This window comes from Mercenaria mercenaria, unplaced genomic scaffold (genome assembly GCF_021730395.1).
Source record: "Mercenaria mercenaria strain notata unplaced genomic scaffold, MADL_Memer_1 contig_1977, whole genome shotgun sequence".
Taxonomy (NCBI): Eukaryota; Metazoa; Mollusca; class Bivalvia; order Venerida; family Veneridae; genus Mercenaria; species Mercenaria mercenaria.
The window spans coordinates 1-68,377 of record NW_026460001.1 but is presented as its reverse complement, the minus strand read 5'-3'; the positions used below and the strand labels follow the sequence as shown (position 1 = coordinate 68,377).

The following is a 68,377-nucleotide window of genomic DNA, read 5'->3' as shown; positions in this document are numbered from 1 at the left end:
GATCAGTTAAAATCTCCCAATACACTAATTTATATATACACAAATTTATATATAAATATATTTCCTTTTTCTCGTGCAGCTCGTGTTTTACGTACACTCCTTTTCAATAATAGGTTGTGCCTCTTTATGTATTATAATGCAAAGGTCAACCATCGCGGGCAAGTTCCGTCCACTATAACACGTGCTGAAGCGATAATCCGGTATAATGTAATTGTAACAGTATTAATTTTGTACCCGGCAACGATATGCGCAGTACAAAGCAGGGATCAATTCGCAACGAAGTGTTCCATAAAAATTTAGATTGACTGATTTATAATATTTATTGATTTCCTGTCGGAATGCAAATGACAGTTGTCAAGACCGGTGTCATTTGACAGAATGGTAACAGACAGTGATACCAGTGATTCATTGGAAGGGGTTAATTTAAAAGTTTAATTGGCTATAGTTTCCAAAGTGTCCGTGCGATGTTTCATATCTTGTAGTTTTGAGAGCATTGATGGTAAAAATACATTTTTTAAACTGTTAAAAACACGCTGAAATGTTACAAAATGCGTTTTATGATCGTCACCTATGCTCAATACATGGTAAAATGCAAAAAGTTATTGGCTAAACTTAACCAGGGGCGGCGGAGAGCGGGGTGGATGAGGATCCGAACCCCAAGTGTCTGTGGTACAGTACACACAAAGTTTAAGTCACAGAAAATGTGTAAGTTTTGGATATTATTTGACAATGTTAACATATCAATAGATTAATGAGGAATTGAAGTCCCTGGTAAGCAGTCTAACATGTATTTTATTAGTATATCTATAGATCAATATCAATTATTATTCAGACCAATAGCATTGTTCTAAACCTGCAGTATACTTTATACATGATTGAGGATTTTATGGGCTAGCCTAAAACATGTCAATGTTTTTATCATTGCTGGCTGACCACAAAGGCATCCAAATTTGTTAAGGTTCATGAAAAATGACACCTTTTAGGATTTCGTTCTTAACCAAAAAAAAAATCACAGTTTGGAGCCTGTATGGCCAAAATCATAACTGGCTATTATTATTCTATGTAAATGCAGCCAAGATGTGAAACTTAGAAGGACAGTGAAGAAGTGAAGAATAAAATTATTCAGTGACCTTTTTACTATTTCTTTGTAAAATGAGCTTTTTTTCACTTTACATATTTTTAATATCATTTATTTAGGTAGGTGGCCAATAGGGTCTACCATGCATCCCCACCCCCCTAGACTTTTTTCATAGGTACCAAATTGTTCGGCAGGACCAGCCCTTTCGAAATAAAAAATGTTCCCGTGAAAAAACTCTTTTGAACTATATAAGATTTCACTGTTTCCATGGCAACCGTTCATTTTTGGAAAAAACGACCATATAGATGATAATCAGTCATATCTTGGTCAGTTTTGGTGAAAATAAAACAATAAAAATGGTGTCAAAATGGAGCTAAGACATTGGCCTTTAAAAAGTAGCATTTCTATGTTAATTAACTAATTTGCATATTTATGAATATTAATGAGAATGTTACAAAATGACAAAATTTTATTAGAAAATAATATTTTTTAAGTTTAAATGTACCAAACAGTTTTGATCTGTTCAGAAAGTCTGTCAGTGTTTTCTTAAATAGTATTTTGTAACACCGATGGTAACTTTTTACTCCAAAATAGGTATGTTTAGTTAATTTGCATAATATTAACCATAATCACAACCAACATCTCAGGAAACAAGATACCACTTACATTTAATAAAATGATATGATTAAATGTTATCAATGAAATAACAATTATGTGAGCTATATTGTTTGGAAATGAAGTTTGAACACCTTTTTGAAGAAGGAATCAGTATGTAACATACTTTACACATGCTACGTTACCATTTCAATAATTTTGTTTTGTTACATCAATTATTCAGAAAATATAGATCAGACAGCTTTGATCTGGTCTTAATGTCTCTCACTGTTTTGTAGAGACTAGTATTTTATTACTGTGAGGGTAAATAATTTTTCTACATTAGGTATTTTAGCAAAGTTGCTTAAATTAATCTATGCTGAAACAGACATCTCCGAAAACAAGATATAACTAAAACTGAACAACATGATGCACTAAACTGTGATCAATAAACTTGTGTTATTTGAGCTGAAACACATGAAAATATAATGTAAATACTTATTTGAAGGAGGAATCTGTTTATAAAATACTTAACACATGTTACGTTACCATTCCAGTAATCTTGTTTTATTGTATCGTTATTTTCTCAAAAAATGGTAGAGGAATATTTAGTTATCAAGTTACTTTGCTGTATTTAGAAATATCTATGAAGAAATCTGAACCATTGATTTCAATATTATGATATCATGGATTTGTTAAAACTTTAAAGTATTAATTCTAACAGTCTTTCTTCACTTTTGTCAACAAAGAAATCATCTGAAACATTCATTACACATTCAATGTTCCTTTTTTCATTTTGAATTAATGCATCTATCAGTTTAATTATATTAATATCTGTTTCTTAAATATATTGTTCTTTTATTTGATGGTTTCAATATTGTTGTCAATACTTACATTTTACATTGATTATATATTTTTATGTATACATTCTGTATATATCAATAATATATACATCCCTGCTAACATTCATACACTGATAACAGGGTTACAATTTGGGGCTTCCTTTCATGGAAATTGTTTTAATGGAATATCTATCTCATTTTGTGTTATTGTGAAGCACATCAATGCAGTTATTTACGAGAGAAATAAAGCATTTTGTATTTTAGTTTCAGAAACACATGGATTGTATTGAGATATTCATGGGCTTATTGATGAAATATTCACTGTTGAAAGCTGCACTGAACAAAAACTAAAAAACAAAATGAAATTTCAGGTACTTCAAGTAATCTTTAGATTTAACCTTATAACCTAAAACTGGAAAAAGCAGACAAGAATGTGAATGATATTAGGTCTATGAAAACCAAATTATTAGGAAAACAATCACATAATGCTATTTAAAACTGATAGAAAGATACTGAGTGCTGTATGAACGAGTTACTGAAAACATTTTGCAATAGACTTTAAGAAGATCCTTTTGAAGCAAAGATCGCAACCAAGCAAATATATAGCAAACTCAGTTGGATCATGGCTGTTTATGAGAGGTAATGAAGTATGAAAAGCACCTTACGCCCCCTCCCTAGCACTGGCTTTAGAGGAATTCTATTTTAGTATGGTCCGAAATGACTAGAAAATCAAACAACACTGAAAGTGAGTACGAGGGGACTTTTACAACCATCATATGGCACTTAAAGTGTATTTAAGGGATAGCAAATTGTTTTTAAGCTCATCCTTTTGAAGCATAACAACACAATCGAGCAAAATAATAGCTTACTTGATTTGATTATGTCTGTTCGTTAGATGTAGTAAAATGTGAAACTGCCCTCACACTCACTATAGCACTAGCTTAAACAGTATTCTGTTATAGGGAATTTTCATGGATTACTTAAAATTTGAACTTAAAATCGGATGAAATTTCTGAAAAATATGAAATGCAGAAATTATGAGGCAGTAGTGTTACAAGAATCAAATTCTGCACATCTTGATTAAGATGTTACATACGATGTTTTCACTTTAATGTTACCTATTATAGCATATTTGCTCTCTTGTTGATTATCGGTTATGAATAATATGTTGCTTTATAGCATATCATTCATTCATTAGAAAGCATATGAAAAAAAAAGATCATAGGCTCTCAAAATCACTTTATGTTTATGAATGAAATTTGATTACACTTTGATTCTGAAGCAATTTGTATCATAATTTCGAGTTTTTTGCTACAGTTTGAACTTTTGACAAAGAGAGGTAATGCCTTTGTCATAAACTTTGGTATGTAACTTAACTGATAATCAAACTTTTTTGTTATGATTGATGCATGGTTACTCTTAGTAGTGTTTCTCTTAATGTTACGGTATATCAAGGACTATTCCAACACATAACATAATTTAGTCCTTGTCTGTACAATATAGAATACCAAAAAAAAATATTTTGTACATTCTGTCTTCTTGTAAATGTTTCAAAATGACTACAATAGTCTTTTTTTATTTCATATGTATAAAGTTTTATATATTTCTTATATCTTGATTTGGTATCACTAAACAATTTTGTCCAGCTGGTTTTAGTTTTAAATCTAAAGTTTTTACTTTAAATACCAGCATATTTTCTTTTGTTTATTAGTTTTGGTTAAGCACCACTTTGCAAAAGGAATTCAGTCATGTAATGTTGATCAGTTAACCTAACAAGTGTCTATGAATTCTGTTCTGGAACTACTCAGTTATCTGCAGGCAAGTGCTGTTCTCCGTATTGAACAGGTGGGTGTAAGTCTGCTTCTAGTAAGCTTACTTTAGACACGATGTCTTATTTAATCGTCACGGAGAGCAAAGGCCTCATCCAGATATCTGACTCGGGACCCTATGATTCATCCTATAAAGCTAGGATTGGTTTTGTATATGTTCTTTTAATGCTACTTTTTCTAAAATTCAACAAGTACTTTTTATAAAACTTGACTTTTACTAACAGGATGACTGAAAATAACAGCTGTACGATCTTAATATTATGGATGAACAGATGGATATTATTGCGTGTTTCATTGAAATTCAATCTAAACTTCGAGTTACATGAAGGTTGCAATATATATTTTAGGCTATTTATGAAATAACAGAAGAAATATCTTTTTAAAAAGCAATGGTAGTGGTAACGTATTTTAAAGTGTGTTACGGAAAACATATCACACTCTCTGACAAGTGAAAAGAAGTATATTGTATTATTACAGTACAAAATATGTAATATTAGTCATATTGATGGAATATTTTCTGAATAATTGAAGCAATACAACAACGTTGTTGAAATGGTAACGTAACATGTGTAATGTATGTTACATTTTTATTCTTCCTTTAATAAAGTGTTAATTCTATGTCTGCAAACATTATAGACCACATAAAAACGGTTTTTCATTGATAACAATTAATTATATTATTTTATTCAGTTTTAGGGGTTTCAGAATTTTATTCGTTGTTTGTGACAATGGTTCAATTTATGCAAATTAGCTGAGCACATCCTGTTTTGAGTAAACAAATGTGCCATAAAAGTAACAAAATAATATATTCCAAAACACTGAGAGACTTTTAGACCAGAACAAAGCTAATTAGTATATTTAAATTGATTTGAAACTTAGAAAATGTTATTTTTTAACAAAATTTTATTTTTTAACATTCTCATTAATATTCATGAATATGCAAATTAGTTAATTAAAATAAAAATACTGCTTTTCAAAGGCCAATGTCTTAGCTCCATTTTGACATCATTTTTATTGTTTTATCCCAAAAACTGACCAAGTTATGACTGATTATCATCTATATGGTCGTCCTTTTCAAAATTGAATGGTTGCCATGGAGTGAAATCATATATAGTTCAAAAATGTTTTTTCATGGGAACATTTTTTATTTTGAAAGAGTTGGTCCTGCCGAACAGTTTGGTACCTATGAAAAAAAGTCTAGGGGGGATGCATGGTAGACCTCATTGGCCCCTGTACTAATTTATTGTCAAAACAGTGAGGCCACAAATATATATAACATTTTTCACATCTCTTACTTCGGAACTTCAGTGTAAACCTATTAGAAACACGAATTTCTTTATATAATTACAACAAGATTGGACAAACAGCACTAACACCATATTAAGTTAAGATAAATTAAAATTTTCCAGTTATATAAGGTGTATATATATAGCCTTCAGCACAGTGAAAAATCTAAAGTCTTTAGTTACTTTAAAAATAGCTGAGGGAAAGAGTCAGCCTACTTATGAATTCTTGGACAGTTGCTTCTGACTAAGATACTGACTAAGATTGGAGATTTTTGCATTATGAAAGAGACATAGAAATACACCAAAGTAAGAAAAAAATTGATTATACTTTAAATATGTAATGATTGTTAAACTTAAAAAACATAATGTAGTTAAGTAATAAGCAGTGAGTGGAAGCTTATTTACTTCAGCTGTGGCAATTCAAGATCATCCATGCAGCCTAACCATAATCTGCACTGTCTGCTGTTTAGTTTTTAATTATCTCAAATACCCCCCTATAAACTATAAATGGTACTGTCCTAATTGAAAGATAAAACAGGCCATTTTATAAATACATAGCAGGGTAAGAGAACGAAATAAATCATCAAAGTTTAATGTTTCCTTTTTTCAAAAGCAGTTAATTCTTATTTTAGTTCAGAGTTTATATTTTCTAATTAATATGAATTAAAATGTAGTGCCTGAATAAAAGTGTTCATTTTGTATGTAAACTTTGACTTTTTAAATAAAGAATTTGTCACAAAATTTCAACTTGTGTAATTTTTCTTTTTTTATGTGATAGTGACAAATGCAAGTCTATTTTAGAGATATTCCTAGGGACATGGCTGTAGGATACAGGCTGGCTGCATCCACCATTTTTAAGATAAAGAAATATCATAGTCTGTGAGCTAATCTGATGATAATAATAAAACAATTTCTGTATTACTTTAAACAATAATCTGGTATTAACTTTCAGAATCAATGCTGTTGGAGGGAAGGTGAGTAGTGTGAAGCAGGTGGAGAAGAAATGGAGAGATCTTAAGGTCAGTGGATCTGCTAGTATTCTAGTGCTTAAAAAAATTACACAGATTTTATTGTTGTTGATTGTAGAATAAATATAATATTATTCCTATAACTGAGATAAATCAATTTTTAGACTTTATATCCAGATAGAAATAAGTATGCTAATGCTGATAACACTATAGACTGAAATGATTTTTTTTTCGACTGCCTTTGTTTTGCCACAATCTACTAGTACTGTTCATGTGGAGAAAAAAAATGAAGTGAAATAGATGAAATACTAAATACATATTATTATGTCTGCTCTGATGATTATAATATGAGACCGGCAGGTAGACAAAAGTATACATAGAGGAAACCCATTGGATGCTTTTTTCTTTTCTGTATACAAATAAATAATTTCACTTGCAATTTTTACATAAATAATTTTTAAAATGTTTTTCATTTTCAATTATGTAACAGTGTGTCTATACTGGGTAATAGTATTATATATTTCTTTGTTTCAAATAGTATTATATATTTCTTTGTTTCAATTAAGACAGTAACTAATTTTAGTTTAAACATTACTCAGCTTGTAATTTAAAATTAACCTAGCATTACTAAATTGTAATCAATTGTAATTATCTAGCTGTGCAATTTTCTTGTAGAGCCAAACAAAATCTAGGGAAGTGAAGAGGCGGACAGAGGCCAAGAAGACAGGTGGGGGAGTAAGCGAAGCACCATCTCTGTCATGTTTGGAAGAGAAGGTAATTCATCAAAACAAAAAGTTGCCAGAGTCTAAATACTTTTTTCAAGTTTTGCAATATTTTGCTATATGTTTTTGTTGTCTACAGGTCTGATAGCAGTTTCATCGGTCAAACACGCACACTTTTTATGTCAACATAAGATCTTGGTTCATTTTTGGAACCATTTATTTTCCTCAGTTGGTTTCAGAGTTGCAAAAATTTGTTAATTTCAAAATACTAGTTAAAATATCCTTTTTTTTTGTGTAATGATAATACAAATTTTATTTTGACATTTTCAGATACTTGGTACTCTACCATTTTGTTCCTTGGATGGAATTCCTGGTGTGAAAGATTCAAGTCTCGATTCCAGTATGCATGGTATTTGAATTACCAATAAGATTTATTTTGTACCCCCGTAGTGGGCATCTAGAGTTGCTGTTCATCCATATAACATGAAAAGTGACATGTGGCATGCACCAGCTGCTCTTAACTAAACGTTCAAGAGTTGCCAAACCTCACACAAATGTTTAATGAGAATTAAGAGATGTTGTGCACATAGTTATAGAAATTGCCCAGTGTGCCAAGTAGACTTGAAGTAGGGCCCAGTTTAAGTTTGAAACTCAAGAGAATTGGTCAGAATATTTGTCTTTATGACCTCTAGGTCGGGTATGAATCTAGGTGATGTGGGGTGAAAAAGAAGGGTAACTCATTCAGATCAAAGGAAAGCCTGTTTACACTCCAAAGGCCATAATAATTTTTGTCTGAATACAGTACTGTTAAAAAGGGACAAATGCATTGTTTATTAAAAAAGGATGCATGCACAACGTTTTTTCATATAAAATGTTTACTTAAAAAAATATGATTAAAGAAATTTGCATAAATCATTGAAGTTTATTTTTTAAACTTATGTTTTTTACATTGCACAATCATTAATTATGTTCATGCCCCTGTTCATGCCTATTTCAGATGACAGTAATTCTGAGACAAATTTGCAGGAGATTTTACAATATCAGGTCAGTTTATAGGTATACTGTAAATATAAAATATTGGCATATGTCTATGAATTTACAGATATTGCAAATAATTAAATAATGTCAGGATTTATTGCATTTTAAAATAGAAAAATGGAAACTCCACAGGTAGCTCAACAAGACAAAATCGAAATTGTACTATTTGATTGAGCCTGTTCATGGACAGTAGTGGAAATGCAACCTATTGCCATGATGCAAGAAGATAAATCTGACAATTAACGGTCACTGTGAAACGTCGGAAGTACCGGTATCATCTTCATCATAATTAAAAAGTGAAAATAACTTGACCCTTTTAGTACTTTAGTTCAATTTATCGATCATCTATTAATTATGTTAACAGTTATTCAACCATTTTTACGAATATCTCACAACAACTTAATTATTGGAGGCATTCACATTGTTCTGACTTTAAAAGTATGTGAATTTTGTTCTGCAAAGCAGCATGAATACATTTGCCGAGTTTGATAGTGTATACAGCTGGAACTTTTGCTTAGAATAATCTTGTGTTTCAGATAAATTAAATTTAGACTACTGTATTTGTCATCAGATTAATGTCCACTTGCATAATTGTGCCTATTTTTAATTCATTTAATGTTTTAATTGATTAAATATCAGGCATTAATATGCTTTGAACACTGTATGAGCTTGTGTGTGAAAATATATTTAACTAAAATTGAATAAAAAACATAATTTTAAAGATTTTAAATATGATATAAGCTCATATTAGAGCGAAATGTTTTTTGGCAAGTTATTGTGACCACCCCATGTCCGTCATTAAACTTTCCTTCTAATTAAAGCTTGTCGTATTTAGAAATGAAAATTCTCTTAATTTTCCGCAGCTTCTTCACATTCTGATTAACTGCTGCAGATTTCTTTGGTTTAATACTCAGCATTCCGCATTGATTGCAGAACTTTTCTGATACCTGATTTTCTCCCAATTTCCGCATTTTTCCAGCATTCGGTGGCTCAATACTCTGCATTTAATTGCGTAACTTTTCCAATTCTGATCTTCTCCCAGTTTCCGCATTATTTCCGCATTCGGTGGTTCAATAATCCGCATTCCACATTGATTGGGGAACTTTTCCAATACCTGCTTTTCTCCCAACATCCGCAGTTTTTTCCACATTCTAGATTTGTTACGGATTTCCTCGACTCAATAATCCACAAAATTCCGCATCATTTGCGGAGATGATCCGAGATCTGAGCTAATTAATGTATTATATTATAATAACAATACTTTTATGTTTAATTAAGAAATAATAAGTTCCCAAGTGTGGTTTATCGTAGAATAACAGGTGTTTTGAGTTCTTATGCATAAAAATATATCAGGAAGGCCGTAGGCCTGAGTGATATATTGTTTCGCATAAGGACAAAAATCTAGGGTTATTCTAAGATAAATCACACTTGGGAATTTGTTATTTGAATTCTAACACGACATACTAGTATCAACAGTTCTAGAAAAAAAAGGTAACTACTTTTTTCGACCGTGCTACACACCTGGATCGGATGACGTCATTGCACGCGAGTGGTTTATTGCAGATTCTAATATGGCTAACAATGCTTTAATCATCACAACGATGTTATGTTGACGTCACGTCAACGCGATATTTAGCGCCATGTACGCATCAAAAAATAGCGCTTTCAAATTTCATGAAATATTTTACTTAATAACATGTTTTAAACGAAATGTCATATTGCACAAATGTTTTGATTAATTTATACACATACTGAATTAGTTATTCGCTTTGCTGAATAATTCACAATAATTTTTGCTCGAACTGAATTCTGCCACAAGAAGTATTACCGTTTCCGGTCCTGGCGTGTTTTAACAAATACCATCTATTGGCGCCATGCTTGCGCGATATAACAATTCCATCATATTTGATATAAATTTTACAATAAAAAACATATCTAAGAATCGAAATAATTTATAGCTACGCCCTCGTAAAAATTATTGCGCCCGACGTATAACCACCCATCATGTACAAATAGTGATAAAGCACTGCTTTGCTATTAATTTATTTCTTAAATAACTCGAGATAGATTTTGCTCTATCTTTATGTAGGTTATTCGCTGGCCGTGTTAGAATATATTATAAACAGCATATTATATAAAGAATTATACGCCCTGAGTGAGGCTGGAACCTACATCGATGAGAGGCAAGTGATTTGAAGCCAGCAACCTAACTACTTGGCCACGGTCAGGCCTTACTGTCGGTCCAATAAGCATAAGGGCCATGCCAATGGTCTAAAAAAATCACGTGCGTAAAATACTTCCGCACGGAATCCAAACGGAATTTTGTTCTGAATTCCGTCTCATTTATATATTCTGTACCTATTTTCCTGTCCAATGACGTGCGTAATGCTGCTCCGCACGGAATCCGCACGGAATTTTTTCTTTTTCCTGCTAATTTAAATATTCCGTGCCCATTTTCCTGCCCAATGATGTGCGTAAAGCTGCTCCGCACGGAATCCGCACGGATTTTTTTCCTGCTAATTTAAATATTCCGGGCCAATTTTCCTGACCGATGACGTGCGGAATCTCTGTTTTATTTAGATACCTTAAAAACTGAATTCCGTCTGGAAAAATTGAACATTTTCCGTCTCTAATCCGTGCCACTGACGTGCGTAAAATTTCGTACAGGTAGTACCAAACTTTCCAAAGCCATTCTGTCCCGGTGAAAACAAAACATGGCTGCAAATATTTTCTCTAAACCTATATAGTACATTTCAAAATTCTTCTCCAAAACCAGTGGGCAGATTTACACTAAACTTCACAGAAATGATTCTTGGTTGCCCCCTATCAAAATTGTCAGAGTAATTGAAGGAAAAAACTTTAAACACTGTTGTCGTCCGAAACCACAATAGGTAAGTGCTTTGATATTTGGTATGTTGTATCATCTAATGGTCATCTACCAAGTTAATTCAAGTTATCCCCCTAGGGTCAGATATGGTCCAGTCCTTGGGGTCATATGGTTTACATAGACTTATATACTAAGGAAACACTTGGAAAATATTATTGTCCAAAACCACAGGGCTTAGGGCTTTGATCTTCTTTATGTAACATCATCCGGTGGTGCTCTACTGCGATTTTTCAAATTATCCCCCTAGGGTAAGATAACGGCCCACCCCAGGGGTCACATGGTTTATATAGACTTATACAGGGAAAATCTTTGATGATGTTCCTGGCCAAAACCACAGGTCCTTGGGCTTTGATAATTGGTATGTAGCACCATCAAATAGTCATCTACCAAGTATGTTCAAAGTATCACCTAGGGTCTAATATGGCCCCATCTCAAGGGGTCACATGGTTAATATAGACTTATTATAGGGGAAAACTTGGAATATCTTCTTGTCCAAAACCACAGGTCATTGAGCTTTGATATTTGGTATGTAGCATCATCTATTGGTCCTTTACCAAGTTTGTTTTCTTTAATTTATCCCCCTAGGGTCAAATATTGCCCCGCCCAGGTCGGGTACCATGGTTTAATTAGAGTTGTTTAGAAAAAAACAAAAATCTTCTTGTCTGAAACCACAAGACTTAGGCCTGAGATGTTTTGTACGTAGCATTGCCTAGTGGTCCTCTATACCGAGATTATACAAATTATGCCCCTTAGTTGAAAAAAGGCCCCACCCAGGGTAACTCAAGTTTTACATAGTCTTTACATAGTCTTATAAAGGAAAAATAGATTAAAAATGTTGTGTCTGAAAGTTCAAGACCTAGACGTTTGTATTATTGCAAAGTTGATTTCTAGCAAGATTGTTTGAATCATGCCCATGGGTTGAAAAGAAACCCCACCCTAACCTTCTTCCATGTTTTTAAAGACAAAGCCTTGAAATTTTTTGACATGTACAGTTTTGCACACTGATCTTTAATGTGACTTTCAGTGACCATGAATTTAATCTATTGACATCCTTTCTTACATTTGATACATGTAGCTCATATTACCAAAGTGAGCGATTCATTATGACCCTCTTGTAATGTGCTTAATGTGTTTTGTAGATGGAGAAAGAATGTTCCACCAAAAGGTACAGGAAACTATTTCAATGAAAGCTGCTGAAAAAGCTAAAGGTATGTTATATAAATGCAGTGTTTAACTGTTACTTTTTGGTTAGTTTCGGTTGTACTCAACTTGGAATGAAGCTAGTATCACCTGTGAGAACCTAATTCTACCGCTCAGTTAGTTTGGTTTATACTGCTCAGTTGTAACACACAATCAAGTTGCTGAATTAATTTTTGATCATCACTCTTGTTCAACTTGAAATTAAATGTGTTCAATTTTTGCATTTTTACATTTTTTATGCTTACGGGTATATCTACAAATGTAGATATCTTAAAGTGTGATTGCTCTGAAACTTCATTACAGTCTTCAGTGACATGAAACAATCATGTTGGATAATTAAGAAAGAGAATGCATAAAAGTCAATGTTCACTGATCTTCATTAATAGCTCATGTGTAAAACCCTTACCCTGCTAAATTCTTACAATGAACTTGTCCATATATCAATTTCAGAGCTTACATTTGAGTGTTAATGCGAAAAAATAGAATATCAACTTCAAAGTTAACTTCTGATCAAGTAAATTGTAAATCCAGTAGTTACCAGTCATAGACATGGAAGCTATTTTTTGCGTTCCTTTTTACAAATCTATCGATAATTTGATGTCAGTTCTGTAACTAGTGTGGTAATCTGTAAGAACAGTGTAACCTATACCCTTGTAATGTATCATGATCGGCATTCTGGTCACTGCCACTGAGGTCAAGGTGGCCTTTCTGACTGCACAACAGTTTGTTATATTGCTGAAGTTTCACAAAGAATTACTTATCAACATCGGTGACACGCCCATGATCCTGTGTAATTGTTCTTTGCATTTCTTTTATTGCTTTTTAGGTGGAACTGAGGAATTTATCTACAAGACGGAGGAGAAGAAAGTGGCGGAGTTAAAGTTAATGAACAAAACGCTCTCCAGTATCGACAACAGTTTAAAAGAACTTGTTTCAATTAAGAAGAAGAAATTAGAAACTGAAATCGAGAACAACTTTTTGCACCAGTTTGAACTTTAAAAAGTCCACAGTTTGACGTCTATTGAGATAAATCTTTGAAACTTTCAACACTTGTACAATCACCAGGTTCATTTGTAGAGTAGAGCACACAACTCCATCAATGACTGCTGAATTATGACCCCTTTGAACTTGCGTACATAGCTCATACATAAATACATACATAATTAAGTTATCTTATATAAAGATTGTTTAACTTTTTTTTTCAAAATAGTTAGTAACATTTGAGCAACATTTTCTGACATTTTTTAGCTCACCTGAGCATGAAGTGCTCAAAGATGAGCTATTGTGAACGCCCCGTGTCCGTCGTCCGCTGTCGTCGTCAACAATTTGACTGTTAACACTCTAGAGGTCAAATTTTGGCCCAATCTTAATGAAACTTGGTCAGAATGTTACTCTCAATAAAATTTTGGGCGAATTCGATATAGGGTCATCTAGGGTCAAAAACTAGGTCACCAGGTCAAGTCAAAGGAAAAGCGTGTTAACACTGTAGAGACCACTTTATGACTGTGTCTTCATGAAACCTGGTCAGAATATTAATCTTGATGATCTCAATGTCTAGTTTGAATCTGGGTCATGTAGGGTGGTCAAAAACTAGGTCACCAGGTCAAATCAAAGGAAAAGCTAGTTAACACTGTAGAGGCCACATGTATTACCATATATTAATGAAAGTAAGTCAGAATGTTAATCTTGATGATCCATAGTTCATGTTCAAATGTAGGTCAGGTGGGGTAAAAAACTAGGTCACTAGCTCAAATCAGAGGAAACGATTGTTAACATTTATGACTGTACCTTCCTGAAACTTGGTCAAAATGTTCATCTTGATGAATTTTAGGTCAAGTTCGAATCTAGGTCAGAGGTGTCTAAATCTAGGTCACCGGGTCAAATCAAAGGAAAAGCTTGTTAACAGTCTAGAGGCCACATTTATGACTGTATCTTTATGAAACTTAGAATGTTAATCTTGATGATCTTTAGGTCAAGTTCGAATCTGGGTCATGTTGGGTAAAAAACTATGTCACTGGGTCAAATCAAAGGAAAAGCTAGTTAACACTTTAGAGGCCACATTTATGACCATATCTTAATGAAACTTGGTCAGAATGTTAATCTTGATGATTTTTAGGTCAATAGGTCAGGTGAGCGATACAGGGGCTTCATGGCCTTCTTGTTCAAATATACGGAAGATCAGGCGCACAAGATTGCATATGCAGACTGTATGTACATAGTATGTTAACAAAAAAACAAAGTCCCATAACACTGCAATTGTTGTTGTTGAAAGAACCTAACATGCCCCATGCACAGGTACTGTTGTTACTGAATACTGATCAATTGTGTGAACTTTCATTAAATTGTGTCAAGGGGATGAGGACAGATGGTGCGCACAAGACTGTGTCTATGTATATAGTATAGTAACAAAAAAACAAAGTCCCATAACTCTGCATTTTTTTTTCTGAAAGAACCTAACATGCCCCATGCACAAGTACTGTTGTTACTGATCACTTGTGTGAAGTTTCATCAAATTGTGTCAAGGGGATGAGGAGAGATGGTGTGCACAAGATTGTGTCCACGGACAGGCAGACAACCTAAAACCAGTATACACCCCCCTTACAACTTTGTTGTCGGGAGGGGGGTGTACAATTATTCATATGTACAAATAACATAAGCTTTTTATTTTCTGAAAATTACTATACAATTATCTTAGGAAGTCATATATTACTACAGTAATATTAGATTAAAGGTCAAATTTTAGCAGAAAAGGGTTCAAGGTTTCTTTCTTTAACACTTATCATGATGTTATTGCACTACTGTATGCTGACAAGGTTAAGAATATAAACAAGAAGCTGCTGAAATTACTCATGTTTCAATCATTTATGTGCTCTGAACTTACTAGGTATTTACATGTATATATTACCTGAATCTGGATTTAAAAGCTTTTTCTACAACAGAACGGCCAGAACTGTGATGATTATTGAAATTTACTTCAGCAACCTATGAAGGATTTAAGATTGGTGTCATAAGGTAACTCCTAAGTGGATAGCAGCTGTCTCCAAGGAGATATCCTAAATCAGCAGCCTCCAAAATATCTTGGAAAAATGCACACATGAAATTGATAATCCTTCTTTTAAAAGCGTGACAGAGAAAGTTCTACATCTGATTTAATGCCTCTGTTATATAACAAAAATATGTTGTTACTTACTTGTAATAAACTACCATTTCATTTTCATCTGAACTTTGTATAATTATGTATTCACTTATATTACTGTAACTTGCACAACCAGACTTAAAATAAAGTGATTGTTATGTCAAATCAAATATACATCAACTATATTGATGTGTTGTGTATATTTTAAAAACGAAAGTCTGTAAATATATATAATTGACACACCAGGCAAAAAGCAGACTGTTACACAAATGGACCAACTTATCTATTTGTTGAAATGTCTACTTGGGTACAACAATCATGTGGAGAATTGCAATACTGCTTATTATAACCATACAAAAAGGTATGATTTGCAATGAATGCCTTTGAAAATACCTTCAATCCACAATTGTTGAAGATGAAAGAGACATGTTTAGATCCAGGCCGTCTTGCAACAATATCCAGAAATCTGAAAATTATACATGTAACTGGGTTTGTAATCAAGCACATTTAACTTCAAAATACCATGCAATGATAGTATTAATATAGTCAACCAATCAACTAGTTAGAGCATTTAATTAAGAGAAATTGTTTAAACTTAAAAGACAGTATCAATAAAAGCATCTTTAACTTAACAATATGACATACATTGTAAGAAGTGGGAAAAGTGGAACAAACAATCAACACGGGATAGTTTTAAACATTTGATTACTGGAAATGAAATTAAATGAAATGTAAATGAAACAAATACAATACACATACCTCATATTACTGTCGACAACATCTTGTATATTTATGGCATGAAACCCCTTCCTACAAACATATGCTGCCTCATTTTCTGCTGGGACCTGTGTTGGCAAGAAGAAAAAAAATAAAAAAATTGTCTTTAATATACATAGTGTGGTACAATATTAAATATTATAATTCAATCCTCTTGATGCTGAGTTTATCTGCTTCAAAATGTTGTTTTGTTAATTTCTACAAACAATTGTTTGTTACTGTTATACAAAAGCCTAGCTCTTTACCAGAACTAGAATAACCTTGAACTGTGCTTGCTGAAATATCTCATTATGTTGACATAATTTCATGTAAAGTTCAGTTGTGTTGTAACACAATTTTAGACAGCCACTGATAAATTGCTCAGCATCTAAATGTCCAAGTAAGTGGGCAGACAAAAGCAAAACACATCTGTACAGTCTGATCATGATCTGCAATATGAATCTCCCTATGAATTGTAAATGGTGCTGCCTAAATTGAAAGATGAGAAGGTTTAATACCTTATGTTGTCTAATTTGTCATTAATAGCTGTGACAACAGACTCGACTGCATGGCAGACACTACTCCTGCTTACACCATGTAGGTCTGCTACCTCCGAGTAAAAGCTGCCTTTAGCCAGGTAACAAGAACCTGAAATATAAATTATATTGAAGCTGGGTTCTGGGGTTCGATCTCCGGCTATGTCATACCAAAGGCCTGGAAAAAGGTACTGGTAGCTCCCTTGCTCGGCACTCAGCAATGAAAGGGTTGCTACAGGAGGTAAAATAAGCACAGATAAGTATCTGTTACTGGATACCTGGTTTGTTGCACAAGGACTTTGTAGCTCATGTTGCATGTTGAATTATACTGTATGGGATGATAAAAAACTTACCATTACCCTTTTTACCTTTACCTTTTATTTATACATAAGTAGAATGTGTATTATCATTTTCATTCAATGACTTTCTTACACTCATGCCACTTCAAACATTTAATAAAAACACACGTTTTGTTGTAGCATGTAAATTTATCAAGAAGTATGACTACTATTTATTGCATTGTAAATAGATTTAATTTTGCTTCCTATACACCAGCATTTCATTTGAAAATGCAGTATATTTAAATGCCAGTAGATCCACTGCATAGCACTTTTTCAAGTGTGTCACTTTTATATCATGTTTGTCTAGAAAACAACAAACGTTACAACCTTTGACAACTTAAAGGCAAATAACAGGAATATTAGAAACCATATGAATTCAATAAACAGAGATAGAACTATAATGAAACCTTCCAGGGGCGGACATACACCACATGATGCATGCGCATAGTCTTGTCAGGATCAATGCTGTTCGCTAACTGTTTGTCTCAAGTTGAACACTAACAGCATGGATCCTGACCAGACTGCGCAGATCCATTATGTTCACAAAAGCACTTAGTCGGTTTTCTCATGGCACGGCTCATATTTTCTTGTTCTCAGCAGTCAATTAAAAAGGCTCAGTTAGAGCTTACAGTATGTTATACTGTATTTTTAATTGTCTTGACGACATAAATCAGACTTATCTTATCTTATGGTAAATGCCAGTCTGTGTGAAATCGGTCTGCCTTGCAGTTGATAGACAATTATTTCCATAAAAGTGACTGTCTCCTCAGTAGAGCTATGTGGTTACAGCGAAAGTAACACAAAACCTGTGCTTTTTAAACAGTTAACATTTTATTCATTAGCATAGGGACATTGATATAGATGTAGGGACTGGGTCCATTATAGACCCTGAACAAACATTGAAAACATTACTCTGTGCTTTCAATGTTTGTTTATATTTTTCAAGGTCAAGGCCATGATTTATATAGGGTTACAGGCGCAAAGAAAATGTAAGAAGCGCAAAGGATAATAATTTGGTAAAGTGAGCGGAACCGCAGTAATTAAAATTAAAAGGAGGGCTCATCTGAATTTCTGCACTTATTGAACACGATCTCCGTGTAGGTTTCATCAAGTCGTCAGCGAGCAGCTCTATCAAAGCTTCGATCGACACTCTGTCTAACCGGTATCTAGACATCACCTCAAAATCTCTTAATTGATCCAATCCTATCCTTTCACGGAACAGTCTTTTATCCTTCCTTGACAATTGTACAAATACAACAACGCCGCCATATTGAATACAATAGACTGACGTCGCTAAGACGTCTACGACAGCATGTATGTTGACGTAAGTCTGCGACATTTTCTACGACGTCGTAGACTACGACAAACGTTACCGAACTGTCTGCGACACTTCTAAGACAAAACATGCCTGCGACATGTCTTATAACGTTGATAAAACGGCCCCATGCGTAAGAAAGAAAAACTTAAAAGCACAACATATTTGTTACACCGGTATTGTAAAAACTTGTTTTCCTTATACAAATGCTTAATACTTTTTTTTTTAATGTAATTTCACAAAGACCTCTGTTTTCTTATTACATTCATATTACTACATCCTTATCATAAAGTACTCAATATTTCAGGTGTCCATAAATATTATGTCAATTTAGGAGTATGTTTTTTTGTCGTCCCACCATCAATTTCTTAAAAATGCACCCCTTCCTCATTTCTACATGAACTGTGAAAGTAGCAATACGCGTCCCCTTAAAATATATATTGGAAGTAATATAGTTCAAACATAATCGGGGTAAATATCGCCTGTATTATTCTGATAGTTATCCAGTTATTTGATTAAATTTCTCAGATCTGTTATTAAACCGAAGGTTAAACCGAAAGTTAAAAGGCATTGTTAAATTTTATCCATATATAGCTTCAAAGATATTTACCAATCTTACTAGTACATTTTGTATTTGATTTACCAAGACTTTATTGAAAGAGTTGTTTACCATTTGTAAATAGGAGAGCTGGATAGAATATATACAGAACATAAGGAAGCTCAAGTGGAACAGCAAAAACTATACGAAAGTAAACTGGAAAAAGAGAAAGAGCGTGCTGATGAACATCAAAGGAAACTGGAAGAGGAACGTAAAGAGTCTATGAAGAAACAGGAAGAGAAGTTGGCAGATATTCAGCATCAATGGGATCAACAAAGGGAAATCAGTGAAACAGAAATTAAAATGATGCGAGAAGAAAATGAATCTCAGAAGAAGGAATTTCAGGAGAAAATAAATAAAATGGCTGCTGATCATATAAAAAAAGAAGACGAAAACAGGATGAAGTTTGATAAAATGTTAAAAGAAGACAATGCAATGGCAGAGAAATACGTTGCGAATGTACGAGATCATTTCGAAACTATGTTAGATGCTGAAGCTAAGAAAAGTGCAGAGATGGAAAAAAGTCTACAGTTACTGATACAGAAAATTAAAGAGGAGAAGAAAACACGGAAAGAAATGGAAAGGGAAAACATAAGAAAAATGGAAGAGTACGATGCGAAGATTGCGGAGATTGAAAAAGTGATGAAAGAATCAGAGGGCAGGGAAGACGAGATGAATGCAGAACTTCAACGGCTAAGAAAAGAAAAAGGCGAATACGGAATAATATCGAACTCTGCAGGTCTTCAATGGTTTGATTTCATACCAGGTGTTAATCTTGCTGCAAGATCACTTTTGAGCTTATTGCAAAAGTGAGTCAATTTTTAACGAAAGCATGCAAATGGTGGCAGATTATTATAAATTCAATATAAACTGGAATTTGGCTCTAATTTGCGTAATAAACACTGATCTAGACAATACTCCGCTGACTAATAATCTTGATAAAAACTACAGTTGTTGCATTTGTAATGTTTATATTAAGATATCAACTTTCAAAAAAGTTCTCATAATTAAAATATTTGATGTTGTCTCTCCAGCGAGGACACGGGCTTTGTCAGACAAATATTACATTAGATCTGTATGATAAATGCTGTCTTTTTCATGTTTCCTTTTGTTCACTGTTTATTATTAAGTTGATGTATTATGCTAATACATGTAGTGCATTATACTCATATTAATTTTGCTATATAAATAATAGCCTTTGTGTTAATTTGTATTTGTTTTTCTTAATGTTTAAAAATACCAATACAAAATACTGACATTTCAATGTCATTTCCTTTCCTATACGTTTCGCCCTGTGTTTGCAACGATAAACCTATATGCTTTTAACAGTTCCTGATAAGTCACATGGCTATGACCTAATATAGATGCGGAACTTTCTCTAGATGATTGCCATGTTTCAGAAATCATGCGTTGTATCGTGACGTCAAAACGTTTGATATTCAAACTGCCGCCTTTAGTTGAAATGTTTATGAGTAAGAAATCTTCAACAATTCTGCAACGCTGGACCTACCAATAAAATCTATTATTATTATACCAGATTTATATATCTATATGAAGATCCTTTGGAAGCATAGAATGCAGCCAAGCAAAATAATACCAGACTCGGTTTGATTAAGTCTGTTCATGAAAGGAAATGGAATATGCAAAACCTCTCATGCCCCCTAGCACCGACTTAAGCGGAACTCTATTACAGTGAGTGATATTGAATGGATCCCATGACCCCAAAAGACCATAAAATATAAAAACACTGAATCCAAGTACGGGAAGACGTTTTACAGCCGTCACACGGCACTTAATTATTGCTGTTTTGATAATCAATAAAATCTGTATGAAGATCCTATGGAAGCATAGAATGCAACCAAGCAGTCTAATAGCAGGCTATGTTCACGAAAGGTAATGGAATGTGCAACACCTCTCACGCCCACTAGCACCTGCTAAAGCCGAACTCTGTTACACATATGTTGAATGGACTCCATGATCAAAAATGACCAGAAAACATAACAACACTAAAACATGCATGTTGTCATGATTATGAGGCATATAACATTAGTCTAGTGTGTGTGTGTGTGTGTGTGTGTGTGTGTGTGTGTGTATGTGTGTGTGTGTGCGTGTGTGTGTGTGTGTTCGAGTTTAACGTCTTTTTCAACAAGTTTTCAGTCATATAAACGACGGTGTCTGCTTGTAGCAGTGAGCACAATGTCCAGCTTTATAGTTTGCCTCACTTGAATATCACCTCGTAGACACGTGGCATGATATCGAAGTACCATAAAATATAACAACACTGAATCCAAGTAGGATATACTTTTTACATACAGCCACTACACGGTTGAAAACAACGTGAAAGAACAAAAAAAAACCAGGCAATAAATAAAAGATATAATTGCGTGTTAGTAATTTCCATATTAGAAAGTTATCTCAGGTCGTGGTTACAGTGCTTAGAGATCGAAGCCTACTAAACTATTTTTTTTGTAAGAACATGACTCCTGCCGAAGACGCGTGCGTAAGATTATATATTGAGATCATATTATAATTTAAACATTACTTAAGTTAATCAGAGACATATTGTAAGTGATGTACCTTGTTCGCAGTTCGCAACAAGGTGAACAGACAATTATGATGTATAAGCATTGGTTAGATATACATTACTGCACAACAGTCTTGATGACACAAGAAATTACAGCACCAGGCTCTGTGACCAGACATAAAACTGCGACATCTCTGTATTGCCTAAGTGTAATATCATTAGGTTGTTTAACATTGTTCTGTACAATACAAAGATTATTAAATATTATGACGAGAACACAGCTGAGAAAACCATATTGGAAGAGCCGTGAGGCGAGTCCAAGATGGTTTGTCCAGCTGGGTACGAGTTCAGATATAACTCGTATTGTACGGTACAACGTTAAATAACCTTTTTATTCTATATCTATTTTATTTTAGTTTAAAGTAAGACGCAAATCAAACTATGTACAAAGAGCGCCTACTTCACCCGATTTACATTCGGAACATTTTCACGCGTTTTGGGCTTTATCGTATGTTTACATGGAAATTCGGAAAAATACAGTTTCTTTGCATGCACGTGCGTCCAAAACGGTAATATATTGTACGGTTACGTGTTGCAAATAAACGTTCAAGATTGAATAAATAAAAAAAAAATAAAACAATGCCTTGTAAAATAACGTAGGACTATTGTTTTTACACACACTTATACGTGACTCATAGCAAATGTGTTAAATCTGTAAAAAATACGTTATTGGAACTGAGGTTATACAGTTTTTCAGAATTTTGCTTTTTTGGTTAATGTGCTTATATTTTCACAGTTACATATTGCTTTTATGTTAACAGTGTTGTGACTGTCAATAATACCAGTTGTTTCCTTTTTAAATAATTGAGCCGTGCCATGAGAAAACCAACATAGTGACTTTGCGATCAGCATGGATCCAGACCAGCATGCGCATCCGCGCAGTCTGGTCAGGATCCCTGTTTCTCTAATTGCAATAGGCTTTGAAAGCGAACAGCATGGATCCTGCCCAGACTGCGCGGATGCGCAGGCTGGTCTGGATCCATGCTGGTCTCAAAGCCAATATGTTGGTTTTCTCATGGCGTGGCTCATATAATGTTATAATATATTGATATTCCTCTCCAAACTTATACATCTATTGCAATATCAAGAAAACGATCCTTTTCTTTCTTTCTTGCGATTAGAAGCCATTCATTTCATTGCATTACATCAGAAGCTAATTTTGACTTTAGCCCAGTGAATTATAGTATTGAGCAACAACACCAACTGTGCAACGCCGATTTATATTAGGAGTTGTATAATGATATAAAAGACTAGTATGTATACAGAATCCTGAAACTAGATACGCACAATTATATAACATATATCTTTTCCAGTGAAAAGAGCCTTCGACATTTTAACTCACAGGTGTACGAAATTTGTGGATGAGCTGTTTAGTCACTAACCGACCGTCGAACGTCGTTCGTCTATCCGGACAAAGACGTATCTTCTTAAACTAGAAAATTGATAACATTTAGCATCGGTGTTTGTTGGGTGATCGTCTTCCGACGCAATTCAAACTGTTCCGCTTGGTTGCATGTAATGACCGCAAGAACAAAGATTAGGAGCATCTTCAAACTACATCTCCTCCTGCAAACTGTTCAATTTTCAACACAATTTCACAGAAATGTTCCTTACTCGAGTCTCAACCAAAAATCGTTCAATTTATTACGATTTGTCAAAAAAGTACATGTCTGCCAGTGCATGCGCAAATAAAAAATATCTGCGGTATTTAAAAATGTAAAATTTCATAAAGTTGTTGAGTATCATTACATTGCCATTAATATAGAGGACATTTTTAAAAAATAGTCTTGTTAAATACTGCTGGCCTAATTTTAAATTTAATTCACAGAATGATCCTTTGGTGACCTCCTACCAATAATGTTCAAATATTCCAGTTCGTCAAAAATGTCTGTCAGAGTGTTTGGTCACTATTTCTCATTTGTATATTGTTGATATCTTTTTAAAAATCTTGTCATAAACTTCTGTCGCAGTTTTTATCTATTTACCCCAATGATCCTTGGGTGACCAAAATCGATCGGTAATCACATTGAACGGTTATTCAAATTATCGGATTCCTTAGAAACATGGCTGCTGGGGCTAAACGGGAAAACTGTTGAAACTATACCTACTTAGAACTGCTAGTATCACTTTGACATAACTTCACAAAAATGCTCTTTTCATAATTTTTAATTATACATATTTGTCTTATGACATAGCTGCTTAGGCCCATTATCACTTTTAACTGTATGTATACAGTAAAAACCTAACATACAACGAGTATTGTTCAAATTATTCCGTGTTGACAAAATGATGGCCGCCGCATGGTGTGGGACTTTCACTTTCTGGTAAATAAATATCACCAGGAACCAGTATTATTAGCTCACCTGAGCACTGCTCAGGTGAGTTTTTATCATCGCTCGATGTTCGGCGTCTGTAGCCTGTCTGTTGTTTGTCTGTCTGTCTGTCAACATTTAAATTGTGTATGCGATAGAGACAGTATTTTTCAACTGATCTTCATGAAATTTAGTCGAAATGATTGCCTTGATGAAATCTAGGCCAAGTTTTAAAATAAGTTCTCTGGGGTCAAAAACTAGGTCACTAGGTCTTATCAAAGAAAAACCTTGTGTATGCGATAGAGGCTATATTTTTCTATTGACTTTGATGAAGTTTAGTCAGAATAATTGTTTTGATGTAATCTAGGTCGAGTATGAATATATGTTTTCTGGGTTCAAAAAGTAGGGCACTAGTTCAAATCAAAGAAAACCATTGTGTATGCGATAGAGGCTATATTTTTAAAATGATCTTCATGAAATTGAGTCAGAATGATTGCCTTGATAAAGTCTAGGTCGAATTTGAATATGGCTTATTTTGGGTCAAAAACTATGTCATATCTAAGAAATATACTTGTTTAAACTAAACAGACCACATTTTGGTCCAATCTTAATTAAAATTGGCCCGAATATTTGTTTCCATGAAATCACTAGGTCAAACATGTTTACACTGTTATGCAGTGTTTCTCATGTGAGCGACCTAGGGCCATCTTTGCCCTCTTGCTTTCTTAAAGCTGTTAAAATATTCTTATTTATTAGCCACCAAAGTAATCACTAACGGGATCTCAAAAGCCCTTCCATGTTATCACATAACCAATGTAATTCTGTTTTTTTACTTTTTACCCCCACAACCACCCCACTTGCAGACTTGGCCAAATATAGAAAAAAATTATCTGGTGATGCGCGGAGGACTTGGCCATGCATAGACAAAGATTTATTTGACTGTTGCGCGGGGGAATTGGCCATGTTTAGACAAAGATTTATCTGGTGATGCACGGGGGACTTGGCCAAGTATAGACAAAGATTTTTTCTGGTGCTGCGCGGGGGACTTGGCCAAGTATAGACAAAGAGTTATCTGGTGTTGCGCGGGAAACTTTGCCATGTATAGACAAAGATTTAACTGGTGATGCGCGGGAGAACGACCCGAATTCATCAGTATTATACACGTCACATCTTAAATTTTGATAATGTCAGGAAGCTTATATAATTTCTTATATAAATACTTCTCCACTCGTCAACTGTTTCGTTAGAAACACTTTCTCTTTCTCAACTAATTGATAATGTAATGTGAGGTCATGCCGCATTTGGATGTTATTCAACCATCCGGTTGAAACTTTAAACACTTTTTCGGTAATATCTAGATCTTTTTCATACAACAGAACTTTTATTTTTCAGCATTGGTTTACTTGTTGTAAATCAATCTTTTTGTATATAGTTGGATATTGCAGAATATTCTCATTGGCATCTGCTGACCAAGACATGAAGTAATTTCTTAGGAATGTTTTGGGTGACATACTACCAAGACTGTTCAGATTAATCTGATCCGATAAAAAGGGTGGCAGTTTGTTTTCCTGTATGTATGTAGTGCAAAATTTAATAATCTTCTGCTCAAGAACGATTTATGGTTCTCTTGTAATTCCCCGCCGATGAAATCGGAAGGGGGTATTGAAATGGCGTTGTCGTCCGTCAGTGCGTCCGTGCGTGTTTCCGTCCATCCGCAGCCATTTTTCAGTAACTGGTAGGTAGAATTTCCTGAAACTTGAAATAAACATGAACCAAGATACTGCGATAATGCCAATCAAGTTTTGTTTGGATTAGTTAATTTCCCTTAGAGTAATGGCCCTTGATTTAATGAAAAATGCAAAAAAAAAAAAAAAAAAATATCCGTCCGCAGCCATTATTCAGTAACTAGCAGGTAGAATTTCATGAAACTTGAAATAAACATGAACCAACATACTGCGATGATACCCGTCAGTTTAGTTTTTGTTAAGTCAATATCCCTTAGAGCTATTGCCCTTGATTTAATGAAGAATGTCCCAAAATGTCCTCTCATTAGCCTTCTTTCACGCTTCCGTAGAATCAATATTTATTTAACACAAGTCATTTTATATATTAAGACTCCTTACTCTATAAAATAATTCTGCCTTGCGTCTTCAACATTCACAGGATATTTCAGTGATAAAGAAAGAAAAAAAAACGATTTAAGCTTTTTCTGGTAGAGTAGAAAACCTACAGTAGTAAGTTTTCTAAGAAGATATTCTGAGTATTCCATCCGATATGCGGAACAACAACAAGCAAAAGAAAGGAAAGACAAATGGCAGATGTGAGATTTTTTGTGAAGTTTCTTTTTTAAAGATACGAATTTGTTATAGATTGTTAAAGACATGAATGATTGTCTCTTAATAGATTGTCTAAAAAGAGAGAATCACAACCTTTATCATTAATGTTTCTTTTTTAAATTTTTTAATTATTCTGGAGCTTCTATTTACTTGGCACGGAAGGAATCCTTCGTTGAAAAGCAGAGCTTAAAACGCTTCCCGGAAGCACTAGATCGTTTTCGCATTTTTCACATTTGTAAGATTCAATGTTATAGTACTGATCCGGTCTATTTCTTGATAACCTTGAAGGGGCACAAATCTGCGTTTTGTGCGAAACAAATAAAAATCATCAAAAATACGCCATGTGTACAAATTGCACAATATTAAAGAAGCGTTGTGCACTTCATCATGTGTCATTTCAACCCATTTTTTTAGAATAAGAACGAGTAAAACTCCAGTATCAAGACACTAAATTTCGAGGCAAAAATGGCGAGAATGTGCACCTTGTGCGACCTGTCATGTACAATTAGTAAATGGCTGGCATAAAACATATGTATATTCTTAAAGCATGTGACCAGACGAAAATAATATACAGATTATATAATATAGTCGGTTGAACAAGCTCATGAGAGTTTATATTTATTATGTTGCTGTCTTGCTGACTCAAAACAAATCTTATCTTATCTTAAATAAAGTTGGTAAGAAAACTGTCTCATAACTGTTTACTTTTTTCGCAAATTTGAGCTGAATCTAAATCGACGGAAGGCGGTTTCCATTTTGCTTGACTACCGTTACATCAGGTAGGAATTTATACCCGACCGTCTACGAAAATTCATATTTTCTTTTTACTTATCACAACAGGAAAACTTAACTCTATAAACTTCATAAATAACCAGTTTAATATAAACTCCTTTAAAAGAGATCTACATGCACCTACATGCACCTACTAGTATTTCAATTAAAAAAAAAGCACCTGGACCACAATGAGAAACTGGCCCATGCCATTCCTCTTGCCGCATCTGAGACACCGTAATTACGTGTTAAGCGAGCTTCTCGCTACCTATTGGATACGTTTTAGCAGACGCTTATTATTATGTACATTTGTGCTTTCACATTCAAGAGGCATGTTCTAACATCTGGCTTGGCCTAGTCTTATTATATAACTCTATGGCCTCTGATCTGTCCTAGCTCGATGAGCCCAGTTTTCGGCAAGGGTCATCCATACAGACATTAATGGCGTTAAACTTAAGTACAGTGAAACACCGCTCGCTCGAGGTCGCAAGGGGACGAGCAAAATGCTCGAGTTATCCATGGTTTCGAGCAACCCAAACATTGACCAACATACGAAGAAAAATTGAAGTTTTATTGTATCAATTGTCATCGGTACCATTTGCAGAGGAAACGGTGATGCATAATAATAAAAAACCCGTGACATTTAAAAAAAACGTATCTATGATGTAATAAGTAATAACATACTTGCTTTAATCTAAAGGAAACAGTAATTGATCAATATTTGATCAATAAAACTTTTCTTTAACCTGTCATCAATAATTAATCTCACTTTCAGATCAAATATACCGACAAACAAACATTTAAGATAGTCGGGGTATATGATTACTGACGTCAACAGACTGTTTTCAAAGGATATTATGCATGGTTGGAGGACTTTATGGCGATATTGGATTACTAGGACAGAAATTGGTCCGAGGGCGAAACTAGAACAGTATTGGTGAGAGAGCTAATTATAGTTCAGTATGCCAATATCGCAATTAGATTTTTTAACCTCTCTTTTACCTCTCTATTGCCTAGTCTAATTATATAACTCTATGGCCTCTGATCTGTCCTAGCCCGATGAGCCCAGTTTTCGGCAAGGGTCATCCATACAGACATTAATGGCGTAAAACTTAAGTACAGTGAAACACCGCTCGCTCGAGGTCGCAAGGGGATGAGCAAAATGCTCGAGTTATCCATGGTTTCGAGCAACCCAAACATTGACCAACATACGAAGAAAAATTGAAGTTTTATTGTATCAATTGTCATCGGTACCATTTGCAGAGGAAACGGTGATGCATAATAATAACAAACCCGTGACATTTAAAAAAACGTATCTATGATGTAATAAGTAATAACATACTTGCTTTAATCTAAAGGAAACAGTAATTGATCAATATTTGATCAATAAAACTTTTCTTTAACCTGTCATCAATAATTAATCTCACTTTCAGATCAAATATACCGACAAACAACCATTTAAGATTGTCGGGGTAAATGATTACTGACGTCAACAGACTGTTTTCAAAGAATATTATGCATGGTTGGGGGACTTTATGGCGATATTGGATTACTAGGACAGAAATTGGTCCGAGGGCGAAACTAGAACAGTATTGGTGAGAGAGCTAATTATAGTTCAGTATGCCAATATCGCAATTAGATTTTTTAACCTCTCTATTACCTCTCTATTGCATATGACCCACACTACTGATTAACTGAACAAAACACTATACTAATGTCTTGTTGCAAAGCGCCATTGAACGTTCAAGTAATGCGCGGGAACGTTAACATACATGTAGTCTGTTGACGTTTACGTCATATCTTTTTAAACATTTGTTGTAAATTTATACTTTTTAGGACCGTCGCAGAAACATCTAGACTTATCAATTAACTGCAGTCCCTAAAGTCAGATTTTAAAGATGCTACTGCAAATGCTCTAAACTCTTAAAAAAATTAAAATATAAGACCTAGCCCGGCCTGGAAAAACTCAAAATTAATGCGACACATACTTCGTAATGTTTACAGTCAGGTTTTAATTAACAAAAGTCGCATTCTGTATACAGTGTGTTAATGAAAATGTTTTATTATGTGTCTGACCTTTTTATGTCGGTATTCAGAGGTTATAAGATCGCTTGAATTTGAGGTCAACTTCGTTTTTACATTACTCAGCTCTGTTGACAACATCATTTATAAAGGTTTTTTTTGTTGTTGGCGGAATTAACGTCGCACCGACACATGATAGGTCATATGGCGACTTTCCAGCTTTTTAATGGTGGAGGAAGACCCCCAGGTGCCCCTCCGTGCATTATTTCATCACGAGCGGGCACCTGGGTAGAACCACCGACCTTCCGTAAGCCAGCTGGATATCGATGGCTTCCTCATATGAAGAGTTCAACGCCCCGAGTGAGGCTCGAACCCACATCGATGAGGGGCAAGTGATTTGAAGTCAGCGACCTTAACCAGTCGGCCACGGAGGCCCCTTCATTTATAAAGTCTACCCTCTAAGCTCCATAGGGAGAGCGCAGATCTACGGATCGCGGAGTCAGGAGTTCGATCCATGGGCGAGACATATGTAGTCCGTGGCAATTTACGAAAGGCACTGTGTCATAAATCATTCGACTCTGATTCATACGGAGAAGTTGGAAATAGATTAGTACTGGTACAGAATCCAGGAAAGAGAGCTAGGTATACGGCCGTTACATGATTGAAATGCTGTTATAAAAGGCAATAAATGTAAAGCAAATTAATGGATTCTTTGTGGGGCGGGAGAGGGAGTTGACGTCACACCGACACAATTATAACTTCATAACTTAAAGTGAAAGGTCAACAACAGAGCGAAATGTTTCCACGGAGTACTCTAAACTGAGGAATCTTTTATTGATTCTTCTCTTTTTATTCTTCAGTTAAATTAACAGTTTGCCTGTATTCTCTTTCTTTTACTGTTAAGAAAAATCTACGATATCGCTCTTGTTCCTTTCTACACACTTGCAGAGAACAGGTTTGTACTGGAGCACTTGTTAGGTAAAGTGCCCGGCGTTACATAGATGAAATATACTGCGAAAAAACGGTCAATATACGGGAGTATACGATCCCGTATATTTCGAAAATAAGGGAGTATACGGGATCAAAGAAGTATAAAATACACAGAATGGCAACTGGCTGTAATCTCGCGTGAGCTCGTGTCAGAGCGTGATTCGGCGTTATCTTACTAAAAACAAACATCGGCGAGCATGGAGTTACAATTTGTACCTTTAAAACTACATTTAAAATACATGTTAGCTTCTAAAACAAAATTAGTTTAATTTGAAATGGTCTTAAGACACGAAGTACACGTTTTCTTTTGCCATCGAAAGAAGCGTGGTCATACGGTGATAATTATTTTACCGATGAATAATTGCTTTCGCATACAAAATGGCGCGTGGAGAAAGCGCCACTTCCGGTAAACGAGATCTCGATTTTTTGTCACGGGAGGTTGGCGAGATTTGCTCCATATGCCTTTCAAGTTGCCAATCTATTTATTTTTATAGCTCTTTGACGGGATGTATATTACAAATATACGGACCTAGTATACAATCGCGTATTCGGAACATCTAGTATACGGGAAGTCCGTATATTTGTCATGCATATACGGGATCCCGTATACGCCGAATATACATAAATGTATATTTCCCGTATATATGAAATATACGAACTTTAAAAAAAATCCATAGAAATGTTGTTTATTCGTGTCCTGTTTTAACATAAGTTTCATTTTCATGTATTCGAAGGGTGTTGAGACTTTTTTCCCGTATACTTTCCGTATTTTAGAATATACGGAACACGTATACGAGCCTGTATATTCCGGATATACGTAGTATACGGATCGCGTATTTTTGTCATATACGGACTGTGATTGCATCTAATGTACAAGGCTCTTGTGGAACACAACAAACTACAGCATCATGCTCAATGCGACGTTTCTGTTATGTGACTGTTGTACACACACTTATACGTAACTCACAGCAATTGTGTTAAATCTGTAAAAAAGACGATATTGGAATTGAGGTAATACAGTTTTTCAGAGTTTTTCTTATTGGGTTAATGTGCTTATATTTTCAAAGTTAAAAATTAAAAAGAAGTGTTGTGATTTTCAATGATATCAATTGTTTCCCTTCTAAAATATAATGTTATAATATATTGATATTCTTCACTAAATTTATATATGTCACACAACTCACAAATATGATCATCTCTTGCAATATCGAGAAACAGATCCTTTTTCTCTCTTTTTAGCTCGCCTGAGCATTGCTCAGGTGAGTTATTATGATCGCTGGATGTCCGGCGTCCGGCGTCTGTCAACATGTAGCTTGTGTATGCGATAGAGGCTGTATTTTTCAATTGATATTCATGAAATTTGGTCGGAATAATTGCCTAGATGAAATCTAGGCCAAGTTTGAATATGGGTCATCTACGGTCAAAAACTAGGTCCCTAGGTCGTATCAAAGAAAAACCTTGTGTATGCAATATGGTCCGAGAGCTCACGGACTTTTATATCAACAATAGAAGCCAAAAGAAGTTTTTACGTTTTTGGAAACAATATTTCATATCCTCCATGAAAACCCATTTCTTAAATGTCAAGGCCGTGCCTATCTATTTTGTTCACTCATGTTTGTGATATGGGAGGTAAAACTCAATTGTAAAAATATTAGGTGGTAGGGTAAAGTTTTTGTCTATATATTTTTCACTGTTAAATTACAGTAACTATCTGATTGTCAGTAAATGTATATATGCCAAAAAAAAAAACAGCAATAAGGAATTCATCAAAAAGGAATGAAGGACAAATTTGATATTGAAGGTCAAAGTTCAATTTATGTAAAAATCACAAAAAAATGGCATATTTGAAATTTATTTTTATTCTTAAAATATAGCTTGTTATCATAAGTCACTCATCTTTTTTTATGTAATATGTATATATCAGCCAAAGTCAGAAATGCAAATCTTATTGCAAAAAGTCAAGATCAATCCTAATAATTGAAGGTCAAAGTTCATTTTCATGTAAAAATGTGAAAAATGTTACCTTTACATTTTCTAATCTGTTTGATATGTCTTCACATTATTAGTCATTGAAGTTAATTCGTTTTAATATTTGTATGTCATGCACTGTCAGCAGTGCAGATGTAACCCCTAAACTGCCAAAATAAGCTAAAATCAAAGGTCAAAGGTCTAATTTATTTGAAAAATCGCATGAATAGCTTTCTGTTTGAAAAATAATAAATACCTTTTTTCATTATTAGTAATTGCTTGTCACTTATTTTAATGTATGCATGTCCCACAATGTCAGTAATAAAAGTATAATCTGGAATGAGTCAACTTCAAATGTGATATTAAGGGTCAAAGGTCAGTTTCAAGTAAATGAATAGCTCTTTTAACTTGTCTCTTTGTTGATAATATCTTGTCGATATTAGTCAATGATATCAGTTCATTTTAATGTATAAATGTTAGGCGATGTCTGGTATGCACATATAATTTCAAAACATTCAAGGTCAACCATAATATCAAAGGTCAAAGGTCAAAAAGTGAATAAAATGTTGCAATAATACCACCTGTTCGTAATAATTTTTATTGTTTAAAAGTATTTGCTTTGTCATTGTAGTAACTGAGCGTTGTTCATTTTACTGTTTATATGTCAGACGATTAGTTACTAAAATGACAAAACAAATACTTTTATACAATAAAAAATATTACAAATAAGTGATACTATTGCAACATTTTACTCACTTTTTTGACCTTTGACCTTTGATATTATGACCTTGAATGTTTTGAAATTAAATTGCATACCAGACATCGCCTTACATTTATGTATTAAAATGAATTGATATCATTGACTAATACCAGTATCGACAAGATATTATTAACAAAGAGAAAAATTAAAGAGCTACTTTTTTTCGTTCTTTTATTGAAAATGACCTTTGACCCTTAATATCACATTTGAACTTGTCTGATTTCAAACTTTATTTTTATTACTGGCATTGTGGGACATATATATATTAAAATAAATCACGAACAATTACTAATAATGATCAAAAATTTCTCTTCTATTTCAAACAGGAAGCTATTCATGCGATTTTTCACACAAATTTCACCTTTGACCTTTGATCTTAGCTTTACCCGCAGTTTGGTGGTTACATCTGCACTGCTGACTTTGCATGACATACAAACATTAAAACGAATTAACTTCAATGACAAATAACGTGAAAACATATCAAACATATTAGAAAAAGTAAAGGTATCATTTTTCACATTTTTACATGAAAATGAACTTTGACCTTCAATTATCAGGGATGACCTTGACTTTTTGCAATAAGATTTGCATTTCTGACTTTGGCCGATATATACACATTACATAAATAAAGATGAGTGACCTGTCATACCAAACTATGTTTTAAGAATAAAAATAAATTTCAAATTATGCCAACTTTTGTGAGTTTTATATAAATTTGACATTTGACCTTCAATATCAAATTTGCCCTTCATTCCGTTTTGATGATTTTTTATTGCTGTCATTGTTTGACATATATACATTTACTGACAATCCGATAGTTACTGTAAGTAAACTGTGAAAAAACTTTACCCTACCCCTAATATTTTTACAAGTCGGTTCTACCTCCCCTATCACATACATGAGTGAACAAAATATAGATAGGCACGGCTTTTTCATGCAGGATATGAAATATTGTTTAAAAAAAAAGAGTAAAAACTTCTTTTGGCCTCAATTGTTGCAATAAAAGTACATGAGCTCTCGGACCAATAGGGACTGCATTTTCATTAAATTTGATCAGAATGTTGGTTTGGATGAAATCTAGGTCAGGTTTGAATATAAGTTATCTAGGGTTAAAAACTAGGTCACTCGGTCAAATTAAAGAAAGGCCTTGTGTACGAAATAGAGGCTGCATTTTACACTGGATATTCATGAAATTTAGTCTGATTGAATGTCTTGATAAAATCTATATCAAGTTTGAGTAAGGGTCATCTTGTATCTAAAACTAGGTCACTAGGTCAAATCAAAGGAAACGTGATTTTCAATTCATCTTCATGAAATTTGGTCAGAATGATTGCCTAGAACAAATCTAATACATGTTCGAATTTTGGTCATTGGGGTCAAAAACTAGGTCACTAGGTCAGATAAAAGAAAAACCTTGTGTATGCCTCAGGGACTGCATTTTACATCAAATCTTCATGAAATTTGACCAAAATGTTTGTCTGGATAAAATCTAGGTCAAGATCGAATATAGGTTGTCTAAGGTAAAAGCTAGGTCACTCGTACAAATTAAAGAAAAACATTGTGTGCGCAATAGGAGCTGCATTTTACACTGGATATTCATAAAATTTAGTCAGAATGACTACATCAACTTTGAATATGGGTGATCTGTGTGTAAAACTAGGTCACAAAGTCATTTCAAAGAAAAACATTGTGTATACGATTAAGGCTGTATTTTCAATGATCTTCATGAAATTTAGTCAGATTAATTGCCTTGATCAAATCTAATTCAAGTTCGAATATTGGTCATCTGGGATAAAAAACTAGGTCACTAGGTCAAATCAAAGAAAAAACCTTTGTATGCCTTAGGGACACCAGATCTTCCTGAAATTAAGTCAGAGTGATTGCCTTGATAAAATCTAGGCCATGTTTAAATATGGGTAATCCTGGGTCAAAAACTAGGTCACTTGGTCATATTAAAAATTTGTGTATGCAACAGGTACGACATTTTAGGTCTAATCATAATAAAATTTGATCAGAATGTTTGTCTGGATGAAATCTAGGTCAAGTTCGGGTCATCTGGGGAAAAATACTAGGTCACCAAATCAAAGAAAAACCTTTGGTACGCAATAGAGGCTGCATTTTACACCGGATATTCATAAAATTAAGTCAGAATGACTGCCTTGATGGAATCTATGTCATGTGGGGCCAAACAGTAGGTTACTAAGTCAAATCAAAGAAAAATGCTTGTTTACACTCAAGAGACCACATGCTCGGTCAAATCTTAATGAAATTTGGTCAGAATATTTGTTTTCATGAAATAACTAGGTCAAACATGTTTACACTGTTATTGTTGTTTCTCAGGTTAGCGATCTAGGGCAATCTTGTTTGTGATTTTAAGTAATTAATTTCATTGCATTACATCAGAAATTAATTCTGACTTTAGCACAGTAAAATGTAGCATTGAGCAACATCACCAACTATGCAACGCCGATTAATATTAGGAGTTGTATAATAAATATTCTAACACGATCCGATTCATTTTCCTATTAAACAAAGAAAGCTGAAAACAGTGAATTATTATTCAACAATTCACTGTTCTGACGTCACAGTTATTACATCATAGCGTGAAACGGCATAGCGGTGCGCTGGAAAAGAAACCAATCGAAAACGGGCAAATATTTAATGAATGCCGTCAAGGATGTACGTGTTAGAATCGAAATAATAGATCTCATTTAGTGATTTGATCTTGAATAAAATCATTGTTTGTCATTCAGATGCGTATTATTATATCACTCGGGCTGCGCCCTCGTGATATAATTCCTTCGCATCTGAACTCCAAACAATGATTTATTCAGCAAGAAATCACTAAATTAGATATATTATTTCTTAAGTATAAATCATAGAGAATCCTGAAACTTTTAAAACTGTATAAACGACGTAAATCTTTTCCAACGAAAGAGGCCATTGACGTAGTTACTGCCGAAGGAACCCCATTTTAACTCACAGGTGTACGAAATTCTTGGTTGAGTTGTTGTGATCATTCACCGTCTGTCGAACGTCGTTCGTCTATCCGGACAAAGACGTCTCCTCTGAAACAAGGAAATTGTTGAAATTAACGTTGGTTTTCATCGGGTGATCATCTTCCAATGTCATTCAAACCGTTCCGCTTTGTTGCATATATGGACAGCCAGAACAAAGACTAGGAACAGCTTCAAACTACATCTCCTCCTGAAAACTGTTGAAATTTCAACACGATTTCATAAAAATGTTCCTTACTTGAGTCTTAACCAAGATCGTTCAATTTATTACGATTTGTCAAAAAAGTACATGTCTGCCAGTGCATGCGCAAATAAAAAAAATTCTGTAGTATTTTCTAAAAAAAAATAATGATGTAAAAATTCAAAAGGATGAAGAGTGTCAGCACTATGCCATCAATATAGAGGAAATTTTAAAAATCTTCTTGTTAGTAACTGCTGGCCTAATTATTTATTTATTTAATAGACCCATCCTTTGGTGACCTCCTACAAATAGTGTTCAAATATTCTGGTTCATCAAAAATATGTCTGTCAAAGGCTGTGGTCACTTTTTTTCCTTATTTGTATATTGTTGAAAATTTTTAAAAAATCTTGTCATAGATATCTGTCCCGGTTTTAAGCTATTTACTCCAATGATCCTTGGGTGACTCTCTGCCAAGACCGGTACCCATATAGAACGGTTATTCAAACTATCTGATTGCTTAAAAACATGGCTGTCGGGGCTAAAAAGGAAAACTATTTTAACTATATTTACTTAGAACTGCTGGTATGACTTTGACATAACTTCAAAGAAATGTTCGCTTGATAACCCTCTACAAAGATTGTTCAAATCATACAAATGACAGATCCACAAAGGCTCATGTTCACTTTTCCCTATATGTATACAGTAAGAACTAAACATACCATCAGCTCAGAAACTGTGGGCCCTTTTCTAAAGTAATTGTACTTAAATGATCCTATGGAAACCCTCTATGAATATTCTTGAAATCATCAACAGCATCAACTGAAGCATCGGCAGCCATGCTTCTGAAATTGATGCGACACTTCAAAAAGCACTTTGTCTGTGGTTTGATTTATTTAAATAACATAATCACCCACTGAATAGGATCCAGCATAATAATGCTTACACTTTCCTCATGTTCTATTTTTTTTCAATCACAGAACTTAGAAGCCGTTTCTAGTAGTGCTAAGTCTTTGTCTTAATAACTCAATTATCAAGGGGTTATGATGGCAGACATAAATGCACCTTTCACATTGTCTAACTTTATCATCAAGCAACAGAAACATATGACTCCCAGTATGTATCATTTTCTGTACATATCAAATAACTTAATCTGTGAAAAATGCATTTGTCATCTGTGCCTTACGATAGTGTTTCCTGTCAACAGGTATATTTTTCAGATTTTAGTTTCTAAAACATCATGGTCTTGCTGATATCTATAATCACTAAAGGGATCTTAAAATAAATCCCTTCCATGTTATCACATAACCACTGTAATCCATTCTTTTGACGTTTTACCGCCACAACTAACCCATTTGCAGACTTAGACAAAGATTTATCTGGCGATGCGCGGGAGAACGACCCAGTTCCATCCATATTATACTTGTCACATGGGTCATAATCCTTGATAATGTCAGGAAGCTTATATAATCAATTCTCCACTCGTCAAGTTTCGTTAGAAACACTGTCTATTTCTCAACAAATTACACGTAATGTGTAGTTGTGCCGAAGTCGGAAGTTTTCCAACCATATGATGGAAGCTTTCAACTGTACTTTCTACATCTCTTTCATACAACAGCGCTCTTTTTTGCAGCATTGGTCCACTTATTTTAAATTTCCATTTTTTTTTGTATAAAGTTGAATATTGGAAAATAATCTCATTAGAGGCTGCTGGGAAAAATATGAAGTAATTTCTCAGGAATGTTTTGGGTGACATTCTACCAAGACTGTAAAGATAAATCTGCTTCGATAAAAAGGTGGCAGTTAGATTTCCTGTATGTATGTAGTGCGAAACTTAAAAATCAGCTGGTCAAAAACGGTTTATTTTATTCTGAAATAATTTCATAGAAATGTCACTTGGGTGACAATCTACTGAAACTTAATAATTTGATTAAACGTCTTTTTCTATACAATAACATTTTCCTAAGCGCTGTACATCATCATCATCATCATAATAATAATAATAATTATAATAATAATAATAATGATAATAATTACAATATATGATGATGATGATGATGATAAAAATAATGATGATGATAACTTTATTTAAACAAACAGTCATGACCGCAACCTGTCCCCTAAGACCATTTACCCCTATTGCCGAATACCAGTGTTGAAAGCCTTACATGGTACGCCCAGACGGGCTGCATATAGAGGTTCAAACCCATTGGTTAATGGTGCCAGCACTTATTATTAAAAAATAAAAGAAAAGCACACACACTACTCTACAGATTAATAATATCTGTCATGTGTTTACGAATCGGATAGAAATATCCGTCCCCCGGGCACCTGCGCATTGGGCGGTAATGAGGCTTGCCGAAGGGACGGATATTACTATCCTATTCGTAAACACATGACTGATATTTTTCTTGCATATCATATATATGTTAGCATTTTATTCTGGCAGATTATTTTTCTTACATACCGTATTTTTTTCAAATAACAGGTAGAAATAATTACGTAGCACTCTTTGTTATAGCAGAATTAATGAACACAAAGCGCGGGAAATTAACGTCCGTAAGTAGAATTGACGTCATGATGTTTTGCGTTACGCACAATAAAGTTCCATTTTAGTTTTATCGTTTGTAGCGTAACGTTATGTTCTTACGGTAAACTAACGTATTTTGAATCGAGAAATATGCTATAAGGAACGTAGAGAAACTATAAAGGTACCTGCTTTTTTCGTATTTGTACATAAACAATATATTATCAGTGCATGAACCAATAGTTGTCATTAACAGCACGAGAGTCATCTGGCATGGGGGTGCCAGATGGGTTTTGCCGGCATGTATAAAATCACCGGAAACGCCAGTCTGGTGTACAAGAATGAGCTTGTAGCAGCAAGTACACTGAATTTGACAAACCTTGAAAATATGTGTTGAACTGTAAAAACTTACAAACATTTAAAAACTAGCACCTACTCTTATCGAATATAAAACAAGTATCAAAAGATTTAAACCAATGCCTTGAAGTCTCTGAAATAGAGTGTCTTAAGATGTTTTTGAATATATGAAAATATTTACTTTTTGTTTAGTTCTAACGGCAGTTCATTCCACAATTTGGACCAATAGTACAGAAACCTCTATCATTAAAAGTTGTACTTGTTGTATGGAACAACATAATGAAATTCATTATCTACTAGGAATATATCCTACGAAGAGAACTGATTTGTAACAAGAAATACTTTGGTGCCAGGAGATGGAACTCTGGTTCGAAAAAGGGGCCTTTATAGTCCGCTTGTTTATATTGAAACATACTAGAATAAGCTACCTTTAAGTTTTCTCCAAATAAACGACCGTCTATAGACCAGGCTTCATGAACTGATCTCTCTCTTTTTACAGTTATCGCAGGATCTATCTTTGTGAAAGACGGGTGAACAGACTGACAAACGTGCGTAGTGTCCATATTGTTTTCATGAAAATGCTCCTTGTACGTTTACGTTTTGACAAAATCCACCATTTGTGAATTAAGGACGGGCATACAGACGGACAATATGACGGACAAATAGCATGTATGTTATATATCTCAGGATGGCCACAACAACAAACTAATGCACATGCATTTTCACCATCTTTCTTTTCTTGCCATCTACCAAGTTAATGACAAAATCTTTCGTTGAATAGAGAAACCCACTTATATGCTCCAACAACACCAAAGGAAAAGAAAATTCATATTATGTTTCCATATGCAACTATTTGTTATAAAGTTGATGCATTATGCAAATAGTACATTATACTCATATGTATTTTGCCCTGAGTTTGCAACGATAAACCTATATGACCCTTATGTTAACAATTTCTGATGAACTCCCATAGCTATGACGTAATACAATATTCCAAAGGCGGCTGCCATTATTTTACATATGTCACGCCGTCATATGAGATATGTACATTTCGCCGAACGTTACCACGTTGTCACGCGACGTTAGAACGTTTTCTATTCCAACAGCCGCCGTTAGTTGAAATTTTTTGTGTTTCAGAGATTAAAAACAATGTACAGAGCATTGTATTTATTAAAACAACACGAAAGAATAAGAATACCAGGCAGTAAATACAAGATATAAATTGCGTTTTAGTACTTCCCATTTGAGAATTAAATATAAGGTCGCGTGGTTAAAGTTTGTAGAAGGCATGCATAGGCTACTAATAAATTGTGTGAAAAGACTTGTTTCAAGTTTATTCATTCGAGAATTGTTTTTGAAGTTCATGCGAAATGAACGACATTATGGAATCGGCGATTCCATGAATCTCACAAGCGAACGCAACGTTACATAGTACATGTACATGTATACTGTTCAGACCATTGTGCTTTTTCAGACCAGACTATTGGTCACCTTTTTCGATTTTGCAAGGGTCCAATACTTTACATACACAAGGTGACGTCCTAGAACCGCACGTGACGACTTCCCGTCGGTTATCTGTCGCACAACATTGGAACAAAACATAATCTACTGGTGTTCAAGCTAGATTTTTTTCGATTCTGACACGTTATCAAGGAATTTTTCGCACACCCTTAGATAAATCCACCTAATATCAATTCTATACTAATTCTATACTGTTTAGTATACTATTACAGTATAGAATTAGTATAGCATTGTATTGTATACTATTTGACCGTCAATAGTATACTCTCTCATAAACAATGGCGGGTATACCATTAGTATACTATTATACATTGTACCCTGCTTGTGTATATCATTAGTATACCATTATACTTTGTAAAATATTGAGTATACCATTAGTATACCATTATACTTTACCCTGCAAGACTTTAGAAGGATCTGATCTTTTTCATACATATCCCTGGTAGATTATGTCACGGGAACAATTGTAGGAATAAACAATTAGTTTTGGTCATTTCTGCTTTGTTTTATTACAGACAGAAATTTACAGCCTTCTGTAACTAAGGGGTTGCTAGGATACTTATTATTAATGTGGGGTCTGAGTGCATTCTCTTATAAGTTTTATAATGATTAAGATGTTAAACTGTGGTGATTCAAATGGATTTTAAAGAAAATTCATGCAGGTTTGATTTGTTATCTTTTTTAAAATTGTTATTATTAATCTTCTAATTAAATGTGATCTATCACATCATGCAACGGTTTTTGTTGTTGCTTTAGATTCATGCATCTTTCTTATTTCCTTACAGCAGTAAATTTTGGAAACATTTACAGCAATGAAAATGTACTTTGACATTTTCATAAGATATTTTTCAATCAAAGAAGTATAAAACACATGTTTTAATATTAACTATTTTTAAATATACAAGCTGCAGATCTCGAAATCTGACACTAGCTGGCGTCAAGGTAAATACCCCGGATACCTGTAGGCTGTAGACTAAACCTGGGAAGAAGATTGTTCCAGCCGAAACATTTTCATGTAAAATCATCAAACTACTCTAAATCAAAACAAAATATTCATGTTTGAAAGGCTAATGAAATTATTTACAATATGTATTTTATTTGTTCTTTTATTGCCATATTACCGGATTTATAATCTTGTTATCCAACAGCAAATTGCGAGTACACATGTACACTTGCAGAATGACTGGTAATAAAGTATAAACAATCGAGCTATAAATGTTAATGACCTCTTATCCAATCAGAAAGGGGGAATTTGAATGCCTTATAACTTGTGGCAATACGATACTTTCACGCAAAGAAGTAGTCCACCTAAGTGTCACCTGTTTTTCTAAAAAATACGAAATTTTCAGACAAGCCTCACATATCAATGCAAAATATGCTTTCTTAACTTTAATTTAGTTCAAAACTTTTGTTTTGGAAACACTATTTACCGGGTCGCATCTGTTTCTGAAAACAGCAACTTTCGGAAAAACCCAAAGGTCGCGCATATGTTTTCAGGTCGGCCGCCATTTTGAAATTTGTGAAAACAAGAGGATACACAATATCGTCAAAAATCAATATAACTGTTGATTCAAAAGCATGGAAACGATTAAAAATGAAATGATTGTTTAATCATAACATGTGGTGAGTGTTTTAAGTTATTTATTATCATTCAGAATTAAAAACCTTAGCGAGAAGTTTACAAATCTTTTGTAGCTTAACAGAGGGTACGAAAGATCGAAAATTATTACAGCGCCGGTAGCACAAAGAAAACGAGTTATTCTTTAGTTTAAACACAACTATTTGACTTCTATTCAAAGTATTATTACATATTATATGTAACAATATATCATTTCTTCCGTCTGTATGCGAAATAATTAGCTACACTGCCCAATATTAGTCCGAAACATTTGACCGTTTCGTCCCCTACGGGTTCGTACTTAGAGGATTGCTTTTAGATTTGAATTTACAAAGGTAAACGATTGTTCAATAGAAGTTTTTGTATGTAGTTTTGATTGATATTTTTAACTTGTTCATCGTTTAATGTGTTACAACTTATGTAAAATAAAATCAGGAAAGTAGATTCCTCGGAAGCACCGTGAACAATGCAAACTGAAAATTACAGACTGGGTTGTATTATTTTCTATCATCTGATCATTTTAATCGGTGAGAGATGGCCTCATATTTATTTGTAAATAACAGCTGCATCAATTGTCTTATCTATTTGACTTTTGCAGGTGAGACTGATCATTGATAAGTGACCTGATGGTCGACCGGACAATAAATTATCAAGTGCTGTTTTCATATTGGAGGAGATGATTGCATGTACGGGCACTGGGCTAGGAAAATCAAACCCTGGCGATTAAACACTGACTACTCTAAAACCCGATGAAAGTGGAAGACCTGAAAGGTAAAAATAAATATTTTATATTACTTTTGATTAATTCAGGATTTTTATTTTGTTGGTTTCACAATTTTGTAACATTGACTATGGCAAATATTTACATTTAGTGCAACCCGCTGAACTTCATGTGGAAGTAACGGCTAATTATCTTAAAGACCGATGACATAATTAGTATTTTGGTAATGTTGATTACTGTTACAGTGTAATTTTCTGTTACCACATTAAACGTTTTACATTAAATTAAGACATATTATGATATTGTAAATGTGGCTGTTAGTTTCCTCTTTCAACTTTTCAGACTAAGTGACAATGTGGTGTAAAAAGAAGTATGGTGCAGCCAACTGATGCTAGGCGGAATCTGGCAATAACAGAAAGAATTGGATATATGCCAATAAGTTTGCCAAAAAGGGAATAAATATTCAGTAAAAATGACTTCAGTGTATACTTCTCTAGTGTTAAACGGCAGTTGCATTTAATGGAATAATTCTTATTTTGAATTTTATATATATTTAGCAGATTAGAAAGCTTCAAAGGTATTTCTATCATTCGTTTCTAATTTGTCATGTAAAAGTCATTTTCATGTTATTATTTTGAATTCTGTGAATTAAATAATTTACAAAGAATTCTCTGCTATGTTTCATCATTTTATGTTTTGAGTTGAATACTTAAAGTGCACCATGGCTTTTTCACTACTGTGAAATGACCTATTAACAGTATACAATTAGTATAGTATTAAGAGTATACAACTGGTATAGTATTTGCAGTATATAATTAGTATACTATTAACAGTATATAATTAGTATACTATTGACCATCCGTTGCAATCAATTTGCATATCATTACACAGTTTGATTAGTAATAGTATCTTGATAATAGTTTGTTATAGTATACTATTAGCTCATTTGCATGTGAAATTATTACTAATTCTATACTAATGGTATACTGTATACGATTAGTTGTTTGTTATAGTAGTTTGTTACCCTGTTTTTTTCGTTTGGGATATTTTACCTGTCTTGAGTGGGTTTCTTTTGAAGCGTGCCGCTTTGATGTTTGACACTGTTACGTAATAATCGTGAAGTACGAACAATGAACTGTGGCATAAAAACGCACACTTTTCAGCCTTCGAATTCTTTGTTTACAGGAAACTAAATCAGGTCGTGTTATAATGTATACATGTATTAACTTTCATGCGTATTTACAAAAATGTAGAACGCCGTATCCGTACCTACATTCGCATTCCTTCGTAACAACAGTTGAGTAAATAATTAGGTATCATTTTCAGCCAAACTTTTGTAACACTCCTCAAACTGTTAACATTCCGCATCCTCGTGTTTCAGTGATAGTTAGACTCTTCCACGCGTTCACACTACATACAAGGAAATTCATTGATGCAATCATCAAAGACGCCGCCAAGTGTTGTGTCCGAAGTACATTTACTGCAATATGAGAACTTACCTAATCATTACTGTATTAGACTGACTGGTTACAAATTATCAACATTAGCAACACAATATACATGTATGTTATAAAAAAATAAACATGATAAAGAAGTACTACCATGCAATACAAATCCTCTACCTGCAATTACATTGACATTGCGAGTAGGTGATCCCTTTACATACAAAATTAAATTAATTATTTCACCGAATAAGGTCAGCACCTGTGGAAACTTCTTATATGCAGATACATATTTATGAAGTTTCACATAAATGCAGCTTGTTTGCTGAAAGTTAATTATTTCAGAGTTGTGGTTCACAGAAACCATTATTTTTTTATTATCATAATGTAATGAGTGTTTTCTATTCACTGATAAAGTTTCACGTGATCTGGTAATGTCATTTCCTACAATTTCATTGGATATTTGGAAAACATTGCTCTTTCGGAAAACTTTACTTAGAGTAACCTCCCTTATCAATAAATCGGATCAACATTTTGACGAATGTTTAAATGAAAAAAAAATTTTCTGCTCTACAAATAAGGAGAGGAATGACAAATAACATTGTTTTATATCACATAATAATTTCGTTACATACATTTTTGATGTTTTCTTTTTGCCATTTTTGGTTTATTCACTAAATTTTTTTGTGCAATATCATGGGCCCTTTAACACACTATTCACTGATTTCTGTTTATCGTTTCGAACTATTCATTACCATCTTTACATAGTCCAAAATAAAAGTGTATCCCATATACTCGACGCCGCCTCCCGGCGGCGTCGAAAGGAGGCGGCGTCGAATTAACGACTGTTATAACCCAAGAACTATGACGCGCCAGGTATAAAATTAGTGAAAGATAGCAATCGCTGATTGGCTGAGTGTATATATCGATGTAAACGTCACGCAGAGCTTCCTTTTATTTTAGATCTTTTTTGTCGGCTGCTAGATGGAATTTACAAGACATTAGATATTTCTGTAAAAAAACAAGTCAAAGCACTTAGAGGACTGAAGTGGGCAGCGGTTGACAGCTTCCAGTAATGGGCATGAACAGTTAGCTTAAGTTTAGTGATCCTAGTTAAACTTCTTTTGATTAATTTTCAACCTTTCCAAATTCAAGGGGTAAAACTTTGCTTTTTACTCTGTCAATTGGGATAAAATAATATATGAGCAAAGCTCATGTGCTTATTGAAAATTTTGTGAGGTTTAGTTAATTTTGCTCAAAATCTTTTTTGAATTATAAGCACTTTTTAACAAATCATTGGGAAACACCCTGTTTTTACTGGAACAAGGGGTATAACAATAAATGTGAGCAAAGGTCATGGATTAATTGATAAATATAAAATATTAATTATGATGTTTGGGGATTCTAGTTATAACAAAATCTTGTAGAACACTTGCATGAAGTAACTGACAAGAACAGAAAATATTTGGCCACTGCCCACTGGACATTTAACGTATTGACCTTAAATCAACAATTATGGGTCATTTACCAGACTGAGTCTGAAATGACCTCCGTTTCAAATGTGATATTAGACCAAAGCATAATCTAGTTTTCGGGCAAAAAAGTTCTATTGTCATTGTGATATTGACCTTTGACCTACTGAACTCAAAATCAATAGGGGTCATTTGCTGGACATGACGAATTTCCCGGTATCATAATCCTAGGCCCTGGCGTTCTCCAGTTATCATCTGACAACTGATTTGTCTACAGACCGACCAACATCCATCATCAGACATTAGTTTTACAATATACCCCTCCTCCTTTTAAGGAGGGCAATTAATTTTCAAATTAGAAGATGCCCATGTCTCCCTAGCCTCCCAATGCATAGTCGTTATAGGCAGGAAGTCAACTGAGGATAGAAGCGAAAGATAGTTGGCTGCAATAGAGATCATCTACTTGGCATATCCAATCATCCTATGAAGTTACAAAGTTCTGTGTCAAGTGGTTCTCAAGTAAAGCGTTTTCTATTTTCAGGCCCCTGTGACCTTGATCTTTGATCGAGTGAGTCCAAAATCAACAGAGGTCATCTACTCTGCATGTCTAATCATCTTATGAAGTTTCAACAGTCTGGATCAAGTGCTTCTCAAGTTATTGAACCAGAAAGAGTTGTTCAATCTTCATGCCTCTGTGACCTTTCCCTTAAGTCAAGTGACCCCAGAAGCATTAAGGGTCATCGGCTTTGTAATTCCTATCATCTTGATGGAAGGTTCTTGGTCAAATGATTCTAAAATTATTGGTTGGAAACTGTTTTCAAAGTTCTGGTTCCTGTGACCTTAACTTTTAATCAAGTGATTAAAAAATCAATAGGGGTCATCTACTCTACATATCCAATCATCCTATGAAGTTTCAACATTCTGGGTCAAGTGGTTCTCAAGTTACTGATCAGAAACGAATTTCCATGTCAGGCCCGTGTGACATTGACAGGTGATTTTTTATATACATATTTTTTTCAAATGAGATCTCATCTTGCAAGCAAGCAAGCTATGAATATATTATACATAAATTACATAGATAAAAGACACTTCAGAATAGTTCTTAAACTAAAAGCAACCATAAAAGAATATTTACAATGAAATTAAATGTTTCTATCAATTTCAAAACAACCAAAACAACTACTACTGTCTCCAATATCAGCACTCATCATGATCTTCGGGTTGCATTAAGTCATTTTTCAGCTGTAGATTAATATAATATGCCTCATAATCGTGACAACATGCATGTTTTAGTGTTGTTATATTTTCTGGTCCTTTGGGATCATGGAGTCCATTCAACATATGTGTAATAGAGTTCCGCTTAAGCCGGTGCTAGGGGGCGTAAGAGTTGTTGCACATTTCATTACCTCTCATGAATTGCAGACTCAATCAAACCGAATTCTTCTTGGTTGCATTCTAAGGATGTTTTTACGGATTTTATTGTTAAAAATGTTAATATTGAAAATTGATTTTTTTTCTAACTTAGTTTGAATTGTCTCTAATGATTTCATTGCAGCCTTCCGAATACCGCTATTGTATAATTATCCGAGAGGAAATCGTACGCCAGAACGTGAATATTTGGGGACGAAAACCCCGCAAATCTACTGACGATTAAAAGGCGAGCTTGTTAAAACTAATGTTTCTTTCGGATTAATTATACCCTTTAATGATATGTCAATCGCAAACACCAGCTGGAATGTAATATTAAATCAAACTGAAGTGTATACGTTCGTATTTTCGGGAAACAGGTACGAATTTTTCGCCCCCTCCGTTACGGCTGCAATTATTTTCCTAAGTCATGCAAATAAAAATTATTTACGTAAATATAATGAAAAGACCGTATCTTTCTCTATGAAAAATAAATAAAATAACACCTCTTCTGCTGATTTCATGCAATATATCTTTCCATAAACCCATTTCTATGCTATGAAGTTTGACGGATACACGAGTGCAATTTTATCCGAAATAGATCCGAACGCACGTCGTGCTAGTTAGATGTTTTCTGATTAAGTGACCAAAACAAGCTCTTTGGAGTTGATGTAATAATAAAATTTCGATTAACTTTTCTAGCAGTAACTGAGTTTTAATTTAAAACGTTTACAAAAGACGCAACTTGGTTTAATACCGATTACAGATAAACGGATGGTGCTGTAGTACTGTGCTATTTGTGTAGGTTATTTAATGTTTTTTTTGGTCACGTGATGAAGAATTGTTTTGGTCATGTGATCAAAGCAAGCATGCTCATTTTCATACGCGTTGTTTTTGTTATAAAATATAGATTACGACAAATATGTTCTTAAGCAATCATGCATTTTTTGATCAAGTTGAATCTCAGAAGCTTAGAATTGAATTACGTAAAATTTATGGAGGACATGGAACTACTTGTTCTTCGGTTTCAGATAAGCTTTTTGACCGTAAATTTATGGTATGGTAAATCTGTGGTCACGCTTGAATGTGTTAGAAAAAATTATTGATGGAGATACATTGAACAGTAATTTTACCCACTGGATATGGAAAGTCATTGATTTATGAAGTTTTGCAGAAGATACCTGCGTAGATTGAGAATGATTTATAGTAAGTTAGGTACAAGTAGATCTAGATTTCTTTACGTATTCTATAACATGGACAATATAGCTGATTGGAAGCGCTTATCAGCTGTGTATTGTTTAACCTTAGCCTACTGGCGGCAAGTTATTCTGCCTTTGCGACCAGTGCAGACCAAGATCAGCCTGAACATCTGTGCAGGCTGATAGTGATCTGCACTGCTCGCTATTCAATCAGTAAATTTTCAGTGAACACCCCTTAGAATGATAAATGGTATTGTTCAAATCGAATGACGAACCAGTCCATTTTAGAAATTTAGCGGGCTAAAGGTTAAACCTTCATAGTTGTAGGTTTAACATGTTATTGATCGCGGCCGGCCGCTATCATATGGAATACGTGAAGTATATGCGCGCTGGGGAAAATATTTCATGATGGACCTGTGAATTCTTTACTTATGGGTGAAACAGGTCTCATAAGCGTAAATACGACTAGCTTCTACTGATTATAAAACATACCGTACGATTTGTTGTGAATTAACTGTTGTTGTACTTTTTGTAGTTCAGCCGCCACCCTTGTTTAAGAACAACATTTAAAAACACGTTTTTTTCATCCTCAAGTAATAAGTAAGTAGACTCGCCCAGTGTAATCAATAACCCACAATTGACCGACTCCTCTGGTACAGTATCAAGACGCATAATCTAACTCTATACATAGAGCGCCTACTTCACTCGATTTACATTCGGAACATTTTCACGCGTTTCGGGCTTTATCGTATGTTTAACATGGGCTTTTTGAACCGTCCAAAGATGTTGGAAATGTTTGTCTCATTATTTATTTTTTTTAAATAAAAATGTTACTGGTTTCATTGTCTACCACTTTCCACCCTTGCCTGAAAAAAAAAACAGTAATGATATTGTACACTGTTCAGACAATTGTGCTCTGTTGAAATTTAACCAAACACAAGTTTACCTGCATAAACAGAAAGCATGATATCTTAAACGTATGTCTCTCTATACCTGTCTAGTACTGGACATTATGATAAACGCTTCTTTCCTGCACAAATGACAATTTCGCAACTTCTGTCCGGTTTGTACAAATTTCTGCCCGCAATAAACCATTTGAATTGTGTTATTTAATTGAACGATCCTTTCAGTATTAATAAGACAATTTACTATATGCTTTCAATATCATGAGCTACATTTCTCTTTGGGAAAGCCTGGCTATTTTTAGATTAGCATTCGCGCGGTGGATTATGGTATTCGTACAGAAATTTGTACGTTTGTAATCGGTTTGTTACTGACTCTGTATTCGCTAAGACAGATCAGTGTAACAGACAAAGTGATAGTGTGTGTGTGATAGGAAAAGAAGGGGGAAATTCTTAAATAATTATGGCAGGGAAATCGTTTACAAGGTAAGAATTTCTATTAACTATTCACGGACAGAGTAATCTGAATGGGACATTTTTAAACAGTGGCATCCCCAAAAGTACATGTCTTCGTTCGAAACTTTTTTTCTCACAAAAAGAAGGTATAAACTTGCGGGGAGACAGGAACCAGTCGGTAACATATGACATGGATACTGATGGGCATGCGACAAAATATGGAGTGGAGTCTTGGAGTGGAGTCATGGAGTGAGAGTTTGGAGTGACCTTGGAGTGAAAAGATGGAATGAGATTTTTTGAGTCAAAATCATATGTTTTCTTGTGTGTTTTTTTCCATATCAGATATATTGATGGTCATAAAGAAGGAAAGTGGTGGAAAGAGAATGTTGTTGGAAATAGCGAAACTGCTACTGCTGCTGCTGATGATGATTATAATTGATTTTGTAGCTTTTTTTGATGACGATGTTCATGCAGAGTATGCTGATATTTCTTTGTTTGTCAATGGTTTTATAATGCTAAGGATGAAAATGCAGCTGATGATGTTAATAGCACTGATGATGATGATGTTTTATTTTTTGAATTGAGAAAGGGAGGGAAAAGAATGGCATGTAGTTATGCCGCTTCTTTATGATGATTTTGTTTTGATTTTTTATTGCCCTGCTTCTGTCGATGATGATAATGATGATGATGACGATGATGATTTTTATGACAGGATGCTTTTGATGGTGATGTTGGTAGTGATGAAGATATTTTCATTACAATGTTGTCAGTGAAATAAGAATGGCATGTATATGATAATGATGATGATTTAAATTGTTGTTATTGATGAAAATCATTGATGTTTGTGATGATGAAAGTGAAATTAAAACATTTGTTTTGAAGTGATGCTTCAATTAAATGTAATAACTGTATATTAGGTTTCAATTTTTAAATCATCATCATCATTAACAACACCATCAGAAAATGGTATTTTTACCAATATTGAACTTGAAAGTTCATGATTGGAACTTATTGATTTTTTAAAATAATTTTAACATCAGGTTTGAATTTCTCAACCACAAAACACATATTGCAAATTTGGACGCATGGAAACATTAACATTGTTTATATTATACATTAAACACACTGGGCTTATCAGTGCAAGTCATGGAATTATTCAACTGCTGCATGCTTGGGTACTCCTTTATCACCGATCTAATTAGCAGAAAAATTCTTGAAAGATAATGTGCAATAATAAATAATTTTTGCTCTTGCTATGAAAAAAGGACCATTAGAAGGTTTTATGGTTAACTGTTCTTTCATTTCCCACACATTTTAGTTGTTACACACCTGCAATTTGTTTCTTACGTGTTAGCCTTATCAAATCCATTCATTATGTAATTCTTTATGCTTTGACACATTAAAGTGTCACAGAAACTTGAAAAACATTATTTAAATCATCATCATCATAATCACCGTCATCATCATCATCATCATCATCATCATCCACACCACTACCATCATCATCACCACCACTATCATCACAACCACAACAATCGTCATCATCTACATTTTTATCACCACCACTAATATCATCAGCGCCACTACTATCAATACAACCATAACGACAATTATCATCATTACAAATACTATCATAATCAGCAGCACAACCATCATCAAGACCATCATCACCAGCATCATCATCAACATTATCATCTTCACCATCACCATTATCAACAATAACAACAACATCATCATCCACCACCACCACTATCATCACAACAATCATTATCATCTACAGTTTTATCACCACCACTACTATCACCAGCACCACCACTATCAACACAACCATAACGACAATTATCATCATAACAAACACTACCATCACCAGCAGCACCACCATCATCAAGACCATCATCACCAGCATCATCACCATCATCATCATCACCACCACCAACAACACCAGATAATCATCATTATCATTTCCATCGTAATCATCATTTACATCATCATCACAATTACCACTGTCATCATCACTACTGTTATCAATATCATCATCACAATCATCATTATCTGTCATTACATCCTCATTATTATCGTTAGTTTTGCTGATGAACAAGATGAAAAATAGATGTTGTCGGAAGAGAACGGTTTGTTGTTGTTATTGTTGTTGATGATGACTTTAGGTGTTTGTATTGTTGTTGATAACAATGACGATGATTAAAATTTGGACAATTTTTTCCTTAAGAGTGTTCGTTTATTTTGTCAGTCAAGGGTGATAAATTGGTTTTCAGGACATCAATGATGATGATAATATTGACGGTTATATAACTGGTGTTATACATTTATCCTAAGGACTCGGACAACAATCAATAGTTTTTGTTAACAATTATATAAAACAAATCATCACCATTCCATAATCGAAAGTATATCTTCCAGTCTCCCGTTATATTAAATTTGATTTTTCATACGAACAATCACCAGTCTTATTATAGTTGGCAACAGCAATAGCAACTTACTTATGAAATTTCACTTATAAATCAATAATACCACTGCTTTTAATCTTAATAACTTTTCAAACTTTGACTGAAAAACCATATTCAGTTTGACTCCAAAATCTCACTTCGAAATTAGACTCCAAGATCTCACTCCAGACTCCACTCCAAGACTCCACTCCATATTTTGTCGTATGCCATACTGATGTACACTTATGAATTATTATTTTTGTTTAGTCAATAATTTATATTTTAGTGGTGATCGTATTTTAATATTGCTTGGAGGAAATACTGTCATTATTATTAGTCAAAATAATAGAACATTTCGCTTGACTTTAGAAGGATGGTAAGTATAAAATATCAGATTGTAGAATAATTAAGCCATCCTTATAAGCCGATCGATTAAGGCTATACTGTTTTGTAATCATTTGATATGTGGAGGACGTTTGTGTGTTTCAGTGTAAGACTGAAATACTTATCACAACTGTACACCAGATGTTACATATTTCACTAGTGGCATATACGCCACAAGTAAGAATATAAGATATGCTTCCGCGAGTGAAACATATTTTGATACGACATGTAAAACAAACACATTTTCTTTTTATTTCATGTTTTGACTAAACTTAAACATTTTATAGTTCCTTATCATTTCAAGGTGTATTTGATATTTTTCACTGTGGAAATACCGGATGTATTTCACTCTTAGTTATATTTCGATCTTTCATTGAAAAATATATAAACTGTATCTAAACCGTATCTATTCCAATGTTAAATAGAAGGGGTTGTAAATTATTGTACATTTCAACCTTCAGGTCACAGTTAATCCATTATCTGCTGTTTAGAAACAAAAAGTGAAATGTACTTCTGTTGGTACACATTTTAATTTCTTAAAGACCCATGTGTATCAATTTGGCATTAAGAACAAAACGAACTATTCAATTTGACTCCAAAATCTCACTTCGAAATTAGACTCCAAGACCTCACTCCAGACATATCTTATATTCGTACTTGTGGCTATCTTACTGTATCTTAATATTCTAATATTTTATTAATTTTATCTGATGCCTGATCTTTTGTTTAATACTTACTAAATAGTTTATTCACAATGATATTTATGCTCATTTATTTCATACATCTTTAAAATGTCTTGATTTTTAAACGTAATATTTTTTTATGTTTGTAAAACGCCATTGAATATGTTTTACGTAAAAATAGGCGTTTAATCAAATAAAACAGTTTCAGTTTTTTTTTTTTCAGTTTCAACTACTTGAACATGGCAATTATTTATTGTGCAAAATCAGAAATTATAAGCCAATAAAACAAGATAAAAACGAGCTATTTTGACCTTCAGGTCAGGAATGAAGTGCATTAGTACCGTATACAATCCAATAAATAACTTCACTAAGCTTATATCATTTACAAATTTAACTTTCATAAAAGATAGATAATTTTCCGTCTTAAATATATTTTTCTTTCAGTTTTATCTTTTATGGCATGTTTACTTCTAACACAAAATCTATCAGGCACGATTCTCTAGTTTTTTAATGAGTTAATCAGTTTACAGGTTAAACATGACATCTACACAGGACAACCGCAACAAGTGTGTTATGGTAAGCGCTACGCGCTGGGAATATATGTTACATTATATCCTATATTACCGGGCGCATTATATATCATTTTGTACTTAACCAATTACCTCAATAGCGCTCTTTTCGTTTTTTTTTTCAATGGGGACAATTTATGACCGGCTGTACTAAATTTTCCATGATGTACAGTTTGGGTCGAAGATCTTCTTTCCATACGCGCAAATTTCAAAATATCCATACACGCGTAAATATATACGCCTCCGTGTAAATTTTATACGTGCATGCATAAATATGTAGGTGCACGTCTATATGTACGTGCAATTTTACGCGTGCACATCTATTTAGGCGTGCACAGGTAAATATATAGGTGCATGCGTATATATAGGAACACCAAGAGTTACGCATATATGGAAGTGCATTAAAAAAACGCATATTTTAATACGTGCACGTGTATTTTGACATATGCGCGCACGCAAAGCAGGCTATCGACCAAAACTGTACACCAGAATGAAGGTTCACGCTTATATGGACGTGCGCGTGTATATATACGTGCACTTGTTATTACGCGCGCATGTATAAATTAACGCATGTACATTCAAATATGCGTGCTCTCGTATATAAACGTGAACCTATTATTTCAAGTGCACTGCTATATTACGCGCGCAAGCATACAGTATTTGTACGCTTACGAGCACCCAGAAGTACGCGCACACGCGTAAAATCATACGTCTACGTTTATATTTACACTTACATGTGTAAATATATAAATACACGTGTCTATTTACATTGTATACCAACACCCAGAATTATACGTGCAAGCGTCAAGTTATACGCCCACGTATTTATTTACACAAACATTTGTATATATTTATTACGAGTATGGGTGCATGCATATTTGAACGTGCATGGGTAAATTTATATGTGCCCACGTAATTACAACTGCACTTATTTATAAAAAATATGCACTCCTGGCGATTTCTGCAACTGGAAAGATTTGACGTAACGAATACGAAAATGTTCTGGAATAGGAATCTCGAACATACATGCAAAATTAGTATTTACAATCTAACGACTGATACCGACTGTATTGCAAAAACTGTAACTAGATCAAATGACAAATATAAAGTTTTCAATCATATGCTGTTTAACTTTATAAGTATAATGTTAGTTACTATACATTAGGATTGGTGCATCCTTATGAAAATACTGCATTGTTAGGATGGTTGTTATCATTTATTTTCGAACATGTGAAGTGTAAGTAATTTCGAAGTAATTTCATTTAAAAACACAATCATGTATTTCATATTCAAATAGAGATTACTAAACTGCGATTCATATCACATATTGTTTTCAATTTGTTTTCTCCTTCTTTCACATAATCTAAACTGATCCAAAGTTGAATACTTGTGAAATTATAGATCTCAGAAATAAAAGACGTATTAAATCAATTGATTGTTGGAATAGCAAATGTTTTAATGTTGGCAACAAAATACGCTTTCAACCATCGTCTATCTATCATATGACAATATGATATACGTATACATTGTGGTCAGTCGGGTTGGGTGTCCTTTGGAATGTTCAAACATTATGTGGCGTCAAAGCATTGAGGGCTCATTGAAAATTGTTCAATGAAATAGCAAAGTTGAAAAATACTTAATAATTCAATCAGAAACATACGAAAAACACTGGACATGACAAGAAAACTCGCACAGAATCCATGGCCAAAACTGTGCACGTGACCTGTCCGAGACACTTTGAACAACCTTTTTAGGCTGGATATAAGCCACATAAAATAAAAGTTTGAATTCCAATAAGAACAAGTGAATGAAGTATTGCCATGCAATACAAAGTCCCCTACTGGAAGGCACCTAATTTTCTCTACTGCAGTATAACATAATGAACTGATATCTGTCAATGATGTATAAACAATATTGTACTACATATACAATATGTTATAACAACACACTTGGATTAAAATGTGCATATATAAAAACCCACAGTTGTTTTCATATTGATTTTTTTTTGGCTGATTATAAAAATGTTATCATGTAAGTTATTTATAGTAACAACAAAGGGAAATTAATCTTAAAAAAAAAAAAAAAAAAAAAAAAAATCTATATAATATAAGTCCACAAGAAACTCTTTACCAGGTAGAGATAGGTCAAAATACACCTAAAAATTGGATGTAACATGCATGCTGTACCACATAAAAGTGGTCTCGATTTTTCTCTACCGCCAGTAATAAAAAAGTTACAATAAAATCTATTTATAGTAACAACAAAGGGACGTAATTCTAAAAACAAGGGTGCCTCATGGTGGTGAACATTTGGTCCAAGTTACATCAAAATCCCTCCATGCATGAAGAAGAAATGTTCCGTACAAAGTCATTCTTGAATTTGACCTTTGACCTCTAAATATGACCTTGACCTTAGACCTAGGGACCTGGTTCTTGCGCATGACATGTTGTCTCATCCAGGGGAATATTTGTGCCAACTGATATCTAAATCCTGCTTTGCATGACAAAGTTATAGACCGGACAGGAAAAAAATCCTCTTGACCTTTGATCTCAAAGTGTGACCTTGACCTTTAAGCTAGGGTACTGGGTGTTGCGCATGACACGTCGTCTCATCATGGGAAACATTTATGCCAAGTTATATTGTAATCCCTTGATGGATGACCGAGTTCTGGATCGGACAGGGAAAAAACCTTATTGACCTTTGACCTCCAATTGTGACCTTGACCTTGAGCTAAGGGTCTGGGCTTTGCGCAGGACATATTGTCTCATCATGGGGAACATTTGTGCCAAGTAATATTAAAATCCCTTCATGGATGGCAGAGTTATGGACGGGACAGGAAAAAAACTCTGTTGACCTTTGACCCCAATTGTGACCTTGACCTTTGAGCTAGGGGTCTGGGATTTGCGCATGACACGTCGTCTCATCATGGGGAACACTTGTGCTAAGTGATATTAAAATCCCTTAATGAATGTCAGAGTTATGGACCGGACACGAAACAGACCCTGTTCATGCTATGATAACATTTGACTGCTAAGTGTGACCTTGACCTTTGAGCTAGGGGTCTGAAAGTTGTGCATGACACATCGCCTTATTATGAGGTACATTTGTGCCAAGTAATATTAAAATCCCTTCATAGATGGGAGAGTTATGGACCGGACAGGAAAAAAGCCTTGTTGACCTTTGACCTCCAATTGTGACCTTGACCTTTAAGCTAGGGGTCCAGGTTTTGCGCATGACACGTCGTCTCCTCATGGGGAACATTTGTGCCAAGTAATATTGAAATCTCTTCATGGATGGGAGAGTTATGGACCGGACAGGAAAAAAGCCCTGTTGACCTTTGACCTCCAATTGTGACCTTGACCTTTGAGCTAGGGGTCCGGGATTTGCGCATGACACATCATCTCATCATGGGGAACATTTGTGCCAAGTAATACTAAAATCCCTTCAAGGATGGGAGAGTTGTGGACCGGACAGGAAAAAAGCCCTGTTGACCTTTGACCTCCAATTGTGACCTTGACCTTTGAGCTAGGGGTCCGGGTTTTGCGCATTACACGTCGTCTCATCATGGGGAACATTTGTGCCAAGTAATATTAAAATCCCTTCATGGATGACAGAGTTATGGACCGGACACGAAATTGCGACGGACGGACGGACGGACGGAATGACGGAAAAGTGCATTCCTATAGTCCCCGAAACTGGTTTTCAACCAGTAGGGGACTAATAAAAGAATACCGTTCAAAAAGGAAAAAGACGTATACTAGTCTCAATCCATGAATCTACCTAACTCCCCTTTAGGAGCCTCCACGACCGAGTTGTTAAAGCTTCTGACTTTCAAATCACTTGCCCCTCACTGTGGGTTCAAGCTTCACTTTGGGCGTAGAATTCTTCAAATGAGCAAGACATTCGGCCGGCTTACGGAAGGTCGGTGGTTCTACAAAGGAGCTAGCCCGCCCGTGACAAAATAGACATCTTGAATATTTGTCCACCACGAAAAGCGTGACCTATAACTTTGTCGGTGTGACGCATTAAACCTAAAAAAAACTTTTAACAATAAATTCACCACGAGTTGGACTTGACATTTACGTACTGATTGTAAGACTAGTTTATGTAAACCCATCATAGTATGTTCTGATTTACTTTGTCTTGCACAGTTCCAAAGAATTGTGTACATGTTCATTACTGTTACAAGCCAAAGGTGATAAACGATACATACCTAACGAAATAATCATAAACAATACCGACTATTCCGCTACATACTTTCACAATTAGTACATACTGTTGTATGGGCGGAATTCAGGTAAAAGGTGACTTATCTGCCTGCAATGTCAGGGTATAAAACAGGAGCATGGTAGGTGTAAGAATATGAGAAATTTCGACAGAAAACGTATTTAAACTTCCCAGTGGTGGTTTTGCTACTGACCGTGTCGTGGCGATGCCCTGCTGTGCACTATTTCATTTATGTTTGTTACTTCTATTTCGAACTTTTTATAATTTTAATTCACATACTAGTAATCAACTAGTATGTGTTCAGACTTGTTCACATGATATAACTCATGAAGCTATTCAAATTTTGTATAATTATGTCCCTTAGAGCCAAGACTGATGAAATCAGAACATATAATAGAATTATTTTTCTGAAAAAATGATTATCTAGTCGGTAGCCAGACTGATGATCAACCACCGTGAAATGTTATTGTGCTCTTTGATTGTGACTTTCTCGAAAAACGTAAGAAATCACTTAGTTAAGTCGGTTATTTTAAAATCGTGCTATTGCTTAAGTAATTGTTATTTAATGTTGATTTTTACTACAACAATGTACAAATGTACTAATTAGCTAAATTTTGCTATGTACTATTTGTCTGCAGCACTTATTTCAGTCATGCAGATAAACTATGATATTTCTTTGGAAGCACGATATAACGAATGTCAGTATATTTCTTATTTCTATACTTCGTTTTATGTAAAATTTTGAATTTTGTGTTTTGATCTATGAAATAGTCATATATGGCTTTAGCCGACATTGAACAAAACAAGCATTTGAAATACCAGATTTCTTATTTTTTCGTGGAATTGGGACCTGGTTTTAATACAACTCAACATAACAAAATAGAGATTGGTATTTAATAAAATTAAAGTTCTATCATGGCAATAGTGACAACTTGCCTTCAAAACTTCAGCCAAAGTTTCTAAGCCAAAATGAACCATAATTCAAACTAATTTCAATCCAGAGTTATCTAACTTGGATATTTAAATAGGTCTGAAGACTGGGAGTATTGTGGAAAGTTTAATAAGACAAATACATGTAGTTTTCAATGAGATGCAGCTTGACTGAGAAGCCTTTTGTAAAGTTTCAATTCGATAGATGCAATGGTTAATTAAAATATGATGTTGCATGCAAAGCTTTGACCAAGATGTGACGCTGACGCCTGAGTGAGAAGATTAGTTCTTACTATTCTGCGAATAGTGGAGCTTAAAAGAAACTTACACAAACATACAAAAACACCTAGATCTATCCACTACTTTTATCGTATTTGTGCATAAATGCGTATGCGAGCAGGTGCGCGTGCATGCGCGCGTATATGCGTACTTCGTTGTTGTACTCCTTATTATGCATAGTAAATATATTTAGTCTAAAACACTAAAATGACTCAAAAATAAAATAATTCCAATTACGCAAAGATGAATTCATATAAAAAGCAAGTTCTTATTACAGATTACCAATATTTCAAGTGCCAATGTGTCTGATAAGCACTTCGGAGGATGGAAAACTGCAAGTTGAGCAGGAACCTTTGAAGCAGATAGAACAGATAGATGCACCCTTGGTTGCTGTAGCTATAGCGGGACTGTACCATACTGGAAAATCTTACCTTTTGAATCGGTTGGCTGGTTCAAGCTCAGGTTGGTAATTAAACCTTGATGCATTATCGTTGTGTAGTAAAAGTTGACCATTACGAGAAGCATATGTTTCTTGCTCTTTCATGTGTTTGTTCTCATTCAAAATATATTATTTTATTAGAAAGATGTATTGCAGATACAGGTCTAAAAATAACAAGATGGTCATGAAGACCCTACATCGCTCACCTGTTGAACTTGGCCTTGGAATCATCAATATTAATATTCTGATCAAGTTTCTTGAAGATAGGGTCATAATCATGACCGCTTGAGTGATAACACGCTTTTCCTTTGATTTGAGTAGGTGACAGTTTAAAACTTTGCATAGGAATTATCAAGATAAACATTCTAATCAAGTTTCATAAAGACAGGATCATAAATGTGGCACCAAGAGCGTTTAAAGCTTTTCCTTTGACACAGTTTCGAACTTAGCCTATGAATAATAAAAACACATTCTTACCAAGTTTCATGAATATAGGGTCATAAATATGACGTCTAGCGTGTTAACAAGCCTTTTTGATTTGAGTGGGTGCAATAGTTTTTACTCCACATTACCTAGTTTCTAACTTGCGCTAGGAATCATCAAGATAAACACTCTGAATAAGTTTCATGAAGATAGAGTAATAAATGTTGCCTCTAGAGTGTGAACAAGCTTTTTCTTCGATTTGACCTAATGACCTAATTTTTTACCCCATGTGACCCAGTTGCGATCTTGGCTTACAGTTCATCAAGATAAACATGTTTTGCAAGTTTGAATAAAATCAAATGTAAAATTGTCATTTCTATCGTGTTCACATGGTAAAAACTGATAAATTTTGGCTCTTTCATGGATGAATTATGGGCCGTAACCTCGGAACCTATGGTTGGACCTGATGGGTTATCATGGGATCCAGGATCTGTTGTTGTTAAAGATATCTTGCAAGTTTGTATCAAACAAACCATAAATGAAGTCCCTACATAGCTGCGAAAGCAAATTTTGGCCCTTTAAGAGGCCAACACTCTGGAACCTATGATGGGATCTGGCCCGTTTTCGAAAGGAACCAAGATATTATGCCAATACAATTTGTGTACATGTTTGATTAAAATCAATTTCAAAATGTTGTCATTATCATGTTCACAAGAAATTGTGAATGGACGATCGATGATGGACGGACGACGTACGCGGAAGGGCGATCACAAAAGCTCATCCTCCATGACAGGAGAGCTAAAAGCAGGTACAGATCAAACAATAAAAATAAGTAAAATGAATATATGGCAAGGTTTTACTAACATTTCCATTTTCCTAAGGTTTTAAAATTTAAAAATGCTTGACAAGTAGGCTTTAGCTCATTTCGTCATTCCATTTGCTTTGTACTCATTGCAATTATGTAAATACTAGAAATATTGAATTCAGAGGTAAACAAGTTGTACCATAGTCATAATACATTTAGCTCCATAGACTATGGTCATATTCCTTTGCCTACTCCAAACATTCTGCACACACTAAATAGTAAGAGAAAGGGTAGACTGTTCTCGAATGTTTGGAGCGTGTCCGAACTGTTCCGAATCAAACCTAGTGCAGGCAGAACAGTCATATGATTAATATCTAAGATAATGGTCTTGGTTCCTGTCAGTATAGTGCTGGGTACCAGAACAGAACAGTTCTTTGACAGCAATCAGAAGATTTTTGTAGAAGTTTTGAACACTTTTCTGAGTATTGAATGAAATATGACCTATGCTGTGAACAATCTTGCAGAATGCTTGAGATTAACCAAATCATTTAATAAAAGATATGTTCGAAAGCAGATTAAAGTACAGTCCAGCCTCCCGAGAGCAAACACCATTCGGACTTAAGGAAGTGTTTGTTGTAGACAGGTTGTAGCTCTGGGGAAGTTAAAATTACCTGCCTTGTTTTTGTAGCCGGTTCAAATAGCTGCTTTATACGGGGCTATTTTATTCTGCCTTCATAATCCGATTCATATTCAATTACACAAGAGGAACAACAGCGATTTTAACTGCTTTATAATAAAAGTTGGTTTTAAAAAGTGACAAAATCATGAATTAATTTCATTTCCACAAAATGACAGTACATTTTACATAAGCATGAAATGATCAAACTATTTGTTTTTTTTTGTGTGTGTGTAGTAGTAGGTTTATTTATACTCGCTGCCAGAAGTCCCATATGGGTAAGAATATTCGCGCCTTCATCTCCGATCCTATAGACGAGACGGGCTCTTGTCATGCCGCTGTCGTAGTCCAAGTGGAGTACCAAATTCTTCTTCCGATGAAAATGACAATACGTAGTTGAGGAGATAAACAGTCCTTCTTAGGGCCACAGCTCCCGCCCTTTGTTGCGACTCCACAAGCTGTCCTCAATAAAGTTATTATCACTTCGCTTGTAGCCGCATGCCTACTCCTCGACGTGCACGTGGCGGGAGCTCAGGAGTTATCATTCGTTTTCTAACTTTTCAACCGATTTAAATAGTAATTAGCTGAAAGCGTCAAACTGCGAAATATAGAGTTTTACTTTTACATTTTTAATTAGATTCGAATTTTCACAAACAAACTTCAAAGCCGGTAAATGACGTCAGACTTGCAATTCTAATTAAACTAATGGCGCAGCGATTAATTTTAGTTTCATTATCATTACACACCTACACTGCATGTTTGTATAAAGAATAACATAATTACCCGTATTCTCAGGATTATCCGAAATTTTTTTAAGTTTTCTCCAATAAAATCGGCTTTTCTCTTTGATCAACAAAACTGGGCGCCATTCTGTGCGGTATACCGCAGCATACAGAGAACCAGAGGTATTTAGTTTCCGGTTTATTTTTAGATTTCATGGAAATTTGAAAATCATGCGAGTTATTTTTGGAAGCACAGGGATCCCATATTTTTGTTCACTTTAACGAAGTTTTCATGTGTCGTTAGGAAGAAAAATTAGTGTCGTTGCTTGTTGTTTTGGGTTGTCGTTCCTTAGAGGTGAAATAAAGTTGAATTCTAATGGGGGGGTGGGGGGGGGGATAAAAATGAGGTTGTAAAGATGATGACGATCTCGGGAGGTGACGTTTGGGGAGGTTAGACTGCAGTTTCGTATAGCAGAATTATTTAATACATTACATAAATACATTAAGTGCATTACCATCAAATTGGTTATTTCAGGATTTCCTCTTGGAAAAACAATCGAGTCTAAAACCAAAGGAATTTGGGTATGGTGTAGAGAACATCCCAAGAAACCAAATACGGTCCTGTTGTTGTTGGATACAGAGGGTCTAGGGGATGTGGCAAAGGTACGTAGAGATAGGTGGTGTGCATAAGCATCTAAACTATCGACATTCGCATATTTTTTCTCTAACTTTATGCGAACCCTGTTTCATATTTGTTTCATACACTGACACAATATTATGCATATTTTAAGAACTAATATGTCACAAAAGAGAATTTTAATTATTTTAGATATTACATAGAGGTTATATATTCTAAGAAATAAGATCATAAGTAAGTAGCATTTAAGCATGCTAGCGCTATTTCTTGATGGCATGTTTGAGAAATTATCAAAAATATACATGATTTGTCATAAAAAATGTTTCACATAGTATTGTAATGTAGGGATAACACATGTTGTTTTCGTGTTATACCATCTTTACTACCTCGAGGGATTGGTTGGTTCAATAGCCCAATAGGGCGATGGTATCAACATAATCCTGAAGGACTCTGCAGATATATAACACGAGATAAACTTGCGTTTACGCTATTCTAACATAAAACGTGTAAAAAGCAACTTATAAATATATTTCCATCAACGTAATAAAATGTCCATGAAATCCACGGAAATGTAAGCCAGTGTGTAATCAAAAGACGTCTATTCCTTTTGAATTTTACGTTATTTGGCCGTAATACGTGTTCGATTTGCCACAGAAAGCTCATTTGTAACACGTGTTGTGTTTGCGTTTGCGTTTGCGCGTAGGCGCGAGCATCTTTATGTAAACACGTTCATTCTCCTTTTTAAACACCACTGGAAACGACAAAAGCTGCAGTTTTATGCTAGAATTAACAAAACATGACTTTTAGAGCAGAAATTAATACATTATCAGGGTGACAGCGGCCACGATAACAGGATTTTTACCGTAGCAGCTTTGTTGAGCAATGTGCTTCTCTATAACATGATGTCTGCCTTCAACCAGGACACTATTGAAAAGCTAACGTATCCTTTAGAACATTGCAAAGTGATAGCGGCCTTGTGATTCAATTCCTGCGCATCTGAACTCTGAAATGTGATATAACTGGTGGCAAACAACTCGAAGGTCTTCATTAACTGTGCCACGTAGAAATACACAGTGTTTCCATGTATACTGCTTTCCCGATTATATCTAATCAAAACAGTTGCTGTATCACAATATAAAAACGTATGTGATTCACTTCGGTATCACATGATTGAGAAACCTTTCATGAACCTTTTTACTTCCCCTCCACAAACTCAACAGGTAAGAGATCAGAAAAAACGTCTCATTAACATTGTTATGTAATTCTCACAGTTCTTTCGTGATTTATTTTGCTAGAAGAAAGAATCGTGAAAATAATCACAGACATAAAGACGTCATGTATACAAATTGCAAGATAAAAGGTGCTTTGTTAAGGTTGTGTTGTCAATAGAATACAATATCTGCTATCTGACTGGGTTAAAACATGGTTAAAATTTCTATTCAAAGTTAATCATTTTGTCTTCTAATTCTAGAATTTCCATTAAATGTTTGTAAAAACGCACGTTATCACGTAAATATTTTACATTAAACATTTTAGAAAAATAATATTATGTATTTAGGAAATTACCTGCATTCTGTAAGAAGACATTACTTGCAAATTCAGGAAGTTTTTTTCATTTTTAAACATGTACAATGATAGCAGTTTTTAATTCTTGCAAAATCAGGTATTTAAGACATAATCGAAAAACGCTTCCGAGTGGGGTAAAAAATGTTTCGTTCAGTTAATGTTTTTATCTTTTATTACCGTTTAATTTTTAGAAAATGAAATGGCTGTAAAACAACGAAGTTTATAATTATCCAAAATTTATCTTGAAATATTGTGGTAATATTGTTTAATTTCTTGTAATTATAATTTGAGCAAAGATATATTTAAAATGTATGTTGTGAAAAAGGTAAGGATGTGTTATTTTGGCAAAAAATGTTTAAATGCTGCGTTTATGGATACGTTATCATTTGTATGTGTTTTAGTTGTTTCGGTCAATCTATCTGTCATCAATTACTAGGTATACATATATCATTTTTACAAAACTTCTAGGATTTTTCCTTACATAAAACGATTAGTTTTATAACAGAAATGTCCAAGAATATCCAATTCAGTAATGCCAAGGACGGTACTAATGATGAAGAGTTGGGCCTGATCCTACCAACGTTTGTCCTATGTCTACGTGATTTCAGTCTACTTCTGGAAAAAGATGGACTAGAGATAACACCTGATGAATACCTGGAAGACAGCTTGCAACTAAAGTGTGGAAATGACATTTCTGTGATAAATTACAACAGACCTAGGGAATGCATCAGAAAATATTTCCCTAAACGCAAGTGCTCCGTATTCGACAGACCTGGTGATAGAAAAACTATGCAAAAACTGGAATCAGTTCCTTTTGAAAAATTATCCGAGTCCTTTATCGAAGAGACAGAACTCTTTTTAAAGTATATGTACACCTGCGGTCCAAAAGTTCTGATCAGCAGTAAAGCGGTGAACGGGAGAAGTAAGTACATTTACCTGATACTTGCAGAAAGTTTTATGTTTTGTAAAGAACCGTGTCATTTTTACTTCCAAAACTTCAGTAAATATTATTTATGATTCGACAAAGGAATAGATCGAATGATTCAGATAAAAGATACGAAGGACGAATTTCATTTGTACTAGTGCATTTCAGTACTTTTTGCTGATAACTGGTATATATACACATATTTTGGCAATATGTTTATCGAGGGGTTACAGCTACACTAAACTATCTACAATTTCTTTAATTGTCAAAAATGCAATGAAAAGTTGGTAATAAATGAATACCGTGTTAAAAATAATGTTTTATTAGATATCACGATAAGCTTAGATATCGTCTTATTGTATATGGGACAATATCTGATATTGTCAGAAATAATGTAATATAATGTAACAAAAGTTCGTAGAACAAGAAATGCCTCCATTGATTCATTCAGCAACTGCACAAGAAACAAAAATCATTTGGTCACTGTGTACTAGACATTTGAGGTACTGACCTCAAATCAATAATTATAGGTCATTTACCAGTCATTAGTGAACTTTTCTGCGTCAATGTGGCCTTGACCTTTGATCTACTGACCTCAAAATCAAAATGGATAGTCTGCTGGTCATGACCAACCTCCCTATCAACTTTTATGATCCTAGGCCCAAGCGTTCTAAAGTTATTGTCCGTTAAACTGTTTCGGGTCACTGTGACCTTTGACCTTACAACCTTAAAAATCAATAGGAATCATTTTCTGGTCATGACCAACATCTCTATTAACTTTCTTGATCCTAGGCCCAAGCGTTCTTGAGTCATCATCCAGAAACGGTTTAACTGTTCATTGTAATTTTGACCTTGACCTTTGACCTACTAACCTCAAAATCAAGAGGGTTTATCTGCTGGCCATGGCCAACCTCTCTATCAGCTTTAAAGATCCTAGACCCAAGCATTCTTGAGGTATTATCCGGAAACCGTTTAACTATTCCAAATCACAGTTACCTTGACAGGTCGAACGACATCTGCAAGACAATATTCCCCTTCTTCCTCGAGGGGCTGGAGGGGTGGCAAAATAAATATAAATGTTTTCGTTTTAAGGACACGTCACGGCTGAGATATTTTAACATTATTGCAAAACACAACTGGTATTTAAATTGTGTTTTTTAAAACATGTGCTCATTAGATAAATCCTCAATATCGATGTGAAAATAAGGGATTAGTTTTGTAAGATTGCTCCTCTGTGAGTTGCCCTAATTAGTGACAAATGACTGAAACAATAGAAATTCTTACGTGATTTGGATAAACAAAACGACAGTAAGGTACCAAATTGAATATGAAACTAGTTGCTTAACCATAACATAATAATTTTTAAAAAGAACTGAATATTATTTGTTTTTTGTCATTCACCGGAAATTCAAAACGTGATACCACCTTAATCTTATGAAAATAAAGGCAAACATTAGCACATTATTAATGTGAATTAAATCATATTTACCATGTTTCCACCAACACAAATATTTAAAATCCACGTCACCCTGTCTTACATTATGTAGTTAAAATCTTCTGTAGAAAATAATCAAAGTTTCACAGCTAAGTCTGCAATACTCTGGAAAGAGTTTTCATAAAACAAATGAAGCCTATTCCAAACTTATTTGATGATTGTTTGCGCAAGCAAAAACTAACTTCGCTAAAACTTTATTGTCAGATTTCTTTAACGTTAACAACTGAGATTAAAAAAAACCCTAATATTTAAATAAAAAATAAAATTCGAGTTTATATCATTGGTATGTTTCAAGTGATGTTATCTATTTGTTAGTGTTTGTATCGCTGGTTGAAAACTACGTGAATGCGATAAGAAATGGGGCGGTTCCAGATGTTGATGACGCAATCATGGTTGTGGCAAATATCGAAAACGAGAGAATGGCATCTGAAGCAGTGCAAATATTTAAAGAAAAGATAGAACAGATTCAACTCCCTATTCTACACACTAATAATTTTGAGGAGCTATACCGAGACATGCAGACAGCTGCCCTAGCAAACTTCAGAATTGAGTCTGTGCTCAATGCCGAAAAGTTCGTGAAACAAGCATTGGTAATTTAAGTAGATTTCTTTGTCATTTATTAACATTAATTACTGAAATTAGGTAATATTTAGTACATATAACAGAGTCTGATTAAATTTATCAATCGAAACACACACACACACACACACACACACATTATATTTATATATAAACATAACATTATATTAGACTTGCTTAGCTGGACCTTAGCCATGAATTTTGGGGCACAAAACACTTAAAAGTAGAAGAAAGCCGTTGTTTGGGGCCATCCTTTACAATATGAACGTTATACTGCTTTTAAGAACCACCTACTTATACAGTGTTATTTAACGTCTCTTATTATCATACATGCACAGTAACTACATTATTTATTTCTGGTGTGTAAATATAAAAATATTCAAATGGTAAGATTATAACTTACACACACTGTTTATTTTCTTATAACTCTGAATTACTACTGTTTCAGTCGGAGATGGATGAACTGTGGGAGAAAATAAAGACGGAAAATTTGCAGTTAGTTCGAGAACATTGTGAAAGTCTGTTGCAAGCACTGTATTATAAGAAAATAGGAGAAAAGAGGAGTCGGGGTGAATACAAAGTGGCAGGTGGCTATCCACTGTACAAACTGGACCTCGAAGGTGTCAAGAAGGACTACATGGCTAATGTTAAAGGAATTGATGGATATGAGGTGTATTAAAGTCAGATTAATTATTTAAAGTAATTTATACAGCCATGAAAGCACTCATATGTACTGAACAGTGTCATTTTACAGAAAAAATGCAATGAATAAGAGTAAAAAGGCACATTTTTGCGGTTTATAAAACAGCATGTAAAGTTTGACAAAACACATCACTCGTAATTGTCTAGTAATTAATTACTTTCTATATAAATGAAACCATAAAATTATATCAATTTTAAAACATGGG

At 34.3% G+C, this 68,377-nt stretch overlaps 2 protein-coding genes and 1 long non-coding RNA gene across 3 annotated transcripts; all 3 read left to right on the top strand.

Moving 5' to 3' along the window:
* Positions 1 to 12,370: 12,370 nt before the first annotated feature.
* LOC128552051 (golgin subfamily A member 6-like protein 6) lies at positions 12,371 to 19,939 on the top strand. Its single transcript, XM_053533046.1, has 4 exons — positions 12,371 to 12,452; positions 13,271 to 13,430; positions 16,699 to 16,736; positions 19,212 to 19,939. Exons 1-4 carry the CDS (start codon positions 12,371 to 12,373, stop codon positions 19,937 to 19,939), a joined length of 1,008 nt encoding a protein of 335 aa, XP_053389021.1.
* A 22,000-nt stretch (positions 19,940 to 41,939) lies between these two features.
* LOC128552050 (uncharacterized) lies at positions 41,940 to 43,475 on the top strand. Its single transcript, XR_008368962.1, has 3 exons — positions 41,940 to 42,092; positions 42,686 to 42,858; positions 43,151 to 43,475. It is a non-coding gene; the product is annotated as an uncharacterized LOC128552050 (long non-coding RNA).
* Positions 43,476 to 59,501: 16,026 nt separating this feature from the next.
* On the top strand, positions 59,502 to 68,139 carry LOC128552049 (guanylate-binding protein 1-like; the record flags this gene model as incomplete). Its single annotated transcript, XM_053533045.1, has 6 exons — positions 59,502 to 59,664; positions 62,803 to 62,930; positions 63,735 to 63,844; positions 65,001 to 65,392; positions 67,206 to 67,480; positions 67,918 to 68,139. Coding segments are annotated over exons 1-6 (1,290 nt in total), but the record flags the coding sequence as incomplete, so codon positions are not given.
* Between the last annotated feature and the right edge of the window lie 238 nt (positions 68,140 to 68,377).

Bases quoted from the DNA above. Each gene is read 5' to 3' on its own strand.
- LOC128552051 (XM_053533046.1), top strand. From the start codon at position 12,371: ATGTGTTTTGTAGATGGAGAAAGAATGTTCCACCAAAAGGTACAGGAA. The intron at 12,453-13,270 runs GTATGTTATATA...ATTGCTTTTTAG, and splicing joins AGCTGCTGAAAAAGCTAAAG to GTGGAACTGAGGAATTTATC. The intron at 16,737-19,211 runs GTAAGTGGGCAG...ATTTGTAAATAG, and splicing joins CTCAGCATCTAAATGTCCAA to GAGAGCTGGATAGAATATAT.